Here is a 72,089-nt window from a genome sequence, read left to right as displayed (position 1 = left end):
TACTTGCTTCCTTAATCTCAGAAGACCCAAGATCAGATGAAGATGGCACAAAGCAGAAAAATAGGCTAAATATTACAATGGAATATTGTATGGAAGATTGTTCAACAAATAGTAAATTGGAGTCCTAGAAGGAATACTTTTCACAATTTCAAAAAATAACCCTTTTAATCATCATACTCAGTTGAGAAGAACAAGGTATAACATTCAATAAACTTCTACCATAAAGGGATTAGGGCCATTCAAAATCTAAGCCACATCAAAATAAGTATTTATCATGAAAAGTTGGTCACATTTTGGAAATAAAAATAAAAGAACAGATCTGCTAGCTTAATATACTATGCATGTATATGTGTGAGGAATTCATTTTTATTATTAGTGTGTGTACTAAAGAACATAAATGGCCATAACCATTAAACGAGAGCATCATCTAAAGAACAACTCAAAGGAAATACTTTTCTATTGAAATGAAAAAAAGGTAAAATAGACTATACCTCATATTACAATAGATTTAACCTTCCTCATAATGTACCTCCCTCTTTGATTCCATTGTGACTGATATGTACAAACAAATCTGATTATTAATAATGGTAAAGAAATTTTCAAAGTAATTGGTGAGAAAACAATATAATTGGCGGAAAAGTCAAAAGAAATTCAATAAGAAAATCAATACCTATACTAAAATGAAGAGAACTTACATTCTAGCACCATTGGACCTGAATAAGTTTTTTTTTAAAGAAACATGTATTATAGCTAATGATTGAATCTTTCAAAAAACGTAATGTTAAATAATACCTCCAACAATGAAAAGAGGGGAGTCCTACACAGAATCATGCATTAAGAGTCAAAAGTTATAAGAAGAGAAAAGATTTCAGAGTAGCAGCTGTGTTAGTCTGTATCCGCAAAAAGGACAGGAGTACTTTTGGCACCTTAGAGACTAACACATTTATTAGAGCATAGGCTTTCCTGGGCTACAGCCCCCATCATCAGATGCACAGAGTGGAATATATACTAAGAAGATATGATCAAAGCAAATGTGTACATTGGGGTATGTGTATCAATGCTACTTCCATAGGGTGGGAATGGGTGGGGGGAGGGAGAGGGAGGAGGAGGTTCACAGCTACTGTGCAGGTGCTGTATACTTGACATGAACACATCTGTCTTGACCATCCTAAGCCAAAGTCCTGCAGAGATGTCCTGTCAAAACCTATTTACTCAGGTTTATTCATAGCATGAGGATTCAGTCCAGGGAACTTGCTTCTACCCCACCTTCTTTCTCTGAAACTTGCAGTATAGGCCACAAAGATAGCATATGGGACTAGAGAGATCACTGTTTTTTCCCCAGTATGGCAATGCTGTATGGCATGTAACACACGAGCGTTAAGCACAAAAATGATGGCAGTAGGGGAACTGCAGTAGTGGTACTACGTATATTAAAGACAAAACAGGACTGAAAAGCATGGCTTTCCTGTCATAAAACAATGGAAACCTCTAAGCTTCAAAGTTCTTGTAAGGTAAGTTCAATACTGTATCTGAAGAAGATGTGGTTGTTGACTTACAAGTGATTACAGCAACTTTTAAATCAACCCCAACATTAAAAATTATGGAGTTTACTTGACAAGAACTCTATTCCAGTTTCCAGTGGGTTAAGAAAAAGGTAATGTTGCAGTGACTCACCCCTTCTGCTGATTATTTCAAACACTTTGTTAAAAGTGCTGCTATCTGCCAAAGAAGGCTGGCAACTCAGAAAGGAAGGTGAATTGTATAAGGTTGGCCTAAAATGGAAAAGAGAAAGGAGGTTAGAAAAAAATCCAGGTTGTCATACTTGCTTTTCCTCTCACCTTTAGAAAGTATATACAATTACTTTCAGATTGGTTGAAGCAAAGTTTTATTTAAGTGTTGGATAATTCATCACAGTGTGTGTGCGCGTGCGTGCGTGCGTGCGTGTGTGTGTGTGTGTGTCCATTTCTCCTAAAGATACATGTTTATAGTTTGTAACTAGAGAAACAGCAGCATCATTTCCCTCATGTTCTGATCTTCAGATTAAAAACCAATCTGTTTTTAATATTCAATGGGAAACATTTTCAATATATTGAAATATTGAATATTCAGTAGAGCTCTTCCAGGATGTGAGGTAACTCCATTAAACAGATACTTTACGGATATTTTTAGAAGAACCTCCAGAAGAGCACATCTCACTGCCATGCTTAAAAGAGGAATGAAGTGAAATGATTATTCTGGCTCCCATCCATCTTTCAATTTCCTATGTTCCTTCAATAGTCCTCACTTGCACTAGAGAGCTGTGTTTATTTCATTTTATAGCCTCCCTTTTCTTCAATGCTACTATATGGGACTCCATTTGTCACTACTGTACCTTTTAGTAGACCTGTCTTGTGTGTGATGAGAACATATTTATGGCTCAGTTTGTCCCATCAGATGATATAAAAATGATTTTTTTTTCTGTCTTGTATGTTGTCTTCCAGTAATTTTTTTATGCAGTATGAGCAGGATTCTGACATCATTTATACCAGTGTATATGTTAATATAGTGTTAAGACCAGAAGAGACCATTGGAACACCAAGTCTGATGTACTGCATTATAGAGGGTAGAGAATTTCACCCAGTTACAGATACCCTTGTTTTTTGTCTGACAAACATAACTTCCAGAAAGACTTCAAGAGATGGAGCATTCACACTTCCAGTGGGAGTTTTTCTATGGTTAACCACCCTCACTGTTAAAAAGTTATGCTTCATTTTTAATTTAAATTTGTCTGGTTTCACCTTCCAGCCATTAGTTCTTGTTATGCCTTTCTCCATTGATTAGAGTCCTTTAGTACCTGTGCTCTTCTTGCCATGAACGTATTTATACACCATAATCAAGTCAGATCTCAATCTGCTTTTGATAAACTAAACCGATTGAGATCCAAGTATGTCTCACTGTAAGACATACTGTCCAGCCCTTGAATCATCATGATACTTATCTGCATCCTCTCCAAATTTTCAGCATCCTTATAGAAATGTGGATACCAGTTAGATAATATTGACTTATTGGCAAGTTTTGCATTTTCTTTTTAAGCTCTTTGGACCCCATCTGCCTCTGTAGTTGTACAGTACCTAGCACAACATGGTCGAAGTCTGGGTACTACCATAGTATAAATATAAAATAAGTAACGGCTTGATGCTTCCAAGGTGTGAGCAAAACACTTGAGCTAGTCCAATAAAAAATGCATAAGTGCTTAACTTCCAGCATGAGAGTAGTCTGATTGCCTTCAATGCTTTCAACATATGATTGAGCTTTTCTGGGGTCAGAGTACTTACACTAACAACCTGATTATGGAACTATGTAGCTGTAGTGATAGGCACATTTTTAAAGGTGAAAATAAATAAAAAATGAAGGTCACATTAGCAATTTCATTGAAAGGTTATGATCCTGTAAACCTTTACTCACATAACAGTCACACTGCAGTCAGTAAGATCTGCTTGCATGACTACAGATTTACAGGATTGGGCCATAAATCCCTATTTTGAGGGGTTTATTATCCAGTCAAAAACAATTTTTGAGACTGTAATTTCATATCAGTGAGGTTTTTTTAAACAGTTTAAATTTCAGTAGAAAGAATGCAAGTATCAACAATAATAAGAAAAGGAAACCAAGAATGATGATTAAACCATAAGAAACTTGATATTGTAAACAGGCAGTATTTATTTCCTTCAATGAATTGCATAATTTTGTCAAGCATTAAAATGCAGTATCCATAGAGAGCAGCCACATTGGCACAACTTGACTGTAATTGCTCTAAAGTAACATAAATAGATCATGAAGGCTTTTAAAGATGTTATGATCTGCTGGCTCAGTGATCTGCATTTGATAAAACCCCTCAGGGGCTTTAGAATACTAGATTTGTTTGTGTTGAGCCATCTCAAATCTGTGTTCAATCAGGTAACCTAATGTTTTTGTGCATGATACTAATGTATTAGAGTCTGAATCAGAATTTTGTTTTTCAATTCCTTTCTAGTATCCTCTCCTTGGTATCTCTCTCAATTATTCATTGTGCAGGAGTACTTGCTAAAGTAATGATTAAAATACATTAAAAGCTCTGTGATATGACCTTTTATTAATGTTCTTCAACTGATTCACTGGTTGAGACAATCCTATGTGTAGTTCAAATACAAACCAAGTAGCATAAAACTAGTGGCACACACTAGCAGGTCAGGTATTCACTCTGGTGAAATCACACAGCTGTTATCTTCCTACTCACATTTCCAAAGGGGTGTTTTCAAGACTACTTGAAAATCTACTATTTTATAGTGGGGCGGGAGGATAGGAAAGATTATTTTTATAAAGGATTATTTTTTGTGCATAGCATATCATGACAGTATATCTTCATCCCACTGCTTGATACCAAGAATTTCATTAAAATATCCTCAGTGTTATTAGCTCACAATACAAGTACAGTCCTGGTATAGGGATTTTCATACCTTCTCTTCACCTTATTAGGAGAAACTGTGCAGGAGAGACCCATGTAAGGGGGGCACTAGGACCCAGGTCAGCCCTCCCTCACCATTCCCCTATTTTATATGACCAGAGGCTCCAGCCTGTCAGAGCAGCTTCTAAAGCAGCTGAAGCAGGAACTTTTGGACAGTCAAGAACTTTCTGCAATTTTGACTAGGGTTTTTCTCTCCTGTGCTGATTGGCTGTTTGCTCCAACACTTTCCCTCCATCCCCTCACATTCTCTTCACCTTAGCTTCACTCCACACCTGCCCCTTTTTTGCCTCTTTTGTCCGGTCTTGTTCCCCTGACCTCCTTCCCTTTACTTTCCATTTATTTTTATTCCCTCCTATTGGGGCTCCTAATTACCCCCTCCCCCCAAAATCATGGAAATAACATGCCAATCATATTGGTTACTCTACTTATGTGTCCTACTCTTTCCCTACACTGTGTTTCTCTTATATATATATAGGGATTGTTTACATGAACAATTAGAAGATGGCAAACAGGGTGGTGAAATTACTGCACATTAGCCTGCTGCAGTCTAACTGCCTATGTGCACCCTGCTGACATGCATTAACAGTTCCTTGGAGCACATGGAGTCCTCTTAGAAATGGGACTAAATCAACGTTCATTAATGAACTGCTAATGCATGTCAACAGGTTGCATGTGGGTAGATAGACTGGCAGGCTATTGAGGAGTAATTTCACACCGCATCTTAGTTGAGTCTAATTGTTCATATAGACTAGCTCTTAGACTATAAGCTTTTTGGGTCAGGGAGCATCTGCTACTGTGTGTGTGTATGCTACCTAGTACATTAAGAGTCCCATTTTTGATTGTCCCTTAGGCAGAGGGGCATTGCTGGCACCTATCCTTGCAACAAAGCCCAAAGCCAACTTTGTCCACTTATTTATTCAAGTGACACCATCGTAGGACCTAATCACATTAGCCACGCCATCAGGGGCTCATTCACCTGCACATCTACCAATGTAATATATGCCATCATGTGCCAGCAATGCCCCTCTGCCATATACATTGGCCAAACCGGATAGTCTCTCTGCAAAAGAATAAATGGACACAAATCTGACATCAGGAATCATAACATTCAAAAACCAGTAGGAGAACACTTCAACCTCTCTGGCCACTCAGTAAAAGATTGAAGGGTGGCAATTTTTCAACAGAAAAGCTTCAGAAACAGACTCCAACGAGAAACTGATGAGCTTGAATTAATATGCAAACTAGATACCATTAACGTGGGTTTGAATAGAGACTGGGAGCGGCTGGGTCATTACACGTATTGAATCTATTTCCCTATGTTAACTATCCTCACACCTTCTTGTCAACTGTCTAAATCGGCCATCTTGATTATCACTACATAAATGGTTTTCTCCTGCTGATAATAGCTCATCTTAATTAATTAGCCCCTTACAGTTTGTATGGTAACTTCCACCTTCTCTATATGTGTGTGGGTATATATATATCTTACTATATGTTCCATTGTATGCATCCAATGAAGTGGGCTGTAGCCCACAAAAGCTTATGCTCTAATAAATTTATTAGTCTCCAAGGTGCCACAAGGACTCCTGTTCTTTTTGCGGATAGAGACTAACACGGCTGCTACTCTGAAACCTGTTAGTAGGGGGAAAATTAGCATGGGGAAATAGTTTTTACTTAGTGTAATGACTCATCCACTCCTAATCTTTATTCAAGCCTAATTTAATGGTGTCCAGATTAATTCCAGTTCTGCTGTTTCTCATTGGAGTCTGGTTTTGAAGTTTTTTTGTTGGAGAATTGTGACTTTTAGGTCTGAAATTGAGTGACCAGGGAGGTTGAAGTATTCTCCAACTGGTTTTTGAATGTTAAAATTCTTGATGTCTGATTTGTGTCCATTTATTTTTTTGTGTAGAGACTGTCCGGTTTGGCCAATGTACATGGCAGAGGGGCATTGCTGGCACATGATGACATATATCACATTGGTAGGTGTGCAGGTGAATGACCCTCTGATAGTGTGGCTGATGTGATTAGGTCCTAAGATGCTGTCCCTTGAATAGATATGTGGACACAGTTGGCCACAGGCTTTGTTGCAAGGATAGGTTCCTGGGTGAGTGTTTTTGGTGTGTGGTTGCTGGTGAGTATTTACTTCAGGTTGGGAGGCTGTCTGTAAGCGAGGACTGGCCTGTCTCTCAAGATATGTGAGAGTGAGGGATTGTCCTTCAGGATAGGTTGTAGATCCTTGATGATGCGCTGGAGAGGTTTTAGTTGGGGGCTGAAGGTGATGGCTAGTGGTGTTCTGTTATTTTCTTTGTTGGGCCTGTCCTCTAGTAGGTGACTTCTGGGTATTCTTCTGGCTCTTTCAATCTGTTTCTTCAATTCAGCAGGTGGGTATTGTCATTGTAAGAATGCTTGATAGAGATCTTGTAGGTGTTTATTTCTGTCTGAGGGGTTGGAGCAAATGCGGTTGTATCGTAGAGCTTGGCTGTAGACAATGGATCTTGTGGTGTGGTCTGGATGAAAGCTGGAGGCATGTAGGTAAGTATAGAGGTCAGTAGATTTCCGGTATAGGGTGGTGGTTATGTGATCATCGCTTATTCGCATTGAGTGTCCAGGAAATGGATCTCTTGTGTGGACTGGTCCAGGCTGAGGTTGATGGTGGGATGGAAATTATTGAAATCATGGTGGAGTTCCTCAAGGGCTACAGACTCCAACAAGAAACAGCGGAACTGGAATTAATCTGCAAACTGGACACCATTAAATTAGGCTTGAATAAATACATGGAATGGATGAGTCATTACACTAAAAACTATTTCCCCATGCTAATTTTCCCCCTACTGTTACTTACACCTTTTGTCAACTTGAAATGGGCCATCCTGATTTTTACTACAAACTTTTTTTTTCTCCTGCTGGTAATAGCCCACCTTAATTGATTGGTCTTGTTAAGAGTTGGTATGGGAATCCCTATTTTTTCATGTTCTCTGCATGTGGTTGTGTGTGTGTGTGTGTATATATATAGAGAGAGATGCATGCAGTGGAAAATACAGTAGGAAGATATATCTTTTTTGTATTTTCCACTGCATGCATCTAATGAAGTGGGCTTTAGCCCATGAAAGCTTATGCTCAAATAAATTTGTTAGACTTAACTGAAAGCATCTTAAGAAGTGTTCCCGTCTTTAACACTCAGATGCCCAACTCCCAATGGGGTCCAAACCGCAAATAAATCTGTTTTAGCCTGTAAAAAGCTTATAAAAGGTAAACTCATAAATTGTTCATCCTCTCTAACACTAATAGAGAGAGATGCACAGCTGTTTGCCCTCTCCCACCAAGTATTAATACATACTCTGGGTTAATTAATTAGTAAAAAGTGATTTTATTAAATACAGAAAGTAGGATTTAAGTGGTTCCATGTAGTAACAGACAGAACAAAGTGAATTACCAAGTAACATAAAATAGAACAGGCATGTCTATGTCTAATACAGTAAGAAAACTGAATATAGATAAAACCCTCACCCTCAGAGGAATTCCAGTAATCTTCCTTTTACAAACTAGTCTCCTTCTCGTCTGGGTCCAGCAATCACTCATACCCCCTGTGGTTACTGTCCTTTGTTCCAGTTTCTTTCAGGTATCCTTGGGGATGGAGAGGCTATATCTTTAGCCATCTGAAGACAAAATGGAGGGGTCTCCCAGGGGTTTAAATAGACTTTCTCTTGTGGGTGGAGACCCCCTCCTCTCTTGTATGCAAAATCCAGCTCCAAGATGGAGTTTTGGAGTCACATGGGCAAGTTACATGTCCATACATGACTCAGTTTTTACAGGCAGCAGCCATTGTCCATATGCTACCTTGAACGTCCTCGTGTAGATTTCTTCTGTGGATTGGAGCCTTCCAACATCCATTGTGTGTTAAGTGCTTCTTCATTGGGCACTTAACTTGTAAATTCCTTTCTAAAGAAGCTGACCAAATGCTTTAATAAGGCTACTTAAAAATCTAGCAAGTACACAGCCAATATTCACAACTTTGAATACAAAAATGATACATGCATACAAATAGGAATAATAGATCATAACCTTTACAGAGATATATTACATGGCATATGTAGCATAAAATATATTCCAGTTATGCAATATATACATTCATAAGCATATTTCCATAAAGCTTTATGGGATACACTGTCACACCCTCCACATGGACACAGTCACTAATCAACACTCTGCCAAGGAAAGGCAACCTGCAATTGTGCCAAAATTACAGATCATAAGCTTAATTAGCCATCCCAGCCAAGTGATGTTGAAAGTCATATTGAAGAGATTGAAGCCACAAGCAGAGAATATCATCGCTGAAGAACAGGCTGGCTTTCATGCTGGAAGAAGTACCACAGAACAGATTTTCAACCTTCGTGTTCAATGTGAGAAGTACATACAACACCAATAGGACATCTGCGATGTCTCTGTTGACTTCAAGAAGGCGTTTGACAGAGTGTGGCACGAAGCTCTCTGGGAAACCATGAAGAAGTACAATGATGGTCGTAAGTTTATTCTTACCATTAAACAACTGTATGCCAAGGTCAGCAGTGCAGTTCTCGTCAATGGCACAATAGGAGAGTGGTTTCACACCACTGTTGGAGTACAGCAAGGCTGCCTTCTTTTGCCCACACTGTTCAACATCTTCTTGGAGCGCATAATGACTGATGCCCTAGAAGATCACATATGCACAGTCAGTACCGGGAGTGAACAATTTCAAATCTTGAGGCAATCATCACTGATGAAGGATCAAAGGCAGAAATTCTGGCAAGAATTATGCAAACAGCAGCAGTAGCAAAGCTAAAGCCAATTTGGAGGAATAAGAACATCTCTCTGGAATTGAAACTGCTCCACGCATTGGTCATCTCCATTTTTCTGTATGTGTGTGAAACATGGACTCTTACGGCAGAACTTGAACAGAAAATACAAGTAGTAGAGATGAGATACTTCCATAAAATCCTGGGCATCTCCTACTTTGACCACGTCACTGTGAATAAATTGAACAACTGTCTTGTCAAGTTTGAATGAAATAGAAGTATTGCAAATGTTAGGCCTCAAACTTCTGAATTCTGCAAAATGCAAGCCTTGCAAAAATAAAGCTCATGCTTGTGACTTGTCATCAGGAAATGAGGCAACCAGATAGCGATTTATGCTGACTCCTATGTACTTATCAATCCAAATTTACCCACATTCAAAATCTAATTGGCTACATAAAATAAATAGGCCTAAAAATTAAATATGCATCAATTATACAATTAGGGCAACCACATAAACAATGTGGCCCACACTGATTGGTTGGTCTGTTCTAAAACACAGCCATCAGACCAGATAAAAGGACGAAGGCACGGGAGTGTATGTGTGTTGTCGGTTGTACCTGACCCACACTCCCTGAACCGAAGAGACGTGCACTTCTCGACTGTCTGTACCTGGCCAGTACGGAAAACGGCCGACTGAAGGGTAACATATTTTTCGGACAAATGCAGGGTAAGTCTATGGAGTAAAGAAGTCTGGTCACTCGAGCTGAACTGATCATAGTCGTATCGATACTGTAGTACAAAATCAATAGTAGATGGCAGATGCATAATAGCTTTGCATGTGTTATTGCTTGTCTTTTACATAGTCCTAGCAAATGCATGTAGCGCTGTCATTCATCAGCTTTGTATTGCCTTTAAGACACCAGGAATATAGTGCTCGTGAATAATAGCTTTACTTATGCTTGTCTTCGGGGCTGTTATTATAACCTGCCAGCATATGTAGAGTCACTGTTCAGGAACTCGCAAATGATCCACAATATTACTTGTACTTACGCTTGTCTTCAATATAATCTGCCTTTTGTATTGATTCTTATACAGTGCTGGTCTTTGGATTTCCTTTTCTTGTTTTGTTTATGCTGTTATTTTAGTCGAAAATCATTAAAAGCCTTTCTTGAGGAATAATTATTAGTTCTTACTTATTTTATAAGGACACCATTTAATTTCATTACATCTGTGTTGGGTGGTGGGAAGTAGAGAACACCCCGGGGTGAAATAGGGCCCAGAGGCATGCCTCCTTCTTCCTTTATCTCCGCAGTCACTAATGAAGAGGTCCGCAACATCATCACCCAATGTGCTGGGTCTTTTGAAGGCCTCCTGATGACTAGAAAGAAGCAAGATCATCTGGCCTATCCAAGATCATCCTCCAACGGACAGTACAGGGGAAGAGAAGAAGAGATAGATTGATAATATAACAGTGGACAGGAATGGACTTCGCAGAGACTCAAGCACTGACACACAATCATCAGGGGTGGAAACAATTGGTTGATTGCTCATGAGTAATGGTGCCCCAATGACCAATGTGGTCATGGGAGTGATGATGATGATCTTTCTTTTCTAGTTATAGAGGGGTAGCCGTATAAGCAAAAACAAAACAAGGAGTCCTTGTGGCTCCTTAGAGACTAACACATTTATTTGGGAATAAGCTTTCGTGGACTATAACCCACTTCATCAGATGCATGGAGTGGAAAATACAGTAAGCAGGTATAAATACACAGCACATGAAAAAATGGGAGTTACCTTACGAGGGTGGAGGGATCAGTGCGAATGAGACCAATTCAATTAGGGTGGATGTAGCCTATTTCCAACCGTTGACAAGAAGAGGTGAATATCAAAAGCGGGAAAATTACTTTTTGTAGTGTTAACAAATACATTTGTTAGTCTCTAAGGTGCCACAAGGACTCCTTGTTGTCTTTTCTAGTTAGGTTCTTAAAACATCACAATTTGACTGATGCATCAGAAATTATAGCATTAGAAATGTTGAATTGATTAGCCAGTTCTGCTAGTATTTTATAGCTTTGGTGTACATTGTAGTTTACTTGAGTTTATTTAGAGGGAAATATAAATTCAGATCAGCTCAAATGAGTGCAATGAACCCTTTGTTACACAATACGCAATTGTATATTCTCTATACATATGTTTGTAATGCTCTGAATATAATAATGCTTACCTGTGGGACAAGAATATAAAAGGGCAACCAAACTAGGAGTATTGTTTGAACTTTTGCTAACTTGGTAAGTTTATTTATTTTTTCTCTAGTTAAAATATGTATTTTGGAGATTGAATGGTGGCAAAAACTTCTATACATGGAAACATTCATAAAGTGGTTGCTGTTTGCATACTTCATCTTTCCCAACTGTAACTAAATGCTTGCTTTTTTGCAAAATATTTGTCTTGCTTGAGATCAACAAATTAATTTGGACTGAACCCTGTCACTTCTGTTTATCTGAGAACTAACAGAATGACACACTGTAGTATAATGTTAGAAAATATAATGGGTCATTGGATTGCATCATGGCATTTGAAGCAAAGATGTATCACGCTGAATGGTCTGCTTAATGTTCCAACATCTCAGAAATTAAAAATGAAATTTGTATTTTTAAACAATGAGATTATTTGAAATAACTATTTATGGTTGAATTCCTATTTTGCAAAAGAGGACTTAGAGAATACAGTCCAGTCAAAATATAGATACACTCACTGCCAAACACCCACAGCTCACAATGCCATGATTTGTCTAAAATTATATTTTTCTTTTCAGTGCATAGGAAAGTATTTGCATGATGTATTGAGGCAATGAATATTATGTGCACTTGAAGATTAAAGGTTAAAGACCCACTTAATAATTAAAGAGCTATTTACATAAATGAAGGCAATATCTGTTTAACATACATATATTACTATTATTACTAAATCCAGTACTTAGCAAGAAACTTTCAGAGATGGGTGCCAATACATGACCCTAAGTTGTTTTTGTCTCAGGTAGATAAGTGCTGTTCAGCTATTTTTGAAGTGTTGATATCAGCAAAGTATGGATATTACCAACAAAAAAACCCACACCCTTTATTAAATATCAAACATGCATTTCAAGTCAATATGGGGAATCATTATTTGAATGTTTACTATGTGGCAACATTTTCAATGTGTCATTCATTATATTTTAACAATTCAAGAACATGTACATATTCTAAAGAGGAACAGTTGGAACAGTCCTCCTCAATTTGGGCCAGGAAAAATAAGGAAGGGAGCATAATCACACGTCTTCTATTTTCATCAGTGACAAGATGAAAAATTATAAATGCCTGTTCTGGGAAACACTATTTCGTTCCTGGAAAAACTGACTTGTTAAGTTTATTTTACTGTTGTTTTTAATTAAAAGTGTTTAGTAAGTTTATTAGACACAACTTTGACACAAACCAGATATGTCAGCTAAATCATGACATGCATTGATGTGAAGCAAAAAAGGATGTTGATTGTCAAATACCCAAATTACTTAAAAATGTGAGGTCTAGAGAAACAAGAAATGATAGGCCCAATCTCAACTGTCTCTTAATACCAATTCAGAAATGTGACTCCCACTAGTTTAGTCACATGTGGTTCTTTTCCTTGCCTTAGGGGACTCCGTGATTAAGACAAGCCAAATAAGTGCAATTATAAACTGACTTTTTTTTAATCAAAAAAGAGAAATTCAACGTAAAACAAAACACTACATAAGCAATAAATAATGGTTACTTCAGTTACAATCTCTTCTGTCTGTCTCTTTGTGGAGAGCTTTCAATAGAGATTACACCGCAAAAGTAGGTCTGCTTTAGTGAGGACATTCTTCTGTAGGTAAACTAAAACCAAAGTATATTATTCCCCAAACCAACACTGAGTCATGTTTTTAGTGTATCCTTGATAACCAAAACAGTTTATAGATGGGCAAGTGAATTTCATTTAAGGATTGGTGAATCCTGTTTGGTTTATCATGGATAATAGAAACAGTTTATAAATGGGTAGAGATAAGTGATCTTAACTAAGCCTTATGAAACTGAAAGGTGGTTTTTTGTTGGTGTTTGTTTTAACTCAGTTACTTAAAATAAATTGTTCAAGAAATAGTCTTGAGACATGCAATTTAATGAACATTAAAAATCTTAATTTTAAATTAAATCCCACTATTTCTCTTTGTTTACCAAGGCTAGCTTATGTTTCCTTTCCAGGAACACACAGTCCAAACATTCAAGTGTTTAACAGCAGAAGCTGTGAATACCTTAAATTACAAAAGAATTTCAATATCCTTTCAAAATCATTACAAGAAAAAGTTAAATTTAATTCCTTAGCAGTGCTTTAGCAAACTCCATCCCACTAATGATGTTGAAGTCTGTGATGTCATCATACTGCAGAACTGGGGCTGAACGGAAAGATGGCTGCTAGTTTGTCCTTCTTGCTGCTGCTGTTTTCTTGTAGAGATGAGATGAACCAGCAGGGCCTACATGAGTGCTGAGAGCATAATGAGTGTATAAAACTGCATCTGGGTAAGAGGCTAATCATATGACTGTAATAAGAGTGTTAGATAATATAAGGCTGTGAGAATAATAAAGTATATGTGAGTGTATTTCAGTTCAGAGGAATTTAACTCACCTAGTAGTTGCTGGCTACCCCCAGTGGCAGTTTCCAGTGCAGTTAAAAGACTAAAAGGAACCATTTCCCTGAAGTAAAAGACCTTGGATTTTGCTGATGGGCCTTGTGCTTGTGGGATAAAGGAGAATTTGTAGCCTCTGATGGCTGAATTTCCCCCCTTTCAGTATCTGTTGTCCCCCTTGCTGGGTGCAGAGGTAATGGGATTCAGACAAGAAAGCTTAGTCATAGGGGTATGCTGAGGAAAGTCTACCCTGAACTGTGGGTTATATGGTATGACTCTTATAACCCCCAGTAAAATGATGTAAAATGTGTGGTAGATGAGAGCATGGGTGATAAGGCAGACAGCACCTCTCCCCTGTGTTAAGTGTAATAAAATTTGCAACCTGCCACTTAAAATCCATCCCTGTGTCTGTCCTTATTTGCCAACATGTCCAGATCAGTTTGTACCCTTCTTTTTTCCATAGTTCCACTGAAGAAGAAAGGCATACTTCTTTCAGGGCTTGGCTGGATTCAAATATCAGCTGCTGTCACCATTAATTGGTGAACACCTTTGTGGGTTGGTCTTGTCAGCATCTTTAGCTCATGAATATACAGTCTGCTAGTATGTAGACAGCAGGGTTTTAATTGCTTTTGTCCCTGAAGAAGGAAACTGTCAGAACATCTGTAAGGTTAGAGTTTTAATACTCTCTTATGCTCAGTCCATTTTCTGAGATATCACTTTTGTTCCTTCTGGGTTTAATAGGAGCTGAAGTTCTGTTTCAAATGAGTCCTAACATTGCTATTTCCTATATGAAGTTCTTTCAGCTCTCAAAATAGTCTTTTAAACTCAATTGTTAAAAAAGTGTCTTGAAACTTAAATAGTCATCAGAGAAGGAACTGTTCTTTCTTCATACCCATCCTTGGAAAGGTTCTTCTTGTCTTTTGGCATTGGTAAAAAAGTTTCTTAAGCATTGCTAGATAATTAATTAATGCCCTAATTCTTATAAATATTTCATATGCAAATAGCTTCTTACAATAGTAACCAGTTATACCAAAATAATGACTCTGCTCTCTGTGTACATTACTATTGCTATATTTGTACATCAGTACTTACTATTTACAAAACAATGGTATCAGGCAATTATTATTTGAAAGCTTACATTTAGATGAAAAATATTTGCAAATATAAATCTCAAAAGAAAGTTTTACCATCTTAAGCATCTGTGGGACAAAAAAGATTTTCACCTTTTATGTGGAAACATAAGCTAGAAGTAATCGATATCTTCTGTAAAACCTTTCCAACCATGTATGTTCTCCCTTAAATTTAAAGACTGTAGATGTAGTGTGTTTATAAAGAAAAAGAGTTTCAATAAGGATATTTCTAGATATATTTTGTGTGGGTTTAACTAATGTTTTCCTATTTGCAATGAAGAGGGGTAAAAGAAACCCACTTTTATAATTTAGGTTATAGCTCCATTGTGTGTTTGAGTTCAATAATGATAGCAAATTGTCAAATGGGCTCAGATGGAATTATTTAATCAAAGATTATCAATCAGAAACTAGTATACCACTGTACAGAAAGAACAGACACATTACAACCCTTGTTGTAAGTAAAAGAGCTGGCTTCTGTGTCTCTTTCCTCTGCAGTTTGTGGGATGCTGGAAGTTTTGCACTCCACATCTAATCCCTCAAACCTCTATCTTCTTACAGGGTACAAGACAAAGAAATCCATTATTTTGGGGGAAAATACTTTCCCATGATTAATTTCACCATGTGTTCTAATATTTTTGTTTTATTTCATTACTTATGGAATTTCCTTTAATGCAATATTTAGGTTACATGATTTATTAAACTAAAAGGGAATTCTAATACGGTCATTATTACTATCTCGGGTTGTATATCGATCACATTACTGATTTAGTTTCCGCAGTTAGCACTTTGAAATTTCTCCAAAGATCAGGCCCAGTATTATCAAAATTACTGTTCAGTTTGGAGCTCTGATGTGCACAGTTGCAACACTCACTCTTAGGAAGTAACATATTTATAATAGTTTTAGTAACAAATTCACAAACATTCCAACCCAGAAGGCAAGTAGAGATCATACGGAATGAGCTAATCATCCATACATTTACACCAGGGTCCCCAACGTGGTAGCAGGGGGCACAATGGCACCTGCTGGGGCAGTTGTATGTGCCCGCAGGACACCGCACCGCCGCAATGCTGCTGAGAAGCATTGCCATTTCTTGGCAGCATTTCAGCGGTGACGGTTCTTTCCGCTGCCACTTTTCGGCGGAATGATGGCAGCGGGTTGTCTGGCGCCTGCCACAGTCTTCTGGGAATAGGAATGTGCTATTCCCACAGAAAGGTTGGGGACCACTGATTTACACCATCCCTTGCAAAAAAACCTGAAGTGATAGTTACCATCTTCCTCCACTCACCATCATCACCATCACCAATCCTGGCATCTCCCAAGAGCAACATCTCTCCCTCCCAAAGCACTCAGGCTGGGATACAACTTTTATAATCTGCTATTCTGATGCCACTATGCCTACTGCATATTCAGTAGGAGTTTCTCTCCTTTTTCTTATTTGTATTTCCTCACCCTACTAATGTTGGGGTGCCCTTCTCCCTTAGTTTATTAATCCTTTTAATCTCAAATTTATTAGCATATATGTCAATTAGTTACCATGGCATTCTTGTGATCAGACATCTTTTGATGTCCCGGACTAAAAACATCCCAAACTGGTATAAAACTAGCATCTTGTGGTTACCTCCTACCAGTTCAGTTATTACAACATTCTCTCTTGTGATATCTTATGATCTAGGGATACTCTTGGTTAGCTACTAATGCCAAGTCTTTTAGGGCCTTATCCCTTAATTAATTTAGTGAAGCTATTGTCTAACAAGCCTTGAGGTTTGTAGGCTCATAGCATTATTACTTTAGCTTATACCTGTGTCTCACCAAGGAAATACCTACACCTATAGGGTATACAGATGGGACAAGTGGCAGTTCCCAAAAACAACTTTTAATGGATCCCCATTTCAGCATTACAGAGAACATCTGCAATAACAATTGTCACTTATCAATCACCGAGTCCTCTGTCAACATTTTTAGTAGTTTGAGGGTATCTCTTTTCTGGACATCTTTTTTTTTCTCAGACTTGGAGGCATCAGCCATAATGAATATAGTTCAATACTCACTCATATGGAACTCCTGAATATAGGTCACTCACAGTTTATAAATAAGGCGTCTCAAACTGGGGGTCAGGACCCCTCAGGGTGCTGTGAGGTTATTACATGGGGGTCACGAGCTGTCAGCCTCCACCCCAAACCCCGCTTCACCTCCAGCATTTATAATGGTGTTAAATATATAAAAAAGTGTTTTTAATTTATAAGGGGGGGGTCACACTCAGAGGCTAGCTATGTGAAAGGGTCACCAGTACAAAAGTTTGAGAACCATTGTATCTGATGATGTGAGCTGTAGCTCACAAAAGCTTATGCTCTAATAAATTTGTTAGTCTCTAAGGTGCCACAAGTACTCCTTTTCTTTCTACTGTATAAACCAACATTCTGGCCTTAGAATTCAAACACACTCTTTGCTAATACCATAGAGAAATTTTTGGAGAATAATTAATATGTGAATGAAGTTAAGATACAAAAAGGAAAAGGGCACTAAAAGGCTTAATATTTACTAACAACTGTGATAACCCATCCCTAAGCATCGCTCACTTTTGACCCTGAATAGAGAGCATCCTTACATTCTTATAAAGCCTGTTTTCTTGAAATAGAGATAATCTCTATATCAGACTGGTGCCTTCGATAAGGCTCTGAGTCTTTAATAAGGAAATCTTAGGCCGGTTTGCCTTTCTGACCAAACAGTTTCTAGGTTTGCACTCTTCCATTTGCAGTAAATTTAAATTTGCAATTAATGATTCCTGTCAAATATTCTATAGAAAGCATGAATGATAATAACTAAAGCTTATATACATCTTCCAAAACATAATATAAAATAAAATTAATACAGAATGTTAATCGAAAATAAATTATAAAGCTGCATTCCCGTGTCTGTGTAATCATATATGGAGGTAACAAACATGGTTTTATCTTTCTTGACAGTAAGGGGCCTGTCATGTTGACAGAAAGCAGAGACCTCCCAGGAATTCCCTTAATTAGCTTGAATACTTCATATAATTAAATAAGCAACTGAAATTTAAGTATGTATGGTATCATATGCTCCAAGCATCATGTGTATGAAAAAATAATTGCATCTCCAAAAAATTCAGTAAAGGCAACTTCAAGTTTGAAATAATCCTAATAATAAATTATAATAATGTTATCAGTGTTCCCATGCTTAAGTACATACCTAAGTGTTCCGAATCACTCTGCATACGTACTTGAAATATTCTGTACTCAGTATTGTAGTTAAGTACATTTTAAAGGTACCAAGCTATTCTGTTGCAGAGGAAAGATAAGAAGAGTCATAGGACGCCAATGTGGCTGCACAAGGAGCTTTAAATGACGGGCATGTCACCCAGGAATTATACGTGGGAATTGCATGAGTATGTAGAGACAAACTCAGGAAAGCCAAGGCAAAGAATGATTTACAGCTGGTAAAGAATGCTAGAGACAACAAGAAGAGGCTATTCAAATATGTCAGACAAAAAAGAGAGAACAAGGATGATGTGGGTCTGCTGCTCAATGGGGAAGATGAGCTGATGAGAAGATGACAGGAAGGCAGAGCTGCTCACTGCGTACTTTGCTTCAGTCTTCTCACAAAAAATAACATGTGACCGGACGACTAGTGAAGTTGGCATAGACAATAAAGGGGAAGGAATGCAGATCGGGATAAGTAAAGAACACATCAGAGATCTTCTAATTTGAATAAATTCAAATCAGCAGGGCTGGATACTATTCACCTGATGGTATTGAAGGAATTAGCTAAAGAAATCTTGGAGCCCCTGGCAATAATACTTACAAACTTATGGATGACAGGAGAGGTCCCGGAAGACGGGAGAAGGGCTAACATAATGCCCACCTCTAAAAAGAGGAAAAGGAGGGAACTGTAGATCAATCAGGAAAGAATTTTCTGTAGTATCTGGCTGGTGAATCTTGCCCATATGCTCAGGGTTTAGCTGATTGCCATATTTGGGGTCAGGAAGGAATTTTCCTCCAGGGCAGATTGGAGAGGCCCTGGAGGTTTTTCGCCTTCCTCTGTAGCATGGGGCGTGGTTGACTTGAGGGAGGCTTCTCTGCTCCTTGAAGTCTTTAAACCATGATTTAAGGACTTCAATAGCTCAGACATAGGTGAGGTTTTTCATAGGAGTGGGTGGGTGAGATTCTGTGGCCTGCGCTGTGCAGGAGGTCGGACTAGATGATCAGAATGGTCCCTTCTGACCTTAGTATCTATGAATCAGCCTGACTTTGATACCTGAAAGCTACTAGTGAAATGAATACAACATTCAATTTGCAAATACCTGGAGGGTTAAGGGGTCATCAGTAGCAGCCAGTATGGATTTACCAAAAACAAATCATGCCAAACTGCTTGATTTCCTTCTTTGGCAGGGAAACTGATTTAATGTATAGGAGGAATGTGGTGGACAGAATATGCCTGGACTTCAGCAAGGCTTTAACACTGTCCCATGACATTCTGTTAAGTAAGCTGGAGAAATGTGGACTCAGCAGAACTACCACTAAGTGGATACATAATTGGTTAAACAACCACAGACAAAGAGTAACTAATAATAGAATGGTTTCAGAGTAGCAGCCCTGTTAGTCTGTATACGCAAAAAGAAAAGCAGTACTTGTGGCACCTTAGAAATAAATTTGTTAGTCTCTAAGGTGCCACAAGTACTCCTTTTCTTTTTAATAATAGAATGATGTCAGATTGGAGAGAGTTCTCAAGTGGGGTTCCACAGGAATCTGTTCTGGGTCCAGAGTTGTGTAACATCTTTATTAATGACCTGGATGTAGGTATAGAGAGCATACTGATCAAGTTTGCAGATGACACAAAGCTGGGGGGGGTTGCCAATACTTTGGAGGGTAGAGCTAAAATTCAGAAGGACCTTGATAAATTGGAGAATGGGATTCTAGTCAACAAAATGAAATTCAACACAGATAAATGTAGTGTGCTACGCTTAGGGAAGAAAAAACAAATGTACAAATATAGAATGGGGGAAAACTGGCTTGGCAGCAGCACTCCTGACAAGATTCTGGGAGTTGTGGTGAATCACAACTTCAACGGGAGTCAGCAGCGCAAGGCTGTTACAAAGAAAGCAAATGCAATATTAGGTTGCATTAACAGAGGCATAACATGCCAGTCATGGGAGGTGATAGTACCACTTCTCATTGCTGGTTAGACCTCAGCTGGAGTACTGTGCCCAGTTTTGGTCACCAATGTATAAAAAGGATGAAGAGAAACTGGAAAGCATCCAGAGTTGAGTGACAAAGATGATCGAAGGGATGGAATGCAAGCCATATGTGCAAAGGCTGAAGGAACAGGGTATGTTTAGTTTGGAAAAGTGGAGCTTAAGGCAGGGATATGATAGCGATCTTCAGGTACTTGAAAGGCTGCCATAAAACAGATGTACTTGTGGCACCTTAGAGACTAACAAATTTATTAGAGCATAAGCTTTCGTGAGCTACAGCTCACTTCATCGGATGCATTCATCGGATGCATCCGATGAAGTGAGCTGTAGCTCACGAAAGCTTATGCTCTAATAAATTTGTTAGTCTCTAAGGTGCCACAAGTACTCCTTTTCTTTTTGCGAATACAGACTAACACAGCTGCTACTCTGAAACCTGTCATAAAAAAGATGGAGAACAGTTCTCTTTTGCCACAGAGGGCAGGACAAGAGATAATGGGCTCAAACTACAGCACAACAGTTTTAGATTAAATCTCAGGAAACTGCCTAACTGTAAGAACAGTAGGACAATGGAACAGACTATCTCCGAAGGATGTGGAAGGTTCTTCACTGAAGGTTTTCAAATGAAGCTGGATAGTTATCTGTCTTGGATGGGTTATACACAACAAATTCTGCATCTTGGCAGGGGTTAGATTAGATGACCCTTGCACTCCCTTCTAACCCTATGATTCTACCTAAAGCATAAATAGCTTTTTTACCAGCAAGTACTTTTTCAAAATAGTTTTTTTTTTAAAAAACAGTCACATCCCTTCCAGCTGCCCTGGACTCTGATTGGCCCCACTGTCCTGGCTTGGGAGTTTAAGGACCTCAGTTATGGCTGCAAAGTTTTTGGTTTTTTGTTTTTTTCTGTTGGCCCTGCTGTTCTACCAATCAGGAAGGGTGATGACCCTACACTCTTCACTTCTGATGTGTCACTGCAATCAGCAGTTGGGAGGACATTCAGCCAGCTGGGGGTTGTGTGTGTCAAGGTTGGGGGTAGAGACCAGGCAGACACATACCTCTCAGTGTCCTGCATTAAGAGAACAAGCTCAGTAGCTGCAATCCGTGCAGAAATGTCTACCAGTCACTGGCATGCTCCAGTGCTGAAAGAAAAGGAGTACTTGTGGCACCTTAGAGACTAACAAATTTATTAGAGCATAAGCTTTCGTGAGCTACAGCTCACTTCCGATGAAATGAGCTGTAGCTCACGAAAGCTTATGCTCTAATAAATTTGTTAGTCTCTAAGGTGCCACAAGTACTCCTTTTCTTTTTGAAAATACAGACTAACATGGCTGCTACTCTGAATCCAGTGCTGAAGGGGCTGTTGGGATATTAGAGCCTGCCTGAGCATAATGTGTGTGTGTGTGTGTGTGTGTATTATATTTACAAAAAGCAACAATGACATTTTATTCATATACAGACATGAGTATGGAATAACAATGAAAAAATCTCTGTATCAAATGTAAATATAATTGTAAAATTCCTTTTCAGATATAGATTTAAAAACTAAATTTTATATATTATGAAAAATTATACATCTCACTCTCTATCTATCTATATATCTATCTGTAAAATATGGAATTTTATAATTTTATTTACATTTGATAAAGAGATTTTTTCATTATTATTCCATGCTCATGTCTGTATATGAATAAAATGTCATTGCTGCTTTCTTTTTTCTTTCTTTTTCTTCCACTATGTGTTTATATTATTTAGGTAGTTGTCCATATATTGACCAGATAACTGCAGGGAGTATGGGAATTGAAAGCACTTGGACAATACATAAGTACTATTTCCACAGCATACTTGAACTTACAAGTAATTCTGTAATGATGTACTTGGCACTTACATTTGTCCTTTATATCAGTACTTATGGCAATACTGAATTTTATTAATAACAAATTTAGAATGTATACTAAGGCTTGTCTTCCTCTATTTATATGCATCAGAACTATCAGTTTTTTGCAGAATACTTTTGATCATGGTGAACAGGAGTCTGAGTCTGGTTGAGGAGAACTTCACGAAAGTGTTGTCCGAGATCCATGACAAAACATTAAGGCTCAGAGTTATTGGAAGGTCCTGGAAAAAGTATGGCTCAAAAGTCCCTGAGAGAGAACATTTTAAAAAAATCTTGCAGTTTGGGAAGGGGCAGTGTAATGCAGTTAAAGACATGTTCGTTGTATTCAGGATAAGCCTGGAAATCAAGAGCCCCTGAGTTCTAATTCTGTCTCTGCATTAGCTCTACTGAGCAGTATTGAGAATTAATTAGATAATACTTGTCGAGCGCTCTGAACATGAAAGCATTCTGTAAGTGCTAGGTGTTATTATTAATCTTGTCCTGTAGTAAGGATAATGCTCATGGTGTTGAAAGAATATTTGTATTAAATGGCTGCTGATTATCAACCACATCAGGTTTGCTTTGGCATTTAATCACTTGTGAAAGACATTTATTGAAAAAATACTGATGCCATACAAATTATCCCTTAATTAATTCCAGTGCTTACAACAATACTCAATCAGCAATTTTTTTTTCAGTTTTACCATTAATAATTATTAATCACCCTGGTGGTAATCAGCTGTACGACATAGTTTGGAACTATTTTTGACTTCCTGCCTAGATGGAAGTGTTACCGAATAGTTTAAAACAGGGGACTGGAATTCATGCTTCAGCATTCTATTTCCAGGCCAAATGTTTAGCCAGGCCTCTACCAAGTCTCTGCTAGTGGGTATGAAAAATTATGTATCCACATTCCACATACATTTTGCACACACTTCCATGACCCCCATACAGTTCTTACATCTATGTGAGCGCACAAGGAGTATGTGTGTGCAATCTATAACACTAGTGCTTGCAAAGAGAATTACTAAAAGAGGCATGAGTCTGCAATTGAAAAGCTCAGGCATATATGTCAGAAACTTTAGGCACATGTGTGTGGAGAACATGGGCTGAAAATGAGGTGTTAATCTGTCTAACTCAGTTTTCTCTTTGGAAAAATATAGGGAAGGGGAGGGGGGAATGACCTGCTTTCACAGGGAAGTGTTGTGAGGTTAAAGGCACAGCTGATTATAAATCAATGCAGCTTTGTTGAAGTCAATGGAACTTTGCCAATTTATACTAGCTGTGGCTCTGCCCCATAAAATTTTGAAAAACACTTTAAATAGAAAGTGTTATTCACTTCAAGATTATCCTAATTTCTGATACTAATTATTGGGTGGTAAGAAACTGATGCCAGCCTTAGAAGCTAGGGGAGCCAAATGTGAATGCATTTTAGGGGCGAGTTCAGAGTGGAAGAAGTTTCTATTGTGTAGAGGATAGTGGGTTTGGTTTTTTTGTGATTCTTGCTTAGAGAATGGGGTGGTGGAGAAGAAGAGAAAATATTAATTAAAAAAGTACCCCCACACACCCCACCCCAAGCAGCTTTTAGTGACTGTTACATCTGGATGCTCTGACATTCCATTCTGATGTTGGCAGTTTGTGGTTGTGGTGGTGGTGTTTGATTACTAATACAGCACCAAGAACTAAACTAGGCATTTCACAGACCAGAATGAAGGCAAGGTCCTTATTTCAAAGAGTTATTATTCTAAATAAACAGCTGACAGATGTGAAAATGGATGTAATGAGTGATTGAGTTCAGCACATGGCAGCTAGTGTCACAAAATTTGTTGGTAATTTGTAAAAGATCTTCTATTTTCTGCATGCTCCTCTGAAAGAAGGATTAGGGTCAATAAGGTAAATATTATAGGGGGTAAATATTATTAGAGATAATATAGGAATGCACTGTCTTTAAGGCTTAACATACAACAGTGAATGCTGACAGACAATGAGATAAGGATGTGTGAATATGTGTACCTATATATGATCAATTGCTTTGTTGTTAACAACAAGCATAGACAACAAGGAGCTGACCAATATGACATGTTTATGCAAATTCCAGCAGGGAAGTTTGTGATTAACCTTCACTGCCTATGAAAGCCTTGATATAAACAATGTGACAATTGAGATTTATCTGCTTCTACTCTAGTGTTAACAAAGGGCCGATCCAAAGTCTAAGAGAATCAATAGAATGACTACCATTGACAGCCTTGGACTTGGAAACAGCCCAGGAGAGGGCAGTGCTTGAGTACCTTCAAGTTTGTTTCTGAACAGGTCACCTTATCATTAATTCTCACAGGTCATAAACAATAATTTTGTCTGTTTCCAAAGAGAGATGCAAAGGTCTCATTTTTCACATAAAACAGAGTGATTATTCAAATTGGATACCGCAGCACTTTATTGCAGACCCTGATTATCTTTCATCTCATTAAAAAGCTGTTGAAAAATAATTTATGATTTAGTTTCTAACAGGTGATGAAAAATTCATTTGAGCTAATGGCTGAATCAGATTATATTTTATTGCTTAATTTTTATTGGTCTTGATTCAGGGGCAGTAGATTAATTATATTTCCCTTTCACCATCTCAGTAACATGAAGAACTATCACTTCTGGAAAGGGAATTTATTTAGTTCAGAAAAGATTCTGCTCTGTTTAAATTACATTATTTCAGGGAATAAAAGAGTAGACATGGCCACTCTGTCTTGAGCGATTAATTTAGGAAAGCATGTCCCAGCTGGCTATGGTGAGAGGACTTAGTGAAAGATACGTTTTAAAGGTTAGGGTAGAACCTTGCAGCACTATTGTTATTTCCTGTGCACAGAAATGTTTAGAGAGAAAGAAGGAAAGAAGATCTAATGTAATCGTCAGGTCATTACAATAATCTGGGGCTGAATTATTTGTTCAGCAGTAAATAAGAGGGGTTTCGTGGAGACTAAAATAGTACATTGGACTGCAAAAAGTAGTTCTTTTCCCACACTTCCTTCTTTTCTGTTTTTTTTAAGTGGAAGTTAGTGCTGTTGAAAGAAGTCAGACTGACACAGCACTGGAAACTAAAGGTCTTAATTCTCCACAGAAGAGGTACAGCATGTCGGGGTTCCTTACACAGCATGGACTGCACCACTAATGCAAGTTCCTTTTCATTGAACCACCTGCTTTATCCTCTAATCTGGACTGAGCACCTCCAGGATTAGAGGGTAGTTTAATCTCTGTACCTGTTAAATCCTTGCCTTTTCTGGAGAAACAGCCAGGAAGGGAGCCAATTAGTGGCAATTGTGTGGGTTTATTTTTTTGTGAGATGTATACATCTGTCCACCAGGAACTGGTCTGAGGCCATCAACGCCCGTGCCATCAAACAACATTGTGACAATAACAATTTTCAGTCAGACCAAGCAGCACTATATATGTTTTGAACTAGTGACCTAGAGATGAAGGGCTCTCTATGTATTTACCTGAGCCCCAACTAATCTCCCTTGGTCTGTTTTCCTCTTCCTTGCTTGTGGTGCTCATTTCCTTGAAACTTAATCACAGTGATAACTGCAGTTGCTTATGTTGAGAGGCAACCAAAGTTTCATTAATTCAGGAATAGAAGGTGAGGGGTTTCAACAAAAGTAGGTCAATACAAAATGAATGTATGGACACTATGACCCTCACAGTAAAGTTAACTGTTTAACTGTTAATTGTTGTTTGTGCCCCAGGTACTTTGGTGTGAGGTTTTTAATGTTTATTTATAATTATATATATATATATATATATATATATAGTATTGTGCGTGCATATTATGTATATAAAATATGCATACACAATACAATACACAAAATATTTATATATGTTCAGGAACAGAGACAGTTGGCAGATAACTTTCTAGCTTCTCAGTTAGGTTGCTTAGAAAAGGGAGCTTAGATGCTGTTTGGTAGTTTACAAGGTCACTAGCATAAAATGAAGGTTTCTTCTGAACCGAATACTGCATGTAGATTCCCCTCATCAGAAGATATGTGGACAATGCCTGATACTACGATTCCAATATACTCTACTCTCTTATCATTGTGGGAAGGACAATGTGTCTGAGCTACTCAGTGGTTCTATTTGTATGAATGATCCAATATTTGGAAGGAGGGAGGTTGTGTTTCTGGCTGTGTGGTTACCTTGGATTTCTTGGAGTCCTGTGAGATGTAGGCACCCCACGCTCCCAAGAGGGCCTGGACTCTATAGTTGAGTGCAAGCAGTCAGGATATATTAAGTAGTTTATAATACGGAAAATTTCTACTGGGTGTGACTATGCTGTTTCTATGACAGAGGAGAGTTAAGCTCTTTGTGGCTCCTCCATGAAAAGGAAAAATAAATGCAGGAATTCCTTGTATCAGAATCTGTATCATGGATAACATTTTTCATCATCACTCTTGAATTTTCTTCATTCCCAGTATTTCATTTCAGGTCATCTGAAAACCATGTATATCAGTGGAATTGAATGGGGCACTTCTGTGCCAGTGTACCTAAGGCACTGGTGAGGTTGCATTACCTCGCTAATTCTTCTACTCCTTGGATTTTTGGTTAAGTAGTGTAAATGAAATACATTTTGTTATTTGGTTCACCCACACAGATCTTGGTACAGGACTGGGACCTTAATCTCTATTGCCCTGATTCAGAGACATATTTAAGCATATGATTATCCTTAAGAATGAGAATTGTCTTAGTGAAACCAAGGAAGCTTAAGATTTAAAATTAAGCATGTACTTAAGTTCTTTGCTGAAGTAAGGGCAAAAAGTTTATTTGTCTTTAAACTAAAATTATCCCTTCAGAATACTAACAGGATTAAATATTACCCTCTGTCCTTCACATTGTAACCTCTTCTTTCACACTCTGAGAATGACTCTTCAGAGTACACCATCTGGAATCTCACAGTGAACAGACTCTCATGGCTGACTGGAGGAGAAAATGTGACTTAACCATACTCTAGGAACAAGTAAAGCATCAAGAGGGGGGCTAAAGATTTGCTGCATTAACTGTGCCTTGGTTACCATCATTAAAATAAATAGAACCAAATCACAAATGATGACCAAGTTGGCTTGGCTAGGAAAATGCATTAAGCTGAGCAAATGGGAAAAAATAACTGATAGCTTGCTGTACATAGAAAACTAAGACAACTAAGATTGTTTAGGAAAGCAGGTTAGCTCTGCTGAAGCTATGTGTCAGATGCATAAGTTGAACAATCTGTTGATTTGTAAGGAAAGCCTAATAGAATATCCAAATGAGTAATGAAAGAGGGAAGAAAAAATACAAACTGGATAAGAGAAACATCACAATTTCTTTTTAATGTTGAAAATTAATAATCACAGAAGACTTCAGCAGCAATTGATTATATTTTCAGTTGTGCAATAAAAAGGAACAAATATCTTTGCTCTTTTTCAAGAATAATTTTGAGTATCTTGAAAACACTGAGTGACCTGACACAGATCACAAAGCTGCAGGTCTGTGTAGTGCTATCTTATTCACTTCAGTGAGGTCAACTGGAAAATGAAAAGGACTTAAGGGGGGGCTGTGGTGATTCATTTTTGTGTGTGTAGGCAAGCTGGGTTGGAGATTTAGCATGTGATTGCAAAGAAAGGAAACAAATCTTTTGCGCTAGAGTATGCTGTCCTGGCAGCAGGGTTTGGAAAACACACCATGAGAAAACATATGGGGAACTGGAAGTTCATGAGTAAAATCTGACCTCCAATGAGAATGAATAGCATCATGCAGAATTCTGGCCAGAGGGCTGTCAGTGGAGAGAGTTTGACATCTATGATAATAAAATTTCAACACAATAAACCCCCAGATCAGTGGAATGGTTATCAGCGTCACGACTCTTCAGCCATGTAAGTGCAAGTCAACACATGAAGCTCAGGAATTCATTTGCTTTAGTGAAAAACCTAAGATAAAGGAAGAATTGCATGGAGCTCAAGCAAGAGAATTTGTCTCTTATGAATTGTTGAGTAGTAACATGAAGTGGCACATATCTTTCAAAGGCATGACCAGTGTCAATTAGGTACAGAGAACACCTATAGAGAAAGAAAGTTGCTTTTGACAGTGGTTTACCCGTCAGAAGCATTTATTCTGCACATCAGAAAGCATGAAAAATAAGCAGCAGTATTAAAAAATAAAACTGAAGACACTGATCTGACTTACAGATCCTAAAAATATATAATGTACAGTAAACACATTCTAGTGCGAGGCCATATGGAATGTGAATTTGTGTCCATGAAAAGGACTTAGTGACACAAGAATGTAGGATTTATGCCTTCATATACCACCATTTGTGAATCTTGCTCCCAGTTTTGTATGGAGGAAGACTTGTAGATTACTTAGTAGCAGATCAGTACGTGTCTTTACAACTCTGGGATTTCTTTGGCATGTTGGATGGTTTATTGGAAGATTTGAAAAAATGAACTGGAAATATTGATTCTCATATTCAGATATGTATTTAATTATTTTTCATTCAAACAAACCCAGTTTATGCCATTTGATTGCTTCTGTTTTTTATTTTGTTTTATCAGCAAACTGACATTACATTCTACTGCCTTTCACTCACTATGGAAAAGTTGAAATTTCAGCCAAGAGTAAGGATCAACACAATACCACCATTGTTTCTCAAATCAAGACTGGACAAAGAGAAGGGTGATGGGTTGGCAAATGGAGAAGAAACACATTTTCCATGAATGCATGGGAGAAAGCTGATCAGATATGGCTAAATAGCTAGCTAAATCTCTTGAACAGTAGTTTTCAGTTAAATTATTTAACAATTTTAATATGACTTTTCTATCTCTAATGTGCAATTATCTCATTATGGCATGGGTGGAAGATGCTCACTTCATGAGATTTGTGAAGTTTTCTGTATTAATTAGTGTAAATATATAGTTCAGAGGTTTTTCAAGGTGAGTCTGATGTCATCATCTATGGTTTGTGGTGGGGAGTCATGCTGACACAGGAGTTGTTGATCTGAGCTGGTCAGGACGTCATAGAACCTAAGGGGGAAAGAGAGTGGGGTTTAAATAGAGCTTTCTGGAAGACTCCATTTCATGCCAAATTTCAAAATTTCAAACATTGGAATGGAAGCGGGGGGGAACCAACCCTTTAGAACATATTTTTTTTACAAAAAAAAAAAAAGAATTGTGTTGAAATCATTGTTTACAGATAGACACCTAAACTTCTCAGTGTTTCTGGTCAGAAGTGACTCTAAAACATTCCTGAAGAAAACGTCATCCAAACCAATATGACTTCATGAAACATTTCACCTCTGACAAAACAAAATTCCATCTGAAATGTTCTGACCTGCTCTAAGTAGAGGTCAGTTAACCAATAGATGGCACTGAAGAATGGAGAATGTAGGTTCTCTGCAAAAACAGAACAGCTTTCAATTCTAATTGAGGTACTAGAGAGGGAGGCTCCTTGATGGATGCTCACTGCAAGATGTACTGAAACAATGATGCATCTGGTCATGCCGTCCCCTCCACATTATGGCTCGGGGGCTCCTAGGCCTGTGTTATTGTGCTCTCAGGCCAGCTGGAATTTTTGCTGTTGAATGGCATCAAGCTGGGTTCCAGCAGATTGTGCTGGCAGAACTCCGAGAGGTGAATCTAGATGTGCTGAATAGCCAGGCTCCTGTGAGTCTGAAACTGCTCAGTCACTCACGTATTGCTAAAGTTAAGAGAATTTGAATAATTATCTTGGCCAATCATCATCTCATTCTTTACCTAACTAAATATGTTTTGGGGTCTGGATTGTGCTCACCTACTTCATTCAGAGTGAAGTTAAAGCAGTGGTTAGGTGTAGATTCTGGATAGAAATCAGCTTCTGCCTTCTCTTTACTATTCTTGCTGTTACTCAAAAAAGAGAATATATATAAGGATGGATGGTTGATATTTAAATATTTTTTTCTAGGACGAGAAAGAGGAGAGACCAGAAGCACCAAAGCGGTTTGCTGCTCTTGACTGAATGTAAGTAAGGTTTGCTGGTTTTTCATTTGCAACACCTCCTCTTTTTCTAGTTTGAGTAATGAAACAGTATGGAATTTTCTTGGCAGTGACACCTCAAGGAAATGTATTTGCATGAAATGCAAAGTAGCCGAGCATCTTGGGTGAGCGATTCTGAATATAGACAGTCAGCTAAAATATTGACTAGATGTGGGAGAAATTCCTAAATAAGACAACTGAAGAAACATTTAACTGATAATGCAGAAAGAGACCAGAAAGGGCAGAACATTGAGTTAGGAATAAAAAAGTACCTGGTTGAACATCCAGAATGTAACAGAAGGAGCAAGCAAAATACTTACTATTGGAAAAAATGGGATGAATGAGAACCACAATGTGAAAAAAGTGTCAGAAATACTGGTTGATGTCATGTTCTTCTACACACAAGAATCTGTTCTTCCAGTGAAGGTATGAATAATTCCTATTGAAGTCAATTACAGTACGCACATTTGGAACTAGTGTTCTGTTTTAAGAGAACTGAAGCAACAGGACAATAAGGGAGGTGAAGGGGAAAAGAGAAAAGCAGGTGATTGTGGTACAATTAGTGTGGTTTGTAGTAGACACTGATTTCTGCATGATTGGTTGCCTTCATGGAGAAACAAGAGGGTAAATCCTATCACAAGTGGGTAAGTTGCTGTTATGGTTTAAAAAAGTCTTAGATTGTCCTAGGGCCTAGCTGGATGAATATATTTGTTGCTTGGTAGGCCTTGAAAGGGCAACTGAATGAAGCTAAAGAGGTTTCAGGGTGTAAACTGATAATTAAAATGACTTGCCATCTGCTGAGAAGAAAAGAAAATGCTCTATCAAAATACACAAATACCCTCCGAGGGGATAGCATAGGTGTAACTAGCTGCACAATTTATCCCAGTATTATTATCTCATTAGTTTTGAGACTAAAATGATTCCTTTAGTAGGAGAGAGAGAAGCACAACACTTGGGGATAACAAACTTACAGCCCACGCAGATGGCTGAGTGAAATTATATCACACGGCAGAAAAACAATTATATTTCATGTGAATTTTAGCTGGAGACATAATCATATATTTTCTACCTTTGTTTAACCACCATACCGGGTAAAATATTCCTACTTGAACAAAAAACAAGTGGAACCTGTCTAGTTTGAATTTTTGTTACATACTTAAAACTCAGGTCAGCTTGGCCAAAGTTCACAACCTTTTCAGCAAACTTGACCTGATTTTTACTGTTCAAACTAAAAAACGTATGAAATGTACTTATTTTTGCAGGGTTTAAAATGCAAGAGCCTGAGTATTTTACACCAGTTTTAAGCCTGAGTGACTCCATTGGGTGTGAAATAAAATCAATGGAACTACATTGAGAATCAGGCCTCCAAAGTGTGAAATTTAGACTGAATTGTGTTTTTACGTTTTTGCAGAAATCCAAAGCAAAACCCTTTCAGGTGCAGACTGAAACTGAAAGAAAAGTTCTAAGGAATCCCCAGGAGAAAATTGGATTGGGCAGTTCTGCTCTCCTACTTTCCTTTTCACATACTGGCCCACTGGTACAAAACATCATTGTATCCATTGCCAAAACAAATAAGGGCCAGTGAATCTTCCTGGTTTTGATGTGAGAGATCTGGGATTGTAAGCTATTAGGTATAATAAAATAATGGGTCGAGGAGCAAAAAAGATCAGTCCTTATCCTTCTGCTACATATTCCCATTTTTGAAAATATCTGTATCTTGGATGGAGTGTGGACTATGGAGAACTGTGTGGCCCGCATCTGTCCGTATTGTGTTTAAATTGTCTTGTGGTAATTTATAATGTGGGAAGTTATTAGCTAAATTTAACACACTGCACTCTAGCAGAACACAACATAGGTAATGTAATGCAACATGATACATCATTAATGTATTATGCCAAGTTAGAAAATTAAAAAAAAAACCCGAAAAACCTCACAACAGACACTCATTCCTTTATTGAATATGTAATCTTTGGAAAATGGCTGTTGCAAATTATCCACATATATTTTACCACTTGTATGTGTTTAAAGCAAAAATTAATGATTTTGGCTCTTGACCATTTGTTTTACAAATACAGTGGCAGAAGAGACTTGTACCTGCTGCCCATTACTAATGTGGGTTGTGGCAAAACAACCCAGTTTTAAGAACAATTACCTTTCCATCTACTTTAAGAAGTAGTTATTTTTCAAAGCTAGGATCATGTCTTTATATGTGTAGATAGTACAATAAGGCCCCAGTACTAATCAAGGCATCTGACATTTACATATTAAATAATAATTTTAGAGGTGTTGTTGGAACTATTAAAGTTAAATCCGTGTCAGCAATTCCATTTTTACATGTTTTCAAGTCCATAAGAATCTGCTCCAACTCAAATCTTGGTTAATAGAATCTGGGCCTCCGTGAACCCTCTCTTACCCTTAATAAGTGCAGTCTTCAGGCAGGTATATAAGAGTACTCTTTCCTTCCTCTGCTCTACAGAAAAGCAGAGAACTTTTCCACTCATAAGTGGTAGAAATTCCCTTTGCTGAATTTGAAATGGGTGGTACACCTAAGCAATTCTTTAAGAACTGTCCAACATTCCTTTCAAGAACCTGGGATATTTGGTTGGGTTTTTTTGGGGGGGGTTGTTTGTTTGTTTTTTTGAACTTTGAATCAAGGTCCTAGGAGAATTTGATAGGTATTGCAACAAATATCCATGTAATACTTTTCCTCAGGCTCTCTAAACCTTCTTGTGTAGGGCTTTGGTTTTTTTAAAAACTTCTGTTTCATGGTTCTTCAGTGTTTTTGTTCTAGGGACATTTTCAGTGGGAAACTGGCAAAATCTAATAAACTCATATTCTTTTTGAAAGAAGAGGGTGTGTGGGGGGAGAGAGAGGTAGGGAGGGAAGAGAGAGAAAAATACCCTGGGAAAAATGGGTTGGTGGTCCTGACATTTGTAGTTTTCCCAAGAAACTTACTCTCTTCCCATCCTATAAATTCTGGTCAATCTTAACTCAAACTGCATTCCATAAGATTTGTTTAAAAATACAAAATGAAAAAATCCATATTTCACCAACTGAATTTCTCAGCTCTTCCTAGCCTCTTCAGCCATCTGCCCACTTCCAGTATACGTTTAGTTTCCTTATTGCTTTCAGATCAAATTCTTCTCTCAGCCATACTGGTATAAATCCAGAATAACTTTGCTGAATTCAACAGACTCTGTGATTGAGGTGGGATTTACCCATAAGCTTTTCTCTTATTTAGTTCAGATATTTAAATATTAGATATTTACCACCTTCATCTGTGAATGGATGTATTGCTGCCAGTCATTCAAGTGCTTAATCAATTATCAAAACTTCAGCTATAAATTTGTCTTTCCCCAAAAAATTATACATTCCCAAGACAAAACTATGCTTTCTCTACTGTTGATAGCAGGGGCTTCTGGTTTAACCAGCTTATTAACCCAAAGCTGTTGCTCTTTTCCCACATTAGATCTCTTCCACTACATGACACAGTTTAATTGCTGGTTTCAGAGTAGCAGCCGTGTTAGTCTGTATTCGCAAAAAGAAAAGGAGTACTTGTGGCACCTTAGAGACTAACAAATTTCTTAGAGCATAAGCTTTCATGAGCTACAGCTCACTTCATCGGATGCATTTGGTGGAAAAAACAGAGGGGAGATTGATATACACACACAGAGAACATGAAACAATGGGTTTATCATACACACTGTAAGGAGAGTGATCACTTAAGATAAGCCATCACCAGCAGCAGGGGGGGGAAAGGAGGAAAACCTTTCATGGTGACAAGCAAGGTAGGCTATTTCCAGCAGTTAACAAGAATATCTGAGGAACAGTGGGGCGTGGGGTGGGGTCGGGTGGGGTGGGGGGGAGAAATAACATGGGGAAATAGTTTTACTTTGTGTAATGACTCATCCATTCCCAGTCTCTATTCAAGCCTAAGTTAATTGTATCCAGTTTGCAAATTAATTCCAATTCAGCAGTCTCTCCTTGGAGTCTGGTTTTGAAGCTTTTTTGGTGAAGTATAGCCACTCTTAGGTCTGTGATCGAGTGACCAGAGAGATTGAAGTGTTCTCCAACTGGTTTTTGAATGTTATAATTCTTGACGTCTGATTTGTGTCCATTCATTCTTTTACGTAGAGACTGTCCAGTTTACCAATGTACATGGCAGAGGGGCATTGCTGGCACATGATGGCATATATCCCATTGGAAGATGCACAGCTGAATGAGCCTCTGTTAGTGTGGCTGATGTGATTAGGCCTTATGATGGTGTCCCCTGAATAGATATGTGGACAGAGTTGGTAACGGGCTTTGTTGCAAGGATAGGTTCCTGGGTTAGTGGTTCTGTTGTGTGGTGTGTGGTTGCTGGTGAATATTTGCTTCAGATTGGGGGGCTGTCTGTAAGCAAGGACTGGCCTGTCTCCCAAGATCTGTGAGAGTGATGGGTGGTACTTCTGGATAGGTTGTAGATACTTGATGATGCGTTGGAGAGGTTTTAGTTGGGGGCTGAAGGTGATGGCTAGTGGCGTTCTGTTATTTTCTTTGTTGGGCCTGTCCTGGAGTAGGTGACTTCTGGGTACTCCTCTGGCTCTGTCAATCTGTTTCTTCACTTCAGCAGGTGGGTATGGTAGTTGTAAGAATGCATGATAGAGATCTTGTAGGAGTTTGTCTCTGTCTGAGGGGTTGGAGCAAATGTGGTTATATCGTAGAGCTTGGCTGTAGACAATGGATCGTGTGGTATAATCTGGATGAAAGCTAGAGGCATGTAGGTAGGAATAGCAGTCAGTAGGTTTCCGATATAGGGTGGTGTTTATGTGACCATCACTGGGAGACAGGCCAGTCCTTGCTTACAGACAGCCCCCCAATCTGAAGCAAATACTCACCAGCAACCACACAACAGAACCACCAACCCAGGAACCTATCCTTGCAACAAAGCCCGTTGCCAACTCTGTTCACATATCTATTCAGGGGACACCATCATAGTACCTAATCACATCAGTCACACTATCAGAGGCTCGTTCACCTACGCATCTACCAATGGGATATATGCCATCATGTGCCAGCAATGCCCCTCTGCCATGTACATTGGTCAAACTGGACAGTCTCTACGTAAAAGAATGAATGGACACAAATCAGACGTCAAGAGTTATAACATTCAAAAACCAGTTGGAGAACACTTCAATCTCTCCGGTCACTCGATTACAGACCTGAGGGTGGCTATTCTTCAACAAAAAAGCTTCAAAAATAGACTCCAACGAGAGACTGCTGAATTGGAATTAATTTGCAAACTGGATACAATTAACTTAGGCTTGAATAGAGATTGGGAATGGATGAGTCATTACACAAAGTAAAACTATTTCCCCATGGTATTTCTCCCCCCCATCCCACCCCACCCCCCACTGTTCCTCAGATATTCTTGTTAACTGCTGGAAATAGCCTACCTTGCTTGTCACCATGAAAGGTTTTCCTCCTTTTCCCGCCCCTGCTGCTGGTGATGGCTTATCTTAAGTGATCACTCTCCTTACAGTGTGTATGATAAACCCATTGTTTCATGTTCTCTGTGTGTGTATATCAATCTCCCCTCTGTTTTTTCCACCAATGCATCCGATGAAGTGAGCTGTAGCTCATGAAAGCTTATGCTCTAAGAAATTTGTTAGTCTCTAAGGTGCCACAAGGACTCCTTTTCTTTTTAGTTTAATTGCTGTTGCTAACTTGTGTAGATTTATAGGTTTTAGTTTTATTTATTCATATATTTTTGTCTTGGAATTCTTGTGAATTATTCCAACAACCTGCTTTAATAGCTCTAACTTGTAGGAATATAACAACTGGGTTATGCCATATTGGATTTCAGAGAACTTTTTTTTTGTCTTGGAGAGGGGGAAGGAAGAATGGGACTGGATAAGTGTAACTGAGGACTGAATTTATTCCAAAATATTTGTATGTATAACAGGATCTGCCTCTCTAATTCCGGGACAACCACGACTGGCCATTCCTGTTTAATTAGCCCCCTCACCTCCACACCATGCCTGTATTGGGTGCAGGACTTTAAAAACGGATAAAGCTCAGCAGTTTAGTGCTAGCTGTGGAGGACAGCAATTAGGCTGGGTTGTGGCTAGAGACCTGAGCCACAGGAATGGAGCTAAATCCTGTGAAGGGCCCAAAAGCAAGGGGCCGGGCTCCAGGAAGGCAGTCCCGGGGACAATGTTGCACAAGGAACAGGGAGCTGAAGAGGAGCCTAAGAGGGATGAGAAGCTCAAGCTCCATGAGGGGGTGATAGATGCTTCAATTGTGTCCTGTTTGTAGCTCTGAGCAGTGTTCTACTCAGGGGCCTTGGGGAGAAGTCCTGGGACGTGCTACTCTGGAAAGGAGAATGTGATGATTTCATTGACTTATGTGGCGATTTAGGACTTTGCTACTGGCTTGGTGGGGAGCTGGGTGAAGAGACTTTGAAGAGGCTAGTTTAGAGAAGCTAACTTGATCCTTGACAATTACATCTGAATTGAATATCCTGGAAGGAAATTGAACTTCTATGTGATCTCGCTAGATGATTAGGCTACCGAAGACACAGACAGAGGAGATGAATAGGAGGTGACAAACAGGACCAGCTCTAGACACCAGCAAAGCAAGCACATGCTTGGGGCAGCCCATTTCCAGAGGCGGCATTCCAGCCATCCTTTTTTTTTTTTTTTGGAAAAATTCACCACGGGGGTCACTCTGTCGAGACCAGGGGAGAGATTTTGACTGGCTGAGACCGCCTGGGGTCTAGATTCACTGTCAAGCGGCAAAGTCACGCTCAAGGCAGAGGAGACGGCACTTAGATGGAGGTAAGCCAAGCCACAGGGCACCCCTCTTTGTAGGAAGAGAGTGAGCACTCAAGGCTCAGTGTGGAGGGGGTCGCATCGGGGGATTCACTTGTGCGGGGGTAACTGAGTGAGGTGGGGGGGCACCCTCCAGCTGGGAGGAGAGGACAGCAGCTGTGCAAGGGGTGAAGCATCAGGGCGGAGGAAAAATACGAGGGCGCACAGCGCTAGCAAGGGAGGGGACAGCTCTCGGCAGGGCGCCTGTTAAGGACAGGGATTGCTTTCCAAGCCCGGCCACGGCAGCCACTCCAGCTACCTCCCTGTGCAATGGCAGGGCTTCCTTGTGGTCTCGCTCTGCATGGGGAGCGCACATGCAGCAGGTAAGCAGGGTGGGAGAGAGAAGGGAGACGACAGCCAAGTTACTCCTGGTATCGTTCCCGTGGCTGGGAGCTGCAGTATCACCCATGGCTGGCGGGGGGGAGCCTTGCATGCATGTGCCCCTGAAGGATCGGGGCAGGGCGTGGTGCTAGTTAATACAGTGGAATGGGGGAGCTTGAGGCGAGCTGACTATTTGGCACCCTCAGGCATGCAGGTGGGGACTGTAGCTGCATGAGGGGAGAGGGACCTGCTGGCTAATGCTGCGGCTCAGGGGGATGTGCAAAGGGTGCAGCTGCTGCTGGAAGCTGGGGTGAACCTCAGTACTGTTAATTCCTTCAGCAGGACCCCGATTCAGGTAAAGGCAGGTACATGTGTAAAAGCCAAAAAAAAAAAATAGGCGGGGGTGGCCAAAATTTTTTTTTTGCTTGGAGGGGCAAATAAACCTGGAGCTGGACCTGGTGACAAAGGGGAAAGCCCAGGAATCCCTACACCCAGACATAATAGAATGATGCCCAGTGAGTCACATCTCTGCACTTGGGGCTTGGTCTGGGCTGGGATATTGTAACCCTTCTGCCCATCAGAGTTGGAAGCAACAACGGCCGGGTTCAGTATCTAGGGGTTTCATTCCAACAACACAATGCAAAAACGGCTTGAGCCACCACCCAGTGACCTGGGACAAATATATACCACCCCCGCTCGGCGTCTCCAGTAGGCAATACTTCCCCTCTTGTAAGCACGGAGTCTGAGTGTAGCAAAAGCCTTTTAATAACAGAGAGAAACAATGTGGCATTATGTTTGGGAAACACCACCAACAGAATTCATAACACAACCCATGAGCAAAAAAACCCCACCCCAAACAAATTGGGGCATGACCTTTCCGTTTGGCTCTTGAGTACAGCAACCCAAAGTCACCCCAAGTCCCAAAAGTCCAACAACCCAAAGTCTCTATCCCTGATCAGTGCAGCACCAGAGTTTGAAAGTTTATCTGCAGAGTTTTACCTCCTAACCTGGGTAGAGATGGGGTGTGTTAAGGGGCACCTTACATGGTCCAAAGCCAATTGCCCCAACCTCTCCATGGGGCTCGGCTCTGCTCCATCAGCCATCCCATAAATTGCTCCACTCTGCCAGCCACCCCCATGAGCTGCTCCACCCATCCCACAAACTGCTCCGCAATATATCTTCAGGCTGCCCCCAACATTCAGCAATTTCAGCTCTTAGTAAGCTTAGCTCTCTTGTGATTTCAGTTTGTAGTAGGGTGCCTCAGTGCTGGTGCACCATTGACCCAAAGTGACTTCACTTCGGCAACCTGTAACTAGACTCCTAAGAGAATTAAAATTAGCTCTGATAGTCCACAGTAGAGAAAGGAGGTAGTGCAATTAGCATGTAAGGCCCTCACCAGGAGGGCCTATGCTACCAGATATCAATACCTATCCTCAACCTCTCTCACTTCACTGAGTTTTGGAACCCATGTCCCATGTTTAGTGAGTCCTACTTAGTTGATGGCGAGTCCCTCCATCATAACAAAAGGCCAAGTACAGTTCCACTATCCTTGATTCACGTAATCAGGATAATAACAATTTATTCTTCCTGCCCCAATAACAGAGAAACTGGGGATCCCACAGCAGCCAAAGTGACCATTTGGGCAGCTGTGGGCTCATGCTAAGCGGGGTGGGTGTGCCTATGCAAATGAGATCAGCCCCTGAAGTTCTTTTCCACAATTTGCCACAATTTACCACCAGATGTCAGGGTGGAGCTCATCCTGACTCTGCTTACATGTAAATAGAGCCTCTTCCCTTAGAATAATCAGCAGATGTGGGAAGGGAGACTGAAAACTCCATGAGGTATGTTTCACAAAGCTTTCAGATAATTCTCCCCTGTAGTGAGAAGAATTTAGTGGGCTATGGAGTGTGCAAAGCATCCAAACCCACAAGATCCAGTGAGGAAGGATCATTGAAATTGGAGTAATCTTATGTGAAGGTTTACCATCTTGCACAGCTTTGATGACCACTCCTCCTACTGACGTTATGCCTAAGGTTACTCATCAGCAACTTTGGAATGGACTTCACATTAGTTAATGCTGTTTGTAGTGTGAGTATTAACACTCTTGATCAGCTTATTGATTCACTTGCAGACACCCAATCTATACCCACAATCTTCCTTTGATGCACACATCTCTCTCCTTCCATTGAGGTTATTCTGCCCTTAAGGAGAATTTGATCAGACCCTTCATTTAATTCTTTTAATTCTTTGATGAGCTACTCTCTTTAGAGGTGATAAAAGAACACTAGAGAAAGCATTGTAGAGCAGCCTCTAGGTCAGTAACAGTATATTTTAAAATACCTCTGGATAGATCACTGCAGAGTCAACAATTATTAATAATTCACAACAAATAATTGTATTGAAAATTTAAACACATTTTTGCATCAAATTGTCCTTGAACATCTTGCATTTAAATTTATTTGTTGTTTGAAAATTTGCCTACAACTCTTTATTTCTCCAAATATTTTCTGGTTTGTTACTTGTCTGTGATCAGACCATTACAAGTGTCCAGCATCTCAAAATTCAAGTTTTGTTTGGACGAAAGTCACATGGTGTAATTCTTCTCCCTGCTTGAAAGATATTTTCTGCTTAAAATATGATGTTTCTGTCATCTTTCCTGATGATAATCTGGTCCTTTAGCATATTGTCTGAAAGAAAACTTGGAGAGTGTGTACTCATTTATATCAAATTTGTTTAAAAAAATTGAGTGAATATTCTAGTAATATTTTTGAAGTGTTTGCCCACCTCTATTAGTAAATATGTTAGTTAATTATGCACATAAATTTAATTACCAAAGGAATGTTTTACCATCATTTTGTTTCATTGTTCAAATGTGAATCAACTTGTATTTAAAGGGAAACTAGTAAGTGAGTAAGACACAAAATCTAGGTTTTTGTGTAAAGAGGGGAATTTATTAATTTATCTCTAATATTTAAATAGCACTAGTCTCTGGAATATCAAGGGATTGACATAAGATTCCGCCCCCCAACCTCCCCAAATGAAACTGTTGTTTCTTACCTCTTTTGACATAAGTGATTAGCCAATATTTGGAATCTTGCAGGTAGGTATTTCTTTGCGTGTGTGCTGTACTGATTCATTATGAAGAATGGACACAGACTCCTGTTTCCCTTTACACAGTAGGAATCAAACAGGAGACAGTTTCTTTGCCCAGTATACCAAGCTTCTTTCACACCCACCCCCCCCGCTTTTTTCCCAAAAGCTCTCTTGTCTTTCTCTCAGGCTATACTATAAGTGTTTCTCTATCAGTCCTTGGCTTTCTGCTGCCTTCTATGTTTGTTTCTGTGGTGTTTCTGGCTGCATATGTTTTTTCTCTCACACAGTTCCACCAAAGCAACGCTCAGACCTCTGTGTTTGCATTCAGCCCCCAGCCAAACCCTTCTGCCTCACATTGGTCTGTGTCTCAATGGCTTTGAAAAGGGCCTGTGTTTTAAGTGGTAGCTCCTATTCTTTCAGATGACTAACAACAAAAAGAAGCTTAATTGCTTCTTATATTTAACATGAATGAAGGCGGCTATAGTGCCTACAACCTTCAACAAAGTTTCACTGTATAATGCTATTTATAAATTAAGTGAAGCTGATGTTTGTTTTCATTGTCCGAGCTGAGTGAAATGCAGAGAGTAAACATACATTATAAATAGTGAAAAGTATAATAGCTTTTTAAAGTTCTTTGAGTTATAATAATAATGTAACACATGGGAGGAGCTTCAATATATATGATTTTTACCTTGACGGTGTCTCTCTTTGTGATCAATCTACTGATGATTAGTTGTTTTATTCCTCTTTCCTGCAAACTCCAATGTCTTAGTTTGAGCAGTGGTTTAAGATATATATCTATATATATCTATATCTATAAACTGCCACTTCAGATTATGAGGAAGTGAGGGAGGAAGCAGTATGTGACGTATTTACCAGAAAATTATGTACTTTATTATTTACTCATGGGGCTTTCTGTGTTGCTCATCATCAACAGTATGCAAGATGTTCACAAACATTCATGAATTTACAAAAAGAAAAGGAGTACTTGTGGCACCTTAGAGACTAACAAATTTATTTGAGCATCAGCTTTCGTGAGATATAGCTCACTTCAACGGATGCATTTGGTGGAAAATACAGTGGGGAGATTTATATACACACACAGAGAACATGAAACAATGGGTTTTATCATACACACTGTAAGGAGAGTGATCACTTAAGATGAGCGATCACCAGCAGCCTGGGGGGGGGGGAAGGAGGAAAGCCTTTCATGGTGACAAGCAAGGTAGGCCATTTCCAGAAGTTAACAAGAACATCTGAGGAACAGTGGGGGAATGGGGTGGGGGGGGAGAAAGAACATGGGGAAATAGTTTTACTTTGTGTAATGACTCATCCATTCCCAGTCTCTATTCAAGCCTAAATTAATTATATCCAGTTTGTAAATTAATTCCAATTCAGCAGTCTCTCCTTGGAGTTTGGTTTTGAAGTTTTTTGGTTGAAGGATAGCTACCCCCTGGTCTGTAATCGAGTGACCGGAGAGATTGAAGTGTTCTCCGACTGGTTTTTGAATGTTATAATTCTTGACGTCTGATTTGTGTTCATTCATTCTTTTACGTAGAGACAGTCCAGTTTGACCAATGTACATGGCAGAGGGGCATTGCTGGCACATGATGGCATATATCCCATTGGTAGATGCGCAGGTAAATGAGCCTCTGATAGTGTGGCTGATGTGATTAGGCCCTATGATGGTGTCCCCTGAATAGATATGTGGACAGAGTTGGCAACGGGCTTTGTTGCAAGGATAGGTTCCTGGGTTAGTGGTTCTGCTGTGTGGTGTGTGGTTGCTGGTGAGTATTTGCTTCAGGTTGGGGGGCTATCTGTAATCAAGGACTGGCCTGTCTCCCAAGATTTGTGAGAGTGATGGGTCGTCCTTCAGGATAGGTTGTAGATCCTTTATGATGCGTTGGAGAGGTTTTAGTTGGGGGCTGAAGGTGATGGCTAGTGGCGGTCTGTTATTTTCTTTGTTGGGCCTGTCCTGGAGTAGGTGACTTCTGGGTACTCTTCTGGCTCTGTCAATCTGTTTCTTCACTTCAGCGGTGGGTATTGTAGTTGTAAGAATGCATGATAGAGATCTTGTAGGTGTTTGTCTCTGTCTGAGGGGTTGGAGCAAATGCGATTATATCATAGAGCTTGGCTGTAGACAATTGATCGTGTAGTGTGATCTGGATGAAAGCTAGAGGCATGTAGGTAGGAATAGCAGTCAGTAGGTTTCCGATATAGGGTGGTGTTTATGTGACCATCGCTTATTAGCACCGTACTGTTCAGGAAGTGGATCTCTTGTATGGACTGGTCCAGGCTGAGGTTGGTGGTAGGATGGAAATTGTTGAAATCATGGTGGAATTCCTCAAGGGCTTCTTTTCCATGGGTCCAGATGATGAAGATGTCATCAATGTAGCGCAAGTAGAGTAGGGGCATTAGGTGACGAGAGCTGAGGAAGCGTTGTTCTAAGTCAGCCATAAAAATGTTGGCATACTGTGGGGCCATGTGGATACCCATGGCAGTGCCGCTGATTTGAAGGTATACATTGTCCCCAAATGTGAAATAGTTACAGTGTGTATGATAAAACCCATTGTTTCATGTTCTCTGTGTGTGTATATAAATCTCCCCTCTGTATTTTCCACCGAATACATCTGATGAAGTGAGCTGTAGCTCACGAAAGCTTATGCTCAAATAAATGTGTTAGTCTCTAAGGTGCCACAAGTACTCCTTTTCTTTTTGCGAATACAGACTAACACGGCTGCTACTCTGAAACCATTCATGAATTTAGTCTCCCAACACTTTTTTGAAGTAGCGAACTATTATTATCCCCACTTTACTGATAAGAAACTGAGGCTCAGAGAAATTAAATGACTTTATTGGACCACCAGGAAGTTTGTGATGAAACTAGGAGTAGAAGTGTGAGATCTTGAGACCCAGCTGAATGCTTCCACCACAAGTCTATCTTCCCTTTAGTAATCTGAGCACTGTAGTCTCTCCTGACCCTAACATCAATGATACAGTGCATGCTCTCAGTCACTTTTTTTCCCCAGTCACTCCAATCATCACTTTTCCCTGAAACATAGAGTGGGGAGCTGAGCTGTGATCAGGGAATACTACCTCACTTTGCTTAACATGTGCTATTACAGCTGCTTTGATTGGTTCTCTGTTTCAGTCAGCCTTGGGGAGATGTTGACTAGTGACTGAGGGATAAGAACCTACTTGTGGTGGTCTCTTCTACATCACCATGATTGAGATGAAGGAGGGAGATAAGCAGAATGGAGGGATGGAAAGGACAAAATAAAAACAAGGGATGCAGCAAAGCAAGAGATAACAGGAATAAGAATGGATAAAGCAGGGAAAAAAACCCAAATCTCTTTGCAGCTCGTGGGTACAACATGGCAGCTCTGTGCATGTGATGTGTGCAGGTTGTACATCCATAGAGTACTCAGTCAGTTAAACTTGCACATCTAAATGCTTTGTTCATATAATATGTTTTTATTCTACTCAGAACTCTTCTTGAATTAGAAAAGCCAAGGCACATAACAAGATTAAACTAGCGAGAGACATAAAGAATAATAAGAAACATTATACAGCTACATTAGAAGCAAGAGGAAGACCAAGGACAGGTAGTCCAGTTACTCAATGATGAGGGGAAAATAATAACAGAAAATGTGGAAACGGCAGAAGTGCTAAATGACATTTTTTTTGTTTTTTCACAAAAAAGTTTAGTAGCGATTGGTTGTCTAACATAGTGAATGCCAGTGAAAATGAGGTAGGATCAGAAGCTATAGTAGGGTAAGAAAAAGTTAAAAATTACTTAGACACGTTAGATGTCTTCAAATCACCAAGTCCTGATGAAATCATCCTAGAATACTCAAGGAGCTGAATGAGGAGATATCTGGGCCATTAGTGATTTCTCTTTGAAAGTCATGGAAGAAGGAGGAGATTCCAGTGGACTGGAAAAGGACAAACACAGTGCAAATCTATAAAAAGGGAAATAAGGACAACGAGCCTGGGGAATTACAGACCAGTCAGTAACTTAACTTCAGTTCGTGGAAAGATAATGGAGCAAATAATTAACAATCAATTTGCAAACACCTAGAAAAATAAGGTGAAAGGTAACAGTCAGCATGGATTTGTGAAGAGCAAATTGTGTCAAACGAGCCTAATAGCTTTCTTTGACAGTGGAAGTGGTAGATGTGGTATATCTTGACTTTAGTAAAGTATCAGGGGTAGCTGTGTCTGTATCAACAAAAACAATAAGGAGTCTGGTGGCACCTTAAAGACTAACAGATTTATTTGGGCATAAGCTTTTGTGGGTAAAAACCCACTTCTTCAGATGCATGGAGTGAAAATTACAGATGCAGGCATTATATAATAACACATGAAGCGAAGGGAGTTACATCACAAGTGGAGATCCAGTGCTGACAGGGTTAATTTAATCAGGGTGGATATAGTCTACTCCCAATAATAGATGAGGAGGTGTCAATTCCAGGAGAGGAAAAACTGCTTTTGTAATGAGCCGGCCACTCCCAGTCCTTATCAAGCCCAAATTAATGGCTTAAATGGCTTAAATTAATGGTTAAATTTGCAAATGAATTTTAGTTCTGCTGTTTCTCTTTGAAGTCTGTTTCTGAAGTGTTTTTGTTCAAGTATAGCTACTTTTAAATCTGTTATAGAATGTCCAGGAAAATTGAAGTGTTCTCCTACTGGCTTTTGTATGTTACCATTCCTGATGTCTGATTCATGTCCACTTATTCTTTTATGTAGGGACTGTCCGGTTTCGCCAATGTACATGGCAGAGAGGCATTGCTGGCGCATGATGGCATATATAATATTAGTATTCATGCAGGTGAATGAGCCCCTGATGGTGTGGCTGATGTGGTTGGGTCCTCTGTTGGTGTTGTTAGAGTAGATATGGGGACAGAGTAGGCAACAAGGTTTGCCACAGGGATTGGTTCCTGGGTTAGTGTTTCTGTGGTGTGGTGTGTAGTTGCTGGTGAGTATTTGCTTCAGGTTGGGGGGCTGTCAGTAAGCAAGGACTGGCTTGCCTCCCAAGGTCTGTGAGACATTTTCCAGAATAAGCTGTAGATAGTTGATGATGTGCTGGAGAGGTTTTAGCTGGGGGCTGTACGTGATGGACAGTGGTGTTCTGTTATTTTCTTTGTTGGACCTGTCCTGGGTAGGTGATTTCTCGCTCTGTCAATCTGTTTCCTCACTTCCCCAGGTGGGTATTGTAGTTTTAAGAATGCTTGATAAAGCTCTTATAGGTGTTTGTCTGAGGGATTGGAGCAAATTCGGTTGTATCTTAGGGCTTGGCTGTACACAATGGATCGTGTGATGTTTCTTGGATGGAAGCTGGAGGCATGTAGGTAAGTATAGCGGTCAGTAGGTTTCCAGTATAGGGTGGTGTTTATGTGACCATCACTTATTTGCACTGTAGTGTCAAGGAAGTGGATGTCTTGTGTGGACTGGTCCAGGCTGAGGTTGATGGAAGGGTGGAAATTGTTGAAATCCAGGTGGAATTCTTCAAGGGTCTCCTTCCTGTGGGTCCATATGATGAATGTGTCATCAATGCAGTGCAAGAAGAGGAGGGGCACTCGGGGACGAGAGCTGAGGAAGTGTTGTTCTAAGTCGGCCATAAAAATGTTGGCATACTGTGGGGCCATGTGGGTACCCATAGCAGTGCCCCTAATTGAAGGTATAAGTTGTCCCCAAATCTGAAATGGTTGTGTGTGAGGACAAAGTCAGAAAGCTCAGCCACCAGGTGTGCCATGGCCTCATCATCTTGACAGCTTGTAGTCCATCCTCATGTGGAATATTGGTGTAAAGAGCTTCTACATCCATGGTGGCCATGATGGTGTTTTCAGGAAGATCACCAATACATTGTAGTTTCCTTAGGAAGTCGGTGGTGTGTCGAAGATAGCTAGGCGTGCTGGTAGCATGGGATCTGAGGAGAGAATCTAAATATCCAGATAGTCCTGCTGTAAGAGTGCCAGTGCCTCAGATGATGGGGTGTCCAGGGTTACCAGGTTTATGGATCTTGAGTAGCAGATAGAAGCCCTGGTTGGGGCTCTGGGGGTATGTCCATGCAGATTTGTTCCCATGCTGTAGCAGGGAGTTTCTTGAGCAGATGGCGTAGTTTCTTTTGGTACTTCTCAGTGGGATCAGAAGGTAGTGGCCTGTAGAATGTGGTGTTGGAAAGTTGCCTGGCAGCCTCCTGTTCATAATCCGACCTGTTCATTATGACTACAGCACCTCCTTTGTCAGCCTCTTGACTTTAGTAAGGCTTCCGATACTGTCTCACTTGACCTTCTCATAAACAAAATAGGAAAATAAAACCTAGATGGAGCTACTATAAGGTGAGTACATAACTGATTAGAAAACTGTTCCCACAAAGTAATCAGTACTTCACAGTCAAGCTGGAAGGACATATTGAGTGGTGTCCCACAGGGATCAGTTATGGGTCCAGTTCTCTTCAATATCTTCATCAATGATTTAGATCAGTGATTCCCAAACTTGTCCCACCGCTTGTGCAGGGAAAACCCCTGGTGGGCTGCACCGGTTTGTTTACCTGCCGCGTCCACAGGTTCGGCCGGTCGCGGCTCCCACTGGCCGCAGTTCGCTACTCCAGGCCAATGGGAGCTGCTGGAAGTGGTGGCAGTATGTCCCTCGGCCTGCGTCGCTTCCCGCAGCTCCCATTGGCCTGGAGCAGCAAACTGCAGCCACTAGGAGCTGCGATCAGCCGAACCTGTGGATGCGGCAGGTAAACAAACCGGCGCGGCGTGCCGGGACTTTCTCTGCACAAGCGGCGGAACAAGTTTGGGAACCACTGATTTAGATAATGGCATACAGAGTACACTTATAAAGTTTGCAGACAGTATCAAACTGGAGGGGGGGGAAGGGGTTTGCAACTACTTTGGATGATAAGATTAAAATTCAAAATGATCTGGACAAACTGGAGAAATGGTGGAAGTAAATAGAATGAAATGCAATAAGAACAAATGTAAAATATTCCACTTAGGAAGGAACCATCAGTTGCACACGTACAAAATAGAAAATGAGTGCCTAGGAAGGAATATTGCAGAAAGAGATTTGTAGTTGATCATAGTGGATCACAAGCTAAATATGAGTGAAGAGAGTAACACTGTTGTGAAAAAAGCAACCATCATTCTGGGATGTAGTAGCAGGAATGTTGTAAGCAAGACATGAGAGAGAATTCTTCCACGTTACTCTGTGCTAATTAGGCCTCAGCTGGAATATTGTGTCCTGTTCTGGTGCCACATTTCATAAAAGATGTGGGCAAATTGGAGAAGGTCCGGAGAAAAGCAACAAAAATCATTAAAGGTCTAGAAAACATAACCTATGAGAGAAGATTGAAACAATTGGGTTTATTTAGTCTGGAGAAGAAAAGAGAGACAGGGGATGTGATACCTGTTTTCAAGTACATAAAAGGTTGTTGCAAAGTAGAGGGAGAAAATTGTTCTTGTTAACCTCTGAGGATAAGACAAGAAACAGTGGGCTTAAATTGCAGGAAGGGCAGTTTAGGTTGGACATTAGCAAAAACTTCCTAACTGGCAGTGTGGTTAAGCGCTAGAATAAATTGCCTAGGGAAATTGTGGAATCTCCATCATTGGAAATTTTAAGAGTAGGTAAGACAAACACCTGTCAGGGATGGTCTACATAATACTTAGTTCTGCCTTGAGTGCCGGGGGACTGGTCTAGAAGACCTCTCTGGGTCCATTCCAGTCATTTGATTCTACAAAGTATTTTTTCACACAGCGTACAGTCAACTTGTGGAACTCCTTGCCAGAAGATGTTGTGAAGGCCAAGACTATAACAGGATTCAAAAACGAAGTAGATAAATTCATCGAGGATAGGTCCATCAATGGACAGTGATGGTGCCCCTAGCTTCTGTTTGCCAGAAACTGGGAATTGGTAACAGGGGATGGATGATTTGATGATTACCTGTTCTGTTCATTCCCTCTGAAGCACCACTGTGAGAAGACAGGATACTGGGCTTTGGTTTGACCCAAACCAAAATGGGGTTTTTCACAACAGTGTTACTCTCTCCACTCATATTTAGCTTGGAATCCACTACGATCAACTACAATATTTGGTTTGGTTCTTATGATTTTTGTCCTTCATTTGGAAATTGTCCTTATTTTGATGTAGACTCTGTTTTGATACGTGAGATCAGAAAAGCCTTAGCCTAAGTGCCCAGGGATAATTTAGTTTTTCCTCATCTTATGCTTATCTGAATTATATCACACTTGGCAGTTTTGCTTTCCATGATTTATACCTGTCTTTTAGGCTTTTTTATTAAACAGCTCTGTGGGATTGGTGACACAGACCAGCTAAACGGGTTTCATACAGCTTTTGCTTTTGGAAATCTATTCTATTTTTTCCTTCCCTTTTGTCATCAGTGACTAAACCTCATTGTCTCATTTTATAGCCAAGGAAACAGGCAACTCAGGCATTAGAGCGGCCACCCTCCTTTTCCCTCCTCCCCACCTTCAAACTATGATCATTGTAAAGGAACATAACTACGGGTAGTTGTTCTGGTAGAATGTGAGTTGTTGTTGTTTTTCTTCCATTATTTTTCAGTGTGTGCGCTCAAACTTCATCTTCTCTAAGGAGAAGGACAAATCATTTCACTCATGCTGCTTTTTATACCAAAGAATAGAAAATACATGATCCTGTTAACATCACATGTCAAAATATACAAACAAAATATCCTTAAATCAACAAGTCATACCTGCTTCCATTGTTCATCCGCAAGTCCATTTCTAACAAGCCTAATTCAAGTCTAAGCCCTAGTCTACACTAGGCGTTGAGGTCAAATTTAGCGGTGCTATATCCATGTAACCCTGCACCCGTCCACATGACGAAGCCCTTTTTCTCGACTTAAAGGGCTCTTAAAATCGATTTCCTTACTCCACCCCCGACAAGGGGATTAGCGCTGAAATCGTTTTTGCTGGGTCGAATTTGGGGAACTGTGGACGCAATTAGATGGTATTGGCCTCCGGGAGCTATCCCAGAGTGCTCCATTGGGACCGCTCTGGACAGCACTCTCAACTCAGATGCACTGACAGGTAGACAGGAAAAGGCCCGCAAACTTTTGAATTTCAATTTCCTGTTTGGCCAGTGTGGCAAGCTGCAGGTGACAATGCAGAGCTCATCAGCAGAGGTGACCATGATGGAGTCCCAGAATCGCAAAAGAGCTCCAGCATGGACCGAACGGGAGGTATGGGATCTGATCACTATATGGGGAGATTTCAGAGTAGCAGCCATGTTAGTGTGTATTCGCAAAAAGAAAAAGAGTACTTGTGGCACCTTAGAGACTAACAAATTTATTTGAGCAGAAGCTTTTGTGAGCTACAGCTCACTTCATCAGATGCATTTGGTGGAAAATACAGAGGGGAGATTTATGTACACACACAGAGAACATGAAACAATGGGTTTTATCATACACACTGTAAGGAGACTGATCATTTAAGATGAGCCATCACCAGCAGCGGGGGGGGGGGGGGAGGAAAACCTTTCATGGTGACAAGCAAGGTAGGGTATTTCCAGCAGTTAACAAGAACATCTGAGGAACAGTGGGGGGTGGGGTGAGGGGGGGAGAAATAACATGGGGAAATAGTTTTACTGCTGAATTGGAATTAATTTGCAAACTGGATACAATTAACTTAGGCTTGAATAGAGACTGGGAATGGATGAGTCATTACACAAAGTAAAACTATTTCCCCATGTTATTTCTCCCCCTCACCCCACCCTCCATGACCCTGAGAACATACTCAAGTGGCTGCTGCCCATGCTGCCCTGGCTTCAACGCCCTGATTTCAGTGTAGGTGTATCCTAAGACAGCTGTTGTGATAGTCATAGAGAAGAGGTACTAGAAGAGGATGAGAGTGACTTTTGTTAATTGAGGGAGGCCCCGTGCTGTGCTTGGCTCTTTCAGCAGAAAAGCAGTAAAAGCTATTAATTGAGCAGCATGTCAGTCACAGTCTGTTCTGTGGACAGCCTGTAAATGTCTGGCCTGTTTTTTAGACTGGCATGTCTTAAACTGTTCTATGAACAGTGGGTTTGATCTTCAGACAGTGTAACTCATTGAAGCTATGACAGTTTATACCAGCCGAGAATATGGCTCAGTGTGTCAAATTCAGCTCATTGAGAACAAAGAAGTTGTACCTCTGTTCTGTTGTGCATGATCAGCTGGTATTTCTTATGTTTTATATCTGAAGAGCTTTGTTTGTGGTCAGAGTCAGTATAAATCTATTAATTCAGGTACTTAATCTGGTCAGAGGTAATATATTTGGTAGAGATGGTCTGCGTTAGATCTAAATTCTTGTAATTATTTCGAGCAGTGTAACTCATTGTGGGCAGTTTGTGTAATTTATGGAGTTAATCTGGTTACAGCGGCTCTGTGCAGTCTATACAAATCACACATCATATTTTAATTACATTGCCACTCTGCTTTGCAATCAACCTGTGAAAATTCCAAGGTTATTTAACTGTTAATTAAACTACAGACCTTTTTCCTTTACACCTGGACATCAGAAATATAAGCACCACTAATAAAGAGTCCAGAAATCTTTTGCAAATGAAATGGAGCACTTTGATTAGGAAATGGCTCTGCCAAACTTTTGCAGCCACATGAGTCAAGTCTATGTAGACATGTTACCCTCTCCTATATACAGATGACTATGGAAACAGAATAATAGAATATTAGGGTTGGAAGGGACCTCAGGAGGTCATCTAGTCCAACACCCTGCTTAAAGCAGGATTAATTCCCAACTAAATCATGTTCAGGGAAGGAAGGTGAGAGTGAAGAGTAAAGTAGAATTAAACTGTGTTCCCCCCAATAATTTTTCTATTTGTTTACATTCTCTTTTAAATGTATAAAAAATGCTAAAGGCTACACTAGAAGCTAAGGCCTACAGTGGCTTTCAAGCATGGATTTTATGAGCTAGTTCCTTCACTTCTTATCTATGTGGTAATTCTATAGAGTGGGTAACTAGCAATGCGGATGAAGTGCAGATGATTATGAATGCTCCCAAGATTCATGGGTGGATACTGTATTTGGGGGGTGGGGTCAAACACACAAAAACGTAAAAGTTATTTGGTTTCAAGTTCCATTTTTAAAACATCATGTCACATCTCAGCACAGATTCATCAAAAGTTTGACAGACATACCAGTTTGAGGCAGTGAAGGTCATAGTTTTTATGCAAAACCAGGTGAAATGAAAAAGATTTAGAATGAGTTTTCCTTTAATGATTGTAGCTTATTGGAACCCAGAATTCAAAATGAAATATGAGAGATGTGACTCCACATACACTGAAGTAAAAAGAAAAGATTTTCAGGAAAAGAAATCACTGAGTTTTTAAAAAAGAAAAGGAGTACTTGTGGCACCTTAGAGACTAACAAATGTATTAGAGCATAAGCTTTCATGAGCTACAGCTCACTTAAGCAGCTTTAATTGTAGCCAAATGCAGCAAACTTTTTTTCTTAAGGTATATGACAGATTTTCCTGCCCCAATAACACTGTTGATTAGAATGCCATTCCTACCAGAACCATATAGTCTAACGTTGATTTCTTTAAATCTATTTTCTCTTTTCTCATTTTCTTCAGTTGCTGTATTTCCTTCCCATTTATTTTCCCCAACTCTCAAAATAATCTCCTCTTCTACATTTTTCTGCAGATCTTAGAATCTGCCTCATTTTTCTGATACTTATATTAACTTGATCTTCAAAATACTTTGCTTTAAGATCTAGTTTTTAAATTCTGCTTTCAATTGTTTCTTCTTCTTTTTCAACTGCAAGTGATTAGATATTCAAAAGAATATCAATAAAATTCTTGTTTTCTACCATTAAGGTTTTTTTTTTCACAAATAACCATCATGCTATAAACAGTAAACACACTGAATAATGAAACTTGCCATCATGCTTACCTTACATCACAGGAACTATACACTTTCTATTTCTAAACTCTATTACATGAGAATTTATAATTAAATAACTTCATCTGTGGAGTTTAAGATATATTTTGTTAGAATATACACAATTAGGTCCTGTTATTACTGTCAGATCTGTTCCTGGGATCTCCTACACATGGATTTTGTTTTTCCTTTTAATGGGTCACTGCAGCTTTTATAGGTTTATGGGTTGTTAATGGAGGATCTGCTCAAATAATCCCATCCTCCAAAAATATGAGTGTGTTTATAGAGGCTAACAAATAATACTTGATCTGGAAAGATAAGGGTGGGCAGAGAAACAATAATAACATAACATTTTCAATGTCTCATAGCTGCCCTGATTGCCTTTTGTTACACGTTCCCCACCTCAGGTCACAACCCACCAGCTGAAAAAAACATTAAGCTAGCAAATAGGGTTCTGGGCTGGTACTCAAGATACACAGGTTCAATTTCTAGCTCAACTAAAGACTTCCTGTAGAATCTCAGGTGACAAGTCACTTAATCTACATACTGTCTCTCTCCTACATCTGTCACATTGGTCCTTCCAAAAAAAAAAAAAAAAAAAAAAGAGGGTTGCCCAAAAGTAGGTGAAACTGGCACAAGGCATTCCAGATTATTTTATTAAAAATTCAAAACATTTTAAATGCTTGAAACAAATAAACAAACGTTTCAAGTCAAAGAATGTTTCATTCCTCCCAACACCCCTCACCCTAAGTTTTTAATTGGCTGTAAAATTTTGGTTTTGGTCTTGTCACGTGAGATTCTACAGGAAGTCTTTAGTTGAGCCAGAAATTGAACCTGCATCTCTTGAGGTGGGGAAGGTGTAACAAAAGGCAATCAGGGCAGCTGTGAGACATTGAAAATGTTATGTTATTATTGTTTCTCTGCCCACCCTTACCCTTTCAGATCAATTATTATTTGTCAGCCTCTATAAACACACCCACACACAATACAGGTTGATCACTGTTATCATTGCTATGTTTTTACTCTTTAATAATAAGAGTGGAGTGAAGTCTTTTTACTTTGAGTAAGCAGTTGCCAGCCTGAAAAGGTAGATAAACTCTGTACCCAGGCCATCCTTCCTTGTTCTAGCTACAGCTGTTTTTCTTTCCATACAGTTCAATTTACAGAGACAGATTATTGGTCTGTTTATAATTTCAATTTGTAAACATTCCCCAAACCTTGCAGATTGTGGGCACGATAGTAGGGCATATCCAAGTGGAGACTTTATGTCTCTTACTGACTAGGGAGTGTCATCCTGTACTCCATGGCAACACAACTCCACTGAAGGTGCCCTATCAGAGATTGTCCTGGATGTTGCTGCCCCTAGAATCGCCCTGAAATAAAGGGTCTCCCTCTGTAAAAGGGGCACAATGTAAGAGTTAATGCGGACTGGGGATCACAACCTTTCGGCGAACCCTTCAAGAAGATATATAGGCAGTGTTGTGTTGGCAGCTAGCTCCAAACACCCAGCAACAAAGGGAAAGGGAGAGCTGAATGCAGGAGGGCCTCCTCCAGGATTATATCACTGGGGAACAATCTGTCCCTTCCCTCTTAGAGAGAGGAGACTGCATCACAGAGTGTCCTTGGCTGTGGGGCATCATGGAAGATGTCCAGCCAAGGAGCTGGCCCATAGAGAAGTATGGGGACATGAGGTACCATGTAATTCAATTACCAGGAGGCACTGTGACAACCAAATAAAAATGTCATTTTTAGGCATTTGAATTTTTTGGTCAAAAACTGAAATTTTGAGCAGGAAGATTCTTTTTTAGGTGTGTGTGTGGGGGGGATATTTTAATCAAACCCCAATTTTCTATCAAAACAGTTCCAATGGAAAATGAGGCAAGTAGGGTCAAGAGTTGGTTTAGGTAGGAAGAGACTAAAATATGCTCGTATTTTGAGATTCTCTCTTCTCTCTCTTTCTCTGTTTCAGAACTGCAAGTACAGCGTTATGCAAGAATCTCCCTTCATAACGAATGGTAGTTATTTAGCTTCAGTTGCTGTTCTATGTGATGCTCCTAAACTATTACATGATTGGTTAGCCTTTCAGATACCTTGGTAATAGCAATCCCTCCATAAAAACAAAACAATATTTCACAAAAATAAAAATAACACACTTTTTCAGCTTGGCTGGCATTTAATGTACATTTTTCCACATTGTTTTTCTCCATTAAACATTCCTTGACTCAAACACTGTAGCATAAGCAATGAACAATAGCTTAGCTTGAGATGTGCAAAACATTACAGAAGTCCAGTGTCTTTAAACCTCATCTCCTGTAGCAGAAAGGTGTAAGATAATTTTTAGTGTTAAAAAATGAGGTCTGATTTTGTAAATCCATTGCTGTGAATCCTATAATGTTAGCTGTAAGCACAATGGCTTGTTATTTGTAACTTATATTCAAATTAATAGGTGCAACGCCACTAGTCAAAAAATGATGATTGCTCAGAGCATGTTTTATGTTCTGATCTTTTCTTTGATAGGGCACTCTCAAGTTTTTAAGTTGGGTTTTAAGTGCCTCTGAAGGAGGCATGGTTGAAGGAGACAGTTCTCTTGACCTGAGTTAAGTATTCTTTGCACAAAGATCTACTCAGCAGAAGGCCTTTCTGCAATATACTAATGTAGCTTACCAAAAAAATCAGAAGAAGAAGAAATGTAATTTGGACTGGTCACATGGACTACTGGAAGCCAGCCATGTAACCAGAAACTAAAAGCTTTGTTACAGATAAATATCACAACTATTGTCATTTTAAGGCAATGATGGATTATAGGTGCATGGAAAATTTATCCTTTCCTAGCTGACTTGACTTAAAGATCTCCTGAAGCACTTTGCCTGTCTGTATTGCACATAGCACTTTAAAAGTTTCTAGATTCCTTCCAGATTCAAAAGGGAAATCCAATCTATTTCTTAATTATTCCTCGTAGTTGACTGAGCCTGGCATTGTTTGCTTGTGCACTCTTGTATTTATCCCCACTACGAAGTTTACTCTTCTTTTTCTTATCACAAAAAGTAGCTTTTTAATAATTTATTTTTTCTTTGTTTAAAATAGGATATCCTGTTAAGGATACACATATTAGATTATATATATTTTCTATCTTGGATATATGGAGAAGCTGTGTGAGTAGTAATTATTTTTCTGCATCCATCACTAGCAATTCAGATCTTTAACAAGAACAGAGAGTTAAAGATTTAGGAAGATGACAGCTGTGGCTAACATGGGTAACAATTTTGAACAATGACATAGTGAAAGTTAAACTAATGATTTTAAAGTGCCTTTTAAAACCATGTCCTAAGTGGGCCTCCTGTGAACTGTATTAATCACTTACAGATCTTCCACACCAATATACTTTGTCGCTAAAATTCACATTCATTTATTTATAGATGTTACTCTGGTTCCCATCTCCATAACTTATAAGTATCTCACATTCCTTATGCCTTCAAAAGAAAAGGCCACCCTTTTGAAAATTGTGCCCTTAATACAGAACCTAAACTGATCAGCAGTGAGAAGTAAAGTGATGGTAGCATCATAAGTGACAAAGCACTCTTGAAAGATTGAGTAGGAGCAATGTATATGTTCAGAGAAGAGATGAGAAATTTGAAGTAAACAGAAAATGCACTGGTAGAAGTTAAAGAATAATACAGGTAGTCTACAAAGATAATTCAGGCAGTCTATAAAATATTCCCACCACTGATATTATAAAAATAGATAGATCTAGCACTCAGACATATAACTCCACAATTTCAATATAAATTCAAATCGTCTGTGTGCTCACGTTACCCACATTGTATAAAAATGTCTTCTGATATTGTACTTGCAAAAATGACATGTTTACATATACATACAAATGCACCTGTTTATAAACACAATCTGCATTTGCAAGAGCAATTTGGTATTTACATCAACAAATCAGGTAACTAATGTAATGGATTGTTAGATGTTGGTTCATTCATTCATTCATTTCTAGAGCTGATTTAAAATTTCTGTGTAGAGTTTTTGACAAAAGTTTGAAGCTTTTCCATTTTTGCCTGTCTCTATTCATTATCAGATCTGCATCTGTAATATTTATCTGTGTGTGCAGATACAGGGTTTGCATGCCAAATATATGATCTGGAAATGATTTAGAAAACTCAACCCTAAGAATTTTAGGATCTTTGTAGGGAAGGGTCAGTGTTCTGGGCACGTCAAACACCCCAATCTTTTTCATCTTATGGTCTTACGGTCCACCCAGAAACTTTTATTGAACATCAAAGATTACGTTACAGCAGTTAAAAGAGACTGGCTTGTAATGAATGTATGACACCCCCAACCGCCCGCAACATGCTGGAGCTGTGATTCTAACACTCGCCTTTTTCTCAGCTAATTAGGAATAAGTGGATGTGCCCATAGTGTACATTGGTATCTTGTCTTCTAGAATGGTTTTGAATTAACTCTTTTTAAAGAGGACAGTCCAAAGGACTATAAACAGGACACTTTGCCACATGTGAAACCAGTGCAGTTGCAATCAGTGGAGGTACTCAATCTAGTTTCCCCTCCCTTAAACACTCTTCCACACACTCTCGCCCCATGTAACTAGGAGAGGGCTTTTGACAGGAAATTGTCATTAAGGGTCCTTTACTCAGGAATATGTTTCCTTGTACAGTCCACCAGGGACCCTATCCACATGAATAAGCGCTCATCATCATGCATAAGTGTTGAATAACTAGGTTGTCTATGTAGCATTTAGGGAATATCTCTCAAATAATTGTTTTTTGTTAAAATGGAGGGGGGGGAGGTTCTAAGTTTTCCCTCTATAAAGATCTCAAATGGGCCTCCAGTTTTGAACTGCCCCAAACCACTGTAAGCATAAGTTCGCAAGCAAAAATATTTTATAGCATAGACATCTGAATAGCTTCAATCAGGTGTTGATCATTAACATGCATCAAAAGCTCTCCAAAAGCTCTCTCTCTCTCTCTCTCTCTGAAAAAACTGCAGGAACAAATTGGAGGCTACAATTTGAAAATGAGACTCCAAATCCACAAGCACTCTATTCAGTTCCTCTACTGCAAAATAAAATGCAAATAAGTGTTTTGTTGCCATATGTTCTACTCTTGATCTTTTAAAAGCCATATGTTTTTAGTTCTGCTGTCTGAAGAAATCTCATATGTGGAAACTCTTCTCCAGAGATTTGAACAATCAAATTACTATTCTGTCTGGAGTTGAGTATTAAAAATGATCCTTTCAGTGTTTTTACAATAGGAATTTAGTATTTGTATAACACAGAAAAGAAGGTAAAATTGAAAGAGCACTTCTGATGATCGGTACATATGTTGTGATAAACCCTGATGGACCTACTGACTTGAAGAAGTATCAGATGAAAGGAGCGTAACTCCCTCTCAGTGCTAGCACTTAGCTGAGTTTATGGATCCACTAGTCATACATGCGATGCATTAGATTCACAGGGCATTAAGGCTAAGATGATTACCTGGCTTATATTTATGGAGATGATAGATATTAGAGTCATATAATACTGAGTTTGAGTGTGGTTGGCCACATTTTTGTCAATATAATAAAAAGATGTACCTGGACTTCTATTTGGCACTTAATATCCCTTCCTACTCCCCAAAATCTATGCATCTTTCTGGCGTAATTCATGAAACACGGATAGTTGTGACTTTAAAATAGGAAAATCGGACATAATGTGAAGCTGGCACTTGACATCATCTACTAGTGAAAACTATGCAACTTCATAAATCTTAGATTCACGTTGTGGGACAAGTAAATGTAATAACTGCATATTTCCAGCTCATGAATTCAAACTAGTTATTTGCAACATGGAAATCTTATTTAAGAACTATGACCTTAATGTTTAAAGACTTCATATACTCTAACAATGACAAATACCTTAGCTGATTGCCACAGGGTCTAACCTACTGTACTTGGCTTTAAAAAAACTTAGAGCAGATAAGGGAGTTTTATTGCTCAAGTTTCAATGCAGTTAAATTATTTGTCTGGCTATTGTGTCTAATAAAAAGTTAGATGTTGATAGTTTTAAGTTACATGTGTCTGTTGAATGTAGATGTATGTGTATTGCCAAGGTTAATTCCTGTGGGTGGCACTACCTGAGTAGCCACAATATCACATTAATGCATACGCTCAGATATGTAGAAAATGTGCCTTGGGATGTAATAAAGATCTTTTAAATCATGTATAAAGTTTATTAATCAAATGCACATTTGATCAAAACTAGAACCATACATAAACCCTTTTTTAAAGTTTCAGTAAGGTACAACCATTACATTTCTGCTCAATGAATTTCTCATTCCAGTTGAGCCTGGGAACAGAAATTTCAAGAAATAGATGGTCTTGTCGGATTTGTTGCCTGAGTCATCTATGAATAATAAAGAACTTCCTATTCAGCACCCAAGACACAAAACAACCCCAAATACTCTGACTCTATGTTCTTCTACTAATTTTTCCCACTATTTTTTATTTGGAATACCTGAGGGTCAGGAGCCTGGGGTTCTATTCAGTCTTTGCCACAGATTAACTTGGGAGAGTCCCTTGAGGCTTCCAAAAGTTACACCAGGACCAGACTAATCTGTACTGTCCCAGGATGCACAGAGTGCTCTTTGACTACAACTCTGTACCTGGCTAAATAATGTGTGTGTCCACTGATTTCCTCTCCAAAAGTGGAATTAACCAAAATCCATTCAAAAGCTAAATCATTTGGGCTTGCCCAGGATTCTGCAGCCAAACAAAAGTACTACTCACTCCTCCTTACCAAAAATTAAAAGATTGTACAAGCTGTGGGTATGACAGCTGGTACTTGCTAAAAGAGCTGAGTGATTAATGGATATTTTTGTTCAATGGCTGTTCTGAAAAATAAAAAAAATAGTTTTTGCTTTGGGTCAAACCATTTTTTTTTAATTTTAACAGCATTGAAATGTTGGAAAATATTTTGAGTTGGGTTGAATAAGTTTTTTTTAACCTGACTTGAAAGCAGAGGAGGACTTGATTCAGAAAATGAGGGCATGGGCAAGACAGAGGGCAGGCACAATGAAGGAGGTGAGAAGGAAGAGGTGGTAGTGATGGTCTTGGTCTCATAACTTTTCATCAGTGGTTAGGGCTTATCTGGGATTTGGGAGAGCTGAGTTTAGTTCTTCCATCTTGGAATATATAAACCTGTAGCGGGGCAAGCACCTCACTCCAGGGAGAAAGGGGTTAAAACCAGCTCTGGGAAAGGGCTGTCACAAGGAGCCAATTAGGCAAAGGCAGGTAGCTGAGAATCCAGGCCCGGTAGGGCTGGTATAAAAAGGGTTGTGAGCTAGGAGACAGGCAGTCTCACTCCATCCTTGGGGTGGGAAGGACCGGGCTGCCTGGGAGTATAGGGTACCTTCAAAAGAGCAGTGCTGGAGAAGGGGCAGGCTGATCTGGGGAGCTCAGGCCTGGTGACCTCGTGAGCTGTGGCCTGACAGGAAGGCCTAAGGAGGTACTGGGGCTAGAGGGAAAGGCAGCACATCCAACCCCCTAGCCAGTGATGAGTAGCCACTTCAGACTGCAGTTTGCCCTTGAGGGAGGGGGTTAGATGAAGACTGGCAGTGGGTCACTGAGGCCAGGTGGGCTCAGGAGAGTGGGGTTCACTGGGCAGCACCCCCAGGTAAGGGGCACTGTGATTCGGGAGGGATATGGGGCCTATATGTTGTGGAGATAAAAGGACTGCAGAGGAGTAGGTAATAGAGGACAAGACACTGGCCCATAGAGGATGCTCCAGGGCTGAGAGAGCTAATTCCTGGACGACCAGCAGGAGGCGCCATGCCAGTGAGTCAGGGATATGTTACAAAATCCTATGTTGCTCCTGTCACGAAGGGGTTAACAGTGAGCCTGACTTTTCTTCTCAGCTTCAGCTAATTTCTGGACTTGTAACAGTTGTGGGGTGGTGGATGGATAAAAAAGACTGCAGTGCAGAAGACAAATGGTCTTCCAGAGAGACTCCTGAGAGGAAACTCCTTCAGCAACTGAATGGCAGTAAGCCAGCTAGGAAATGTGACTTCCAGAGTCGGAGAATCAGAATATGAGTATGGGAAAAGTCAACAGAAGATGTGAGGAAGGAAGGAAGCAGCAAGGGATTGGGAGTTGCAGCTGCTTCATACAGAGTCTCTGGGCTGGAACTCAGAGGAGTGGTTGGCACTGGTTTTCCCCTACCATCCCCAGTAGAGAGAATACTAAGGGGTCTGGAACAAAGCGGTCAGGACCCCATGTGGGGCCTGGGACTATCAATCATTCACTAGGGACACTGGTCTTCTAGTTCACCACTCTCTTCACTGCCCCAGAAGGGGATAGACTACTACTGACCTAGCCAGCTGGAGTCATAACAGGAAACCGCCACACACAGAACTAGATGGTTATTGGTAGGATGGGGTAAACTGAGCCAGACTCAGCCCAACACCCACTGCATCCATGGTAGGGCACTAATGGCTGAAGGCAGCCATGGACATCCTTCTTCTACCTGCTCTAAGGAAGGGATTTGAACTTAGGTTCCCACATTTCAGGAGAGTGCCTTCCCCACTGGAATATGGGATATTCTGATAGGGAAAGCGGGTGTCTCTTTCAATTTCTCCTGTTTAAACTGTTCCACCTTGTGTAGATAATTAAATAGCCATTGGAGCAGAGACTTGGGTCTCCCACAGGCCCATGTGAGTACCCTAACCACCAAGCTATAGTCATTCTTACTCTTTTTCCTTAGCCCAATGACTATTCTTTGTCATTCATAGTGGCAATTGATAGGCATTTATGATAGGTTTCAGAGTAGCATCCGTGTTAGTCTGTATTCTCAAAAAGAAAAGGAGTACTTGTGGCACCTTAGAGACTAACAAATTTATTAGAGCATAAGCTTTCGTGAGCTACAGCTCACTTCTTGAGCTGTAGCTCACGAAAGCTTATGCTCTAATAAATTTGTTAGTCTCTAAGGTGCCACAAGTACTCCTTTTCTTTTTGAGCATTTATGATAGCCGTTTTGTGACTGTAGTCTGAAAAATTGAAATGTTTCAGTAATGTCAAAACAAACCAGTTCATTTCAATGTTACCAAAACATTTCAATTTTCAGTTTGGTCAAAACTATTCAGTCAATTCATCACAAATTCATGAGTAGTTTCAAGTTGACCAACATTTTATCCGGCTCTAACTTGTTAATAGTATTGGCTTCAGTAGCTGTTAGCACCTTCTCTATGTTCATTTAAAAAAATAGAATTATTTCTTTATCAGCTTGATACAACAGCATTATCTGTGTAGCTACAGATGTGTTCTTATTTCCATAAAGATCCATACTTTTGGTAATTTAAGTCAGAGAGGCTTTTTACTGTAGAGTTATGCAAGCAGGGTTCAAATAAAATAACCAACAAGCTTCTTTGATCCAAACTTGAATCAAACCCAAACTCTTTCTGAGGTTTGAATAAATTTACGTTAGAAGTGACTGCTCTAGGAGTATTTCTGAACTGAAGCAGGGCAGACAGTACCTGAAATCTCATGTGAGCCTTTCCTCATGAGATTTCTATACCAATTTTGCAGAGCCAAGATGTTGAGTTTAGACAAGGATCTATGGGCTGATCCTTCTGCCTTTGAAGTCAATAGCAAAATTCCCTTTCAGGAACTAAGCTTCTAAACAGAAAATCTGTGTGTACTTTTCTCTAAAGAGGTAATTGCTTCTAATTTATCTGGCTGAAATAACTACTTGCAACCTTTAAGCGTAAAGAGACTTGACATCCATAAAAAGTGTCTAAGTACAATTAAATGAAACTTTTTAAGTAGGAAGGCAGCCCTGATTTAAAAGAGAGTGGGAAAAGAACATGTTATTGAGCATGAGGTGCATCAAAATATTTTGACTTTCCCTAGTACAATACATTCAACTATTGATTGAAAATGATTGCTCTTGTTGTTGGGCAATACTGTGAGATGCTTAGATATCATCACCTGACAAAAGAGATCCAATATCAACAGCCTGTCAAGGTGATTTTCAATGCAGTTTTTAGAACGCTTGTTTACTGCCATAGATCTTTCTTTAGTGGGAGGGGGGAAAGGCCCGTGTATAGCCTGGAATAATGTGAAGCAATTGTGCTATATTGTACTCCCCATCAGAGTTCTCTCAGTAGAAATTGGTTTTAGACAAGAAAATAATCTTTGAACAAAGTGAATTCTGTGGAGACAATTTAAAAAATAAAAAAGATATTGGAGCAAGAGGGTTTGATGATTTTTTTAGTATTATTATAACATTGCTTACTCTTCTGTGGGTTAATATTAAAAATCATTGCATATTTTTAAATCTAGTTTATAAAAGTTTGCTGCCATCTGACTCACTTAAAAGAATATCTGAGAAATAAACCTCTTAAAAGAATACATTTTCTCTGTTCTCTTAAAACATACTGAATAATTCATGTGAGCCTCTAAAATAAACACAATAAAGAATGAAGTAGTTAAACAAATACCTTTTACTGAGCTCTGAGGTTATGTAATTAACTTTATCCTGTGTGCAGCACTTGGTCGACAGTATCACATTACGAGAGACTGGGAGGAAAACTACATATAAGAGTACTTTGCTATATGTTTACAATAACACAATGTATATTTAAACATGCAATTCGGGATACAACTGCCTTTGAAAGATCTATGAAAACCACAGAAAGAAGTTGTTAAAAATTTATTGGAAAATTTATAAATGAATGATGTGGTAAGTGTGTATGGTGATCTCACCTATGCAGCAGCATGCTATCAGGGGAACGGTATCTTATATTCAGTGATCATTTCATGACTGGTCTATGTCAGCCATAATGCCTCCACAGATACATAGATAAGTGCTGTGAACCGTGGTATTTGTCACATCTCAACATTGTGTTCCCAGCACAGTTTAACATATAGCTGTGGCCTAGCCCCCATCTGCTCATGACATATCCCCTTTAGTGGCCTGATTCAAGCCCATTGGGTTCAGTGGGCTTTGGATCAGGCCCTGGATCAGGAAGCACTGTAAGTAGTTTATAAGAAATGGCTTCTTGCATTCATGCACCTGGGAGGGGCTGGTGGAAAGGATGCCCAGTGCCCACTCCTTGCAGTGCACCTGAGAAGAGGCAGCCAGAATCCAACCCTTGGATTATCATGTATGCCAAAAGCTTATAAAATTTCCAGTGTGAGATAATGCTTTATTTTCCTTATCTTTCAGTATGTAACTGTTACTTCATTTCTGAAATAGAATGAGCCAGTATGACCTGATGCTTTTGCCTGACACTTTAACTTACTAAATGACAGGTTTCAGAGTAGCAGCCGTGTTAGTCTGTATTCGCAAAAAGAAAAGGAGTACTTGTGGCACGCTGTAGCTCACGAAAGCTTATGCTCTAATAAATTTGTTAGTCTCTAAGGTGCCACAAGTACTCCTTTTCTTTTAACTTACTAGTGGGAGGAACAAAGGCTCTGTTTTGAGTCGTTTACTAGAAATATAAGAATATTACCATTCTTATCAGTTCCTGGATTATCCCAAGTATTATCACTGAAAAGCTTTCATAAGTTTTATTTATTGTAATATCTCTTCAGTGTATAAATATTCACTTTGTTTTTATTCTCTTTCAGAGATAGTGACAAAACACAAAATAGTGATGTTTAAGATTGAGTAGACAGCAATGTCATGATAATGATATTTGTACAGAACTTTGAATATTTAACACCAGATAAGATGACAAAAATCGCCACATCTCCTTTAAATCAATCTGAGGTATATTGAACACATCACCTGAAGATCTGGTCCTAAAAGTGTTTTATCGTACTTAATAATTTTATGAGTAAAATATTTAATACATGTAACCCTTCTGCCAGGTGGAGCCAGCAGCAACCAGGGTTTGGTTCAATATTTAGGGGTTCCTTTTCAACAATACAACACAACTGGCTCAAGCCCCCACCTAGTAACCTGGGAAAATTACACACCACCACTGGGCACTTCTGAGAGGCAATACTTCCTCACTCGCAAGCACAGAGTCTAAGTGTAGAAAAGAAACTTTTAATGAAAGGAGGGAAGTCACCCAACATTAATTAGGGAAAATGCCACAAGCGGGATTCATAATCATAAAACTGTGAGCAGGACACCCACCCCCAGAGTGCATGGGGCAGTGCTTTCCGCCTCATGTTCTTGAGTTCTACAACCAAAAATTCCTTTACTGTGCCACTTTCTGCTTCCTCCCCATACCCCACTCACTGTGGTTGTTCTTAGTCAGTGAGGACCCAGGGTTCAGAGGTGCATCTGTGTGAGTTCGCCTCCTACCTGGGCAAGAGGGTTTCTTACTTGAGCTTGCTCTGACTGGCCACCCTGCCAGCCATTGTACTTTGCTGCCTTGCTAGCCACTCCTTGCCTTGTCTGCTGCTCATTCTGCTCACAGCCTTTCCAGCAACTTTTTCTCTGTCTGACTGTCAGTCATCTTCTGCTGCCACCTGCTCTCTGATGTGATCTCTGCACATCAATCTCTTAGTAATTTTCAGCTCTTTTCACGCTGGGCAGAAACATTACCCCATCTCAAATGATTTTAAGCTCTCATGTGAGCATTTTAACATAACAAAGAGGCTCTTAATGAAGCCTATTTAGTTCTTTCTTTGAACAGTGGGGAGGAACAGGTTAAACCAGACCAGGAATCCTTAGAAAGAGCACACATCTCCTGGCTGGGACACCTGTGCTAACTCTCCTTACTGTCACAAGGCCTTCAAGCCCCTGTCTTAACGAGGTCCTTTCAGCTGAGGGTGACCCCCTCATTTGGGACAGGTTAATCACAGTTCTGTTCTCCTTTATTCATACAATAATGACAACATTGGTAACAGCATTACATTACCCCTGAATTCAGTACAAAGTTATTTGTAACCCAACACCAGCCAAAGTTGATTGCTTTGAGGAACACCACTCTATCTGCTGGACATCTAAGCAAAGTAGATGTGTTTATGTAAATAAAGTTTGCTCCTGAAGTCTCTCCCCCTCCCAGGTAGCTGTAAGAGGAGAATTCATTCAGAGCCTGCTTACATATGAAAACTGTTTCCAATACATGTGTGTAAATGAAGATGCTGCAACCAAAAAACCTTCTAGATAGACATACTAAGGGTTTTTGGCATATGCTTAAAAATGCTTAGGCAGGCTATCCAGTGTAAGGCTGTTACTCAAGTTGCAGTTAAAACTGGGTGAAATGTTTTGGGTATTGGAATACAAACAAGCACACTGATTGTCACAATGTGTTTTCTCAAATTCTTGTGCTCATTTCAGTTAGAATATATGTTGCTTATTTTTTAATAAATAGTTTTCAAGTGCACAAGATCTGCAGCCATAAATTTCAAACTTGGGCACTCTGAAGTCAGTGGGAAGAGGGGTGCTGAGAGTATTTTTATTTAGACGATCAAATATGGATTTTGTTGCCTACCTAAAGATGCCTCTTTGTGCACATGTTGACCACAATGCAAGAAAGGTCTGCTAGGAGGTAGACTTGTGACTGCTTAATTTATACATAAGATGTGAAATTCAATTGGAAGTGTACCACAAATGGTAATTAACTGTAAACTATGGAAAATAATGACTATACCATACAATAATTTGTTAGTCTCTAACGATGAAAAGGCTCAGCAGGAGTTGAATTCATTCATCTTTTGATCATTGGCACCATGACTCTCACTCATTCCATGTTGCTTTAAACAGCCTGAAAAAAAATATCCAGACCAAGCTGCTGATAGTATACACTAGGGGGCTAATCCTTAAACCACTGATGCCAGTGGAAGGCTTCCATTTGGCTTCAGGGGGCTTAGGTTGGGGGAAAGTAAGGTTATACTGAAATCTGGAAATGCCACATCCTAGTGGTTAGACAGGATGCAGGGAGCTGTCGGAGATCTTCACTGTTTGCCCATGGTAGAAAATCACTTGAAGCGACAGCATTTACACCTTTTTGGAGGAACAGAGATATGTCCTGGGGATCATCAGATATAAAGATTTAACCCCGACCCAGTTACCATGAAAAGGAGGTTTGGGAGCAGACACAAGGGACAATAAGTGGCTCCTCTATTTCTGAGCAGCCTCTGATAGCTTCATGGAATTCCCAGCACACAGCACATTTATTCACACTATCTAAAAGGAGAAAGCTAAAAAGGCTCTAGTTCTGAAGACTAAATGTGAGATAATGGTCCATGAAAACATCAGAGAAATAAGTAGTGACTAAAATGAAGGACAACACAAAATTATTAGACCAAGAGTTTTTCAGATGATGTGGAAATAATTCCATAAGTGTCACTATGATTTTCTGTGGTGTTCAAAATCTTGCACTCACTAAAACTTTTTATTAGAAGTACTAAAGAGAGATGATCCATAAGAAAATTTTAATGTACTGATTCTGTGTCATTTCCTTTTCATTTCCAAGGGGGAAAATCGCTACTCCTGAGCAAACGCTTAGTTTTTTTCCTTGTTCGCTGTAACATAGGCTAATTGGGAATGCTGCTGGCAAATCAGGTTATTTAAGAATGGTGAACTGTTTTCAGGGAAAGTTTAACACATTATGTGCTACAACTTAAGCTCCATAATTAGAGCATAATGAAATATCCTAGTTTTGCCCCTTTCCCCAGGGATTCCTCTGCTCCCCCTGAAGAACCTAGACATCTTACTATTTTCTCTTTATTTAACCTTTTCAACTTTAGTGTTATGCTTTATGGGCACCATCCCCTCTGTAGTAGAAGGCTCTATGGAACTCCCTATGGAGGCCATCAATATTATATGTTAATCATCTGTAGAGGTTGCTGATAAACAACACAAGCAATACAGTATGTATAACAGTGTGGAACACTGTCATTAGGCCACTAGGCTGGACTCTTTAATCCTGATTCAATTTATTATGGTATTACAAATATATAATATCAACAAATTACCTCATTATACTCTTACTACTCTTTCAGTAGCTGAAATACACAATAAGCTGGTTGAAAATTATTTGGCTGCAACCATCAATTTAAGTAAGGGTAACATAGATTCCTCCTCCACTGCTTTATATATATTTTAAAACCAGATATAGTGAGCACGTAATACATGGACTGACATCTCTGTGCCTTTTACCTATTTGCTTCCTGGTGATGACTTATAATGTTCTAGACACTCTGAGACAACTCCTCTCATTAGTGGCACTGAAGAAACCTGAAAGACTGTAACCTTGTTATAAGGCATCTCTGTCACTACAAAGAGTTAGGGCTGCCAACTTTCTAGTTACAAAAAATGGAACACCCTGCCCCTGCCCTTTCCCCAAGAACCTGCCCCTGAGACAATGCTCCCGGCTCACTACATTCGCCCTCCCTCCCTCACTTTCATTGGGCTGGGGCAGGGAGTTGGGGAACATGAGGGGGTGAGGACTCTGAGGCTAAAGGCTATGGGGTTGGGCCAGAAATGAGGGGTTCAGAGTGCAGAAGGGGGTTCTGAGAGGGGGAAGAGAGTTGGGGTGCAGGAAGGGGTTAGGGCTCTGGACTGGGGCCAGGGATGAGGGGTTTGAGCTGCAAGAGGGGGCTCCAGGGTGGGGCTGAGGGATTTGGAGTGTGGGAGAGGCTACGGGTTGAGGCAGGAGGTTGGGGTGTAGGAGTTGGTGAGGGCTCTGGGGTGGGTCCAGGGATGAGGGTTCAGGGTATGGGAGGCGGGTTCTGGGCAGGGGCTGGGGCGGGGGTAGGGTGTGGGGGGATGAGAGCTCTGGGCTGGGGGTGCGGACTCTGGAGTGGGGCTGAGGATGAGGGATTTGGGGTGCAGGAAGATACTCCAGGTTTGGGGGGAGGCTCAGGGCTGGAGCAGGAGGTTGGGGCAGGGGTTGTGTTGTGGGCTTACCTCGGTCAGCTCCCAGTCAGCAGTGCAGCAGGGGGGTGGCTAAGGCAGGCTGCCTGCCTGTCCTGGCACTGTTCTGCATGTGCCCTGGAAGCAGCCAGACAGTCCAGGTCCTACGCAGGACAAGGGTGGGAAGGGCAGGAGGGTCCACGTTCCACTCTTACCCGGAGGCACCGCCCCTCAGCTCTTATTGGCCAGTTCCTGGCAATGGAAGTGCGGAGCTGGTGCTCGTGGTGGGGGCAGTGCATGGAGCTCCGTGGCCCCCTGCCTAGGAGCCAGACCTACAGGCTGATTCTGGGGCTCAGCACAGTGCCAGCCAGGACAGGTAGGGACTAGCCTTCCTTAGCACCGCAGCACCGCCAACCAGACTTTTAACAGTTGAAACCAGACACCTGGTCACCCTACCCAGGGTACTTCACTGCCTGGCCACTTCATGTGGACCCACAATCACAAACACCGGGTTGTTAACACTTTCATCAAGTGTGTATTTATTGTTTCTTTACAAAGTATAATGCAGGCTTATAGCAAGAGAAGACTTTTACACAGCCTTCACTCCTCAGCCCAGCTCACCATCCGAGCTTCCCCTTGCTTCCTGTTCCTTCTATTTATATCGTCCCAATTACATCATTAGCCCAGTAATTGCCACCTAGATTATCGTAATCCCTGAATAGAAATTTTAACTGCTTCCAGCTTGGCCTACCATCTTCTTCGAGCTGCAGCAACACCAGTGACAAGGGTGCCACTAATAGTGTCCTGTCACAAACCTGCAGTGGGTGTTTCTCAGTAGGCACAGAAGCTTTGGCGTTTATTTCTTTTCTCTGGTCTACACTACAAACTTATGTTGGTATAACTACATCACTCAAGGGTGTGGAAAATCCATACTCTTGAGCGATGCAGTTATACCGACCTAACTCCTGGTGTTGACAATACTCTGTTGATGGGAGGCTTCTCCTGTCGATGTAGCTACTGCCTCTCAGAGAGGTGGAGTACCTATGCTAACAGGAGACGCTCTCCCATCCACCTAAGCATCTTCACTAAGCACTAGAGCAGGGCAGCTGCAGAGCTGTAAGTGTAGACAAGCCCTTAGTTCTCTTCCAGAACCCAAGTCTAGCAACCTTCAGGCCACAATGTACAATACATTTTTTTTGCTTTGTTTTTGATTGAAATGTCAAATTTTCAAATGTAATTTCTAATTTGTGATTTAATCTTTGTAATTCAGTGCCTATCTACAATGGTAATTGATGCTACAGAAATTGGCAAATAATGTAATTAAAAAATGTATAGTGTAACTTTGGACTCTTTGAATGAATGATACATGATGTATCTTATAATCTTTTCCTTCTTCAAGAATTATATTTCAATTTTTTTCTCCTTGACATTTAGAAATTACAACTGCTTCCTTTTATGTGTGTTCTCTAAGAGAACCCAAAAATTATAGTTTAGCAGTCTCTGAAAGTTAATGCATAAAAACTCCAGGAAAGAAATCCCATGGGTGATGTTAGTTCACTTTATGACATCTGACAGCCATTTTTGTTTAATAGCAGTTTACTTTGGAAACTACTGCTTCAGTGGAAGACCATGACCAAGGGGAAAAAAAGACACATTTCATTTTAAAGCAGGTGATAAATCTTTCACAGTCAGCACCAACAACCACTCTTAATGTTATTTAGAAGACCATAATCTAGCCTAATTAATACGTACCTAGCATACATTTGCTTGTAATGTAGAATTTGTATTAGGAATGGAGGAGCCAGGTTAGATTAAAGATCCAATATGAACTCTGGCCCAAAGTTGCAACCAAACTTTTTTTTTCCGAGGTATGAAAAACTTCAGATAATTCTCTACTCTTGATAGCTCTTCTTTTTTTGGCATATCTACAATTCCAATTTCTGGATGGGCCCAGGAAGTAGGAATGACACAAAGTAGGAATTGCCAATGCTTTATTATACCCAAAGGCAGTCTAATCCACTATCTTGTCTCCAACAGCAGCCAGCATCAAATGCTTCAGAGAAAGGAGTTGAACCCAAAGCACATATAAGTAGGATAATCTGCCCCCACATTAGATCTCATCCTACTCTCTTACAAACCAGTTGTTATATTTCCTGGAGAACTGATTCCATCATGAAACAGCCTTTTTTTGGTGAGATTTTGTAGCTCCCAAGATGTCTGGATGAGTATCTCTGAAATGAATACTCAGATGAACTCCTAAACCTTTTGAGATTTTTCTGCTTATTATTGTGTGCTGGAACTACAGATTTTCCATACCAAGTAAAATGAAAATAAAAAGTTCCTTTTATCCCTCTCTGTTGATGTGGGATCAGGCATTTGCCTTAATTAGCTTTGTTGAGATCTTGCTGGTTTATTGTGTCATTTGTAAGTGCAGAGGACAGTGAAATATCTCAACTAAATAGGATTAATTAGTTAATATTTCAACCATGCTCTGAAGATCTAAAATGGTACATTTGTATTATTTTGAGGGTTAATTTTCATAAATTCTTTTTAGGAGTGTCACAAAAAAAATACTCCAGATCAGGAGTTCTCAAACATTAACAATCCAAGGATACCCATTTTGATTTAATTTTTTTCATGGACCCTGAAGCTCCCTGCTCAGCCCCAGGCCCAGCCCTAACTCCACCTCTTTCCCCAAGGCCCCACCTCGTCCCCACAGCATGCCCCTTCGAGCCCTGACTCCATCTCTGACTCCACCAGCGTGCCCCTTCCAGCCCCTACTCAAGCCCTTCCCCTCTTCTTTCTGCCCCCTCCCCACAGTGTGCCCCAGCCCTTCTCCTCCCCTTCCCTCCAAGCACCTCCTGAATGCTGATTGGCCCATACTGTTCAAGGACAAGGCAAAGTTTTTACATTGGGGAAGTATTAACCTAAGCTGGTAAGAATAAGCTTAGGGGGTCTTTCATGCAGTTCCCCACATCTGTACCCTAGAGTTCAGAGTGGGGAAGGAACCATGACATGGTGGCAGAGCCGTAGGATCATTTTGAACCAGAGATCATTTTGAACCAGAAGCAAAACAGGATTTTAAAAGGTTTTGTAAAAGGTGATTGCAGCTGTTGATTCTGTCTCTCTGCCTGAGGGACAGAGCAGTAAGCATAACAAAAAGATTTTTCTGTAGGCTGAGAACAACTATCAGAAAAAAAAGGTAGCAGGTTACAGCACAGCAAAATTTTACGAGCCAGGATTTTTTTTTGTTTTCTTTCTAACTCTCAGGTGTAAAGTTAGTTAAAAACAGAGTTTAGGATGACAGAATGCAATGTTCAACAGAAGCTAGAATTAGCCAGATCTGAGGCTGAAGAAAGACAAAAGGAACATGAAAGATGGGTAGAACTCAGACAGATGGAAATGGAGGCAAAAGAAAAAGAAATGGAGGCTGCCCACTGCAGAGAAATGGAGGCAAAGGCAAAAGAAATGGAGGAGAAGGAAAATGAGAGGAAGCATGCACTGGAGATGGAGAAGGCAAAGGCTCAGCAGAATATACCGAATAACCCTAACCATCCTTCCCCAACAATCCACAAATGGGAGTGACTATGTCCACAGTATGATGAATCCAGTGATATTGCTGAATATTTTCTCACCTTTGAGAGACTGTGCACAGTCCATCAAATTCCGGAAGCTCACAAGATGACCACATTGGTCACAAAATTGACTGGAAGAGCTCTGGCCATATTCAATAAGATGCCTATTGATGAAGCTTCTGATTATAATAAATTCAAGGATTTGGTTTTAAAGCAATTTCAAGTTACACCTGAAACTTACAGAGTAAAATTTCGAACCCATAAGAAAGGGCCTGGACTAAGTAATGTGGCTTATGTAAACCAGATGACAGATCTGTTTGATAAATGTCTCAACTGATGGGCTGTAACT

General features: G+C 39.9%; 1 long non-coding RNA gene across 1 annotated transcript; it reads left to right on the top strand.

Annotated features, from left to right (window-relative positions):
- Window positions 1-44,669: 44,669 nt before the first annotated feature.
- LOC122458466 lies at window positions 44,670-61,249 on the top strand. The gene is made up of 3 exons (XR_006278523.1): window positions 44,670-44,809; window positions 52,960-52,962; window positions 61,213-61,249. It is a non-coding gene; the product is annotated as an uncharacterized LOC122458466 (long non-coding RNA).
- The last annotated feature ends 10,840 nt before the right edge of the window (window positions 61,250-72,089 follow it).

Source organism: Dermochelys coriacea, chromosome 2 (genome assembly GCF_009764565.3).
Source record: "Dermochelys coriacea isolate rDerCor1 chromosome 2, rDerCor1.pri.v4, whole genome shotgun sequence".
In the NCBI taxonomy this organism is placed as follows: Eukaryota; Metazoa; Chordata; order Testudines; family Dermochelyidae; genus Dermochelys; species Dermochelys coriacea.
Note: the sequence above shows the minus strand (reverse complement) of the source record. Positions and strands in the feature narration are given on the sequence as shown.